Source organism: Pan paniscus, chromosome 8 (assembly GCF_029289425.2).
Source record: "Pan paniscus chromosome 8, NHGRI_mPanPan1-v2.0_pri, whole genome shotgun sequence".
In the NCBI taxonomy this organism is placed as follows: Eukaryota; Metazoa; Chordata; class Mammalia; order Primates; family Hominidae; genus Pan; species Pan paniscus.
Window position 1 is genome coordinate 87,364,950 of NC_073257.2, and position 70,055 is coordinate 87,435,004.

Here is a 70,055-nt window from a genome sequence, read left to right on the forward strand (position 1 = left end):
AGGTGACTCATTTATCAGACTGGGTGTTTTGGGGAGGTAGGGTGCTGTGGTGCAGTTGGGATGGAAATGCCGGTCTTTGTTGTTAGCCTCACAATAACATCAAACATACCAGACTATTTCCCAGAAGAGCCAGGATGACTGCAAACCGACCTGTCTGAGCTCGAATGAAGGAATGAATGAGGGCTTCTGGTGCCTGATGTCTTAGAAATAAATTCTGCTAACCTTTTGCAACATGAGTAAGCCCAGTCATGACCAGGCAAGACAGCTGGCTGGGCTTGCTCATGGGAGGGAAATCTTCCAGGCTGCAGCTTTCATCTGGGTTTTGAACTGTGGAAGCCTATCCTTTTCTGGTTTAGGAGGAGGGTAGAACCTTGAGAGCATTTGAGCAGACATGGCTTTCAGAGCCAGAGAAAGTCAAGGGGGAAAAGGCTTTGCTCAGAGACTATGGCTGATGGCTATTAAAGATCACTTCGTTTCATTTGTCATTTTATAGATTAAAAAAATGAGGTAGGCCGAGCGCGGTGGCTCACACCTGTAATCCCAGCACTTTGGGAGGCCGAGACTGGCAGATCACGAGGTCAGGAGATCGAGACCATCCTGGCTAACATGGTGAAACCCTGACTCTACTAAAAATACAAAAAATTAGCCAGGCGTGGTGGCAGGCACCTGTGGTCTCAGCTACTCGGGAGGCTGAGGCAGGAGAATGGCGTGAACCCGGAAGGTGGAGATTGCAGTGAGCCGAGATCGCGCCACTGCACTCCAGTCTGGGCGACAGAGCGAGACTCCGTCTCAAAAAAAAAAAAAAAAAAAAAAAAGAAAACCCAAAAAAACCACTGAGGTCTACCGGCGACATTATTGAGATAGATGACTGCTTTGGGAGTTCCAGTTGAACCCATTTCTATTTCATTAGACTGCTCATTTTTTCTTTTTCCTTTGGCTCTGTTAAAAGAAAAAATTACAAAGAATTTAGTTTAAACATCTTAACTGGCTTTTAGTTCCAATTCTACAATTGGGCAACGCTTCATTCTGTAAAATGGAATGAATGTTCCAATGAGAAGAGGAAGTTGGTATTACAGACAGAAAAGGACCGAGGAAAGCAGAAACAAAAAGTGGATTAGTTGGTAGAAAGTTACTTTTCTTGTAAAGGTTAAAGAACACGGGACTTCTTCATGCCAGCTAAAACTGACCTGTTTGGGGATTTTTGTTTTGAGACAGGGTCTTACTCCAGCGGACAGGCTGGAGTGCAGTAGTGGCACCATCTAAGCTTACTACAGCCTCAACCTCCCAGGCTCAAGCGATCCTCCCTCCTCAGCCTCCCAAGTAGCTGGGACTACAGGCGCCAGCCACCACGCCCGGCTATTTTTTTTTTTTTTTGGTAGAGGCAGGGTATTACTATGCCTAGGCTGGTCTGGAACTCCTGAGCTCAGGCGATCCGCCCACCTCGGCATCCAAAAGTGCTGGTATTACAGGTGTGAGCCACCGCGCCCAGCCTGTTTGGGGATCTGGCTAGCATCTGTTTCTCTCCTGATTTCTTGGAAGGTCAGATAAAGATCCTAGCTTTGGCGTGGTGGTGTGAAACTTCAGCATGAGTAACCCCATTTTGGTTTGGTCTGATGGGCCTAATGCAGGAGCTCAGTCTAAACTAACGGTCTCCTATATACATTTTATCTAATAGCTCTGTCACCCTTCCTGCACACCCGGGGAACTCGGGTGCGGCATTCTAACGCCTGCTCAGCATGATTCCACATTTTCTCCAGGCCCATAATCCAGACGAGGTTGGGCCCGGAGCAGGCTTGCCTCGCCAAGCTCCGGCTCCGTGCGTGTGTGAAGCAGTGCCATGCCTGAGTGGGGAGGAGCCGCGGAAGAGAAAGCGTTAGGCGGAGTGGAAATGGGTGCGGCACGCTAGGACCCGCTCACATTTGTTCAGGGAGAGGCAGTCCCAAAAAACCTCTCAGGCACACAACCCAGCACAGCAAGGCAGTCACACCAAGGTGGGAAAAGAGGGCAGAAGAGCGCGAGGGGCTGGAGGTGGCGCCCCTGTGTCCCACTCGTTCTCCCTGGGCTGGGAAAGAGAAGCGGTCCCTCAGAAGCGCAGGCTGCGCTAGCTTAGGATGTACTTGGGTAACGCTCAGCTGACTCCCCGCAGGCACCCTATGCAGGGCTTTGTTTCGGGGTGGAACCCGCACCAGCGCGTAAGGGGAGTAGGAGAGATCTACGTGACCCTGGTGCGCAGCCGCGCCCTATCGCCCCGGCCACGCGCCGACGCCCCGCCCCGTCCGTGACGCGTTCGCGCGGGGCCTCCGCCCCATCCCCCTCCCAGGCGGTCCCCAGCGCGCTGCCTCCGCCGTTCCCCGCCCCCTCGCCTCTGAGGCTGCCCGGATAGCTGCCTGATCCAAGGCCCAGCAGCTTCTGCCTTCCCGATCCCCACCGACGGACGGAGGCAGCCCACCTGCAGGACCGGGGCGCTGTCGGTCCACGTGGCCGCTCTGGAGCAGGTTGGAGTTGGCAGCGGGCTGCGCTGCAGGGACAGGCGCGGCGGACAGCCCCGGGGGCAGCGGCGGGGTCCTGTCTGGGAGAGGACAGGGTTGCGGCGGGCGGAACGGTGTCTCCTTCACTTCGCCCTCCAGCTGCTGCAGCTGCAGCCCGACCGCGAGCGTGCCAAGCGGCTTCAGCAGCTAGCGGAGCGGTGGCGGCGGCCCCCCTCAGGACACCACCAGGTACCGCCGCGCCCGCCTCACGCCGACCCAGGGGCCTAGGCCGCGGCGGCCAAGCGGGAGGCCCGCGCCGGACTCGGGGTCGGCCCTGGCTTCCTAAGATGGCCGCGCTGCCCCACGGCCCCTCGCCCCTCTCTGCCCGGGATCTCCCTTTGGCCCTTTGACCCCAGCTTACCGCACTTCTTGTCACTCCCGCAGATTCCCCTTTTCCCGCGGCCTCGCCATGGCGACCCACGGACAGACTTGCGCGCGTCGTAAGTAAAGCTGGGATCTCTGCGGGATGGGGCGGCGGGGAGTCGAAGCCTGTCGACCAGAAACCCAGTTTGTTTACCCCCATCTTTCCAAGAATTTGGAAATTCGGCTGCTTTTGGTGGTCGCCCCACCGTCTGACCACCTCCTCTGCGGAGGAGGGGCTGGGCTGCTGGATTTCAAATGGGGAACAAGGCCCGGGGAGTTGGTCTGTGGCCGCATAGACTTTTCAGCCTTTGTACATGTCTTTGACGTACAGAAGTAAAAAGTTGTTAATTGGGGATTCCGCGTTTGGAGAATCGGATCAGTCACTTTTCTAGAGGAAGTAGCAGTCCCTCTTGTGAGAGCGCAAGGTCATTACTTGTGCTCCTAAGGGCGTGGACGTGCTTTGTGGAATGAATGAGCTGGTGTAATGAGCTCAGATTGCCTGCCCTTAAGCAGCACAGCATTGGCCGAGGACTTGAGAGTCACATTAGTAAGTTTGAAGCGCTATTTGATATTTAGTTGATGTAGACATTTGAGTGAAACACACATGGCAGTATTTTTTCCAAGTTTCAATATTTAAATTCCCAGTATTAAATTCTCTTCCCACTCCAGGGTGTTGGTTTTCCCCTCAGCGAAGATATTAAAGGACGTATCAGGGTAAAGGGCCTAGTCTTAGGTTTCGGTTTTATCTAATTTAGTTAAATCAGCTCATCTCAGTGAATTTTGGCAGATACATAAATATCCATACACACAAATACTTGTTTGATTCTTTGTACTTGTCCAGTCCTAGGAAGTGAGGCTGTAGGTAATAGACTGTTTTTCCGTTTTGAAACGAATTCTCCAAGTTTGTATAATCATGGTTATCTGTTTTAGAAATAATTGGTTGGTGGTATCTCCTTTATGGGTCGTTATAGTTTTATTGTAGCTCCTGACCGCATAAAAAACATTCCAACAAATGGGATTGCTTGAATTTTAATATCAGCAGTGGGTCATGCTCTAGTTCTTGGATAGAAGGTGGGAGAATAGAGACATTAACACTGGAATGTTTTTTTTCTACCAGCAATGTGTATTCCTCCATCATATGCTGACCTTGGCAAAGCTGCCAGAGATATTTTCAACAAAGGATTTGGTAAGAACCTTATTTTTAAAACGTTTTAGATAAAGAGCGAAAATGTATGTTTGGGTTGCTTAGCGAAATCAGATTAATCATTGCAAATTGTAAATATCTTGCTGCTTTAAATTTAGAGTTACTTATTTTTTTGAGACAGGGTCTCCCTCTGTTGCCCAGGCTGGATGCAGTGGCATGATCATACCTCACTGCAGCCTGGACCTCCTGGGCTCAAGCGATCATCTTTCCTCAGCCTCCCACGTCCCAAGTAGCTGGGACTACAGGCACGCTCTGCCACACCTGGCTAATTTTTTTTATTTTTCGTAGAGGTAGGGTCTCACTGTGTTACCCAGTAAACACAGTGGCCTCTCAAAGCCTGGTTGGATTACATTACAGACATGAGCCACCGTGCCCAGCCTTGTATTAATTCTTCTATTAGAAACTTAAGATACTTAGATTAAACTTATGTGAAAATAGTTCTTTTACAGTCTACATCCCCCTCCCCCAATTTCCCAAAATTTTTAAAAACTGTAGTTAGAAGATTTGAGCCTTTAAGAAAAACGGCTTGTGCTTTAATTTTTTTTCAGTTATAGCTTACTTAGGCCCTGGTTGACTAGAGTTATGATATATTACTGTTTTGCTTTTGTGGTGACTCCTAATACTTTATCTAGAGTTATGAGCTTTTTCAGGTGAATTTGAGTTTTCTTGAAAATTTTGTACCATACCCTCCTCCCCTTTATTTAGACTGTTGGAAATACCCCATTGGCATAAATGTCCTAAATGTCTGTATTATGATAAGTTGGTTTTGTTTTTGTTTTTTTTTGAGACGGACTCTCGCTCTGTTGCCCAGGCTGGAGTACAGGGGCGTGATCTCGGCTCCCTGCAGCCTCTGCCTCCTGGGTTCCAGCAGTTCTCCTGCCTCAGCCTCTCTGGTAACTGGGATTACAGGCACATGCCACCATGCCCAGCTTTTTTTTTGTATTTTTAGTAGAGATGAGGTTTCACCATGTTGGCCAGGCTGGTTTTGAACTCCTGATCTCAAGTGATCTGCCTGCCTCGACTACCTGAAGTGCTAGGATTTCAGGCGTGGGCCACTGCACCTGGCCATATCATGATAAGTTATTAGCTATTCTGAAATTTCAGTTGAATGATTTTTTAATCTGATATTTAAGTTTAAGAATAGTTTGGGGGCTGGGCGTGGTGGCTCACACCTGTAATCCCAGCACTTTGGGAGGCTGAGGCGGGCAGATCACGAGGTCAGGAGATCGAGACCATCCTAGCTAACACGGTGAAACCCCATCTCTACTAAAAATACAAAAAATTAGCCAGGCGTGGTGGCACGCACCTGTAGTCCCAACTACTCGGGAGACTGAGGCAGGAGAATCGCTTGAACCCAGGAGGTGGAGGTTGCAGTGAGCCGAGATCGTGCCACTGCACTCCAGCCTGGGCAACAGAGTGAGACTCCGTCTCAAAATAAATAAATAAATAAATAATTTGAAAGCATTCTTTTGTGTACCAACTACCAAAAACTAGACAAAGCAGCATAGGGATAATTCTGCCCTTTATAAGCCAGTTTACAAAAGACGAATTTGTAACAATTTCATTTAAATATTGTATATTAACACATTTTTATCCACCTCTGAATATGTGGAATCTTTTTGTTTTTTATGTATAGTCAACAATTGCTGTGCATCTTTCATACAAAGGAATCATTTTGTTTCTTTTGCTGTCTATTTGTTGAAGGTTTTGGGTTGGTGAAACTGGATGTGAAAACAAAGTCTTGCAGTGGCGTGGTGAGTGTTACTGTTGAATAAGTTCTATTGAACCTTTATAATTTTTCAACTTGTAAAATGGTCATAACTGAAAGATGTCTACCTGTTTAGTCTTAAAGAAGAGGCAGAAGTTAACTTTGTTTTAAGAGATTTGCGTGTAACCTGATTTATTTTGGCCTTGAATGTGATTTCTGATTTTCATGTGGTCTTTCGTCATATTATGTATGCACAAGGAACTTAGGAAAGACCAGTCAGGTGGTACTCTTTACTCGTAAGATTACACATTTGAAGGCAGGGAACCCATTATTAGGCTTTTTTGTAACCCTTTGTCAACGATGCTCGTCAGAGTTATGGGCATAAAAATATCAGGAACTCATTAATTTGAGTGTACTAATCATTTATATAATGTCCATTTTCTAGCAGTTCTCCCTGGAGAAGATTTCCACATGTATTTTATGAGTTTAGGGAGTCCTGATCTGAATTTTTTTTTTTTTGAGACGGGGTCTCACTGTGTCACTTAGACTGGAGTGCAGTGGTGTGATTGTGGCTCACTGCAACCTCCGCCTCCTGAGTTCAGGTGATTCTCTTGCCTCAGTCTCTCTAGTAGCTGGAATTATAGGTGCCTGCCACCACGCCTGACTGATTTTTGTATTTTTAGTAGAGCTGGGGTTTCACCATGTTGGCCAGGCTGGTCTCCAACTCCTGACCTCAGGTGATCCACCCACCTCGGCCTCCCAGAGTGCTGGGATTACAGGTGTGAGTCACCATGCCCAGCCAAGAATATTTTTTAAAGAGGTTAATATTTTGGTATTTGGGTGTCTTGATAGTTCAATGAACTGTTACAAAGGGGATAAACTAATATTTAACTTTTTTCGAGACAGGGTCTCACTCTGTTGCCCAGGCTGGAGTGCAGTGAGTGCAGTAGCACAATCTCAGCTCACTGCAGCCTCGACCTCTTGGGCTCAAGCAATCTTCCCACCTCAGCCTCCCAAGCATCTGGGAGTACAGGCCCTATCCATCATGCCTGAGTATTTTTTGTAGTTTTTCTAGAGATGACGTTTTGCCATGTTGCCCAGGCTAGTCTTGAACTCCTGAGCTCAAGTGATCCACTTGCCTTGGCCTCCCAAAGTGCTGGGATTACAGATGTGAGCCACCATGCCCAGCTAGTAAAATTTAACTTTGTGCAATTTTTTTTACTTAAAAAATTTTTGTTTTGAGATTATTTTAGGGGTGGGTATAAGTGTGTGCACATTAGAATACTATAGGTTATTTTGATATATGTATGTATGTATATATAGAGAGAGAGAGACTTTTTTTTTTTTGAGACGGAGTCTTGCACTGTCACCCAGGCTGGAGTGCAGTGGCATGATCTCAGCTCACTGCAAGCTCCACCTCCCAGGTTCATGCCTTTCTCCTGCCTCAGCCTGCTGAGTAGCTGAAACTACAGACACGGGCCACCACGCCCAGCTAATTTTTTTGTATTTTTAGTAGAGATGGGGTTTCACCATGTTAGCCAGGATGGTCTCGATCTCCTGACCTCGTGATCTGCCCACCTCGGGCTCCCAAAGTGCTGGGATTACAGGCGTGAGCCACCGCACCCGGCCTATATAGACATTTTTGATGTAGTGCATGTAACTGATATTTATTTAATCGTATTGTAGTTTTTTTTTTTTTTTTTTTTCCCTCTGAGACGCAGTTTTGCTCTGTCGCCCAGGCTGGAGTGCAGTGGCATGATCTCAGCTCACTGCATCCTCCACCTCCCAGGTTCAAGTGATTCTCCGGCCTCAGCCTCCCAAGTAGCTGGGATTACAGGCGCTTGCCACCATGCCCCGCTAATTTTTGTATTTTTAGTAGAAACAGGGTTTTGCCATGTTGGCCAGTCTGGTCTTAAACTCCTGACCTCAAGTGATCCCAAAGTGTTGGGATTACAGGCGTGAGCCACAGCGCTAGCCTAGGCCTGTTGGATTTCTGGGGATTTACATTGATCATATCTGTCGCTTGGTTTTTTTCGTCTGAAAGGAAGCTTAGGTGTTTAGTTATGATTGGATGACTTATTTGGCCAAGTTAACAGGTTACAGAGCAGTGATTTTTAGTGTTTTTTAATGTTCCCATTGTTAGTCTATTGAGGCCCCTAGTGTATTTGTTGAAACACAAAAGGCCTTCTAAAAAAGATTCAGTCCTTGGGTTTAAAAAGCTTACTTTCTAGTTGGAGAGACAAAATAAACTGAGAGTACTGAGGTAATTAATATCAAATATTAGATCGTTGGATAATCAAATCTTTGTTGGAAAGGAATAGATTGTTGTGTATAGGGTTAGGGAAAGTTTTATGGAAGTAGGTTTAAGAGCATGAAGGATATGTAGGAGCTGGATTAGATATAGCATGTTTTTATTCACATTTAATACATGTAACTCAACAACCATGGTATTGATCCTATAGTATGTCTCTGGCCCCAGATAAGTCCCATTAATACCTGGCTCCGTTTTCTTACCTGAACAGCAAAGCTACTGAAGCCACCCCAGAATGTAGAAGCCAAAATTTCTGGTGGTAGAGTAAAGGGTATGAGCTGTAATCTGGCCCAACTCTGGTCCCACAGGGTGGTGTTGGCTTTGTTTCTTGAGGCTTCCTTGGCATGTGTATATAGGCTGGCTCTTGATCTATGGGCTGATGGATGGCCGTAGGTGGGGCCCCAAGAGTCATTAATGTCATTCAGGATTAAAAATAGCTACTCACACATTCCCCATTCAAACTGCTAGAAAAACCTGTTCCATATATATTGTTTTAGTAATGCTTTCCTTTTCTGTGGAGCATATGAAAACGTACAACCTTTCACAGTGTCAGTTCAATTTAATCATCCGGAGGTAGGCTTTGTAATTATAGTTGCAGAAACAGACCCAAAAAAGTTAAGTGAGGCTGGTCACAGTGGCTCATTCCTGTAATCCCAGCGCTTTGGGAGGCCAAGGCAGGAGGATCCCTTGAGCCCAGGAGTTCTGAGACTTACCTGGGCAACATAGTGAGACCCCGTCTCTACAAAAAAATTTAAAAATTAGCTGTGCTTGTTGGTGGGTACCTGAAGTCCCAGCTACTTGGGAGGCTGAGATAGGAGGATCGCTTGAGCCCAGGAGTTTGAGGCTGCAGTGAGCTATGACTGTGGCACTGTACTCCAACCTGGGCGACAGAGTGAGACCCTGTCTCCAAAAAAAACCGCAAAATGTTGTGTCCTGCTCAGTGTGATGCATTTAGTAAATGACACGAAGAACTGGACATCAGAACTCTTAATTTTTATATCTAGTGTTCTTTCCTAACATGATCCAGTGCTTTTTTTTTAAATTGGAAATGGAGTCTCACTCACTCCATCACTCAAGCTAGAGTGCAGTGGTGCCATCTTGGCTCACTGCAACCTCAGGTTCTCAGGTTCAAGTGATTTTCCTGCCTCAGACTCCTGAGTAGCTGGGATTACAGGGATGCACCACCATGCCCGGCTAATTTTTGTATGTTTAGTAGAGACGGGGTTTCACCATGTTGGCTAGGCTGGTCTCAAACTCCCTACCTCAAGTGATCGGTCCGCCTTGGCCTCCTGAAGTGCTGGGATTACAGGTGTGACCCACCACACCCAGCCAGTCCAGTGCTTTTTAGTATAGGTATTGAGGGCTATGCTTTGACTTGAAATTCCTGTTAATGAAAGGGTCTAATTTAGGAGAGTGATGTAAGACCTAAGCATTTGTCTCTAACAGCAGAGCAATAGTTATACAAATGTTCTATTTTCTGAGAGAAGGTTGACTGGCCTTTCCTCCTATTGATACAATTTTTGATATTTCTCACTCTACAGATATCACAATTTCTGGCTGTAGTCTCTTTATTATTTTCACATCAGCTGTCTTCCTTAGGCTTGGCGTGGTGATGCTTGTGATCCCAGCTACTCAGGAGGCTGAGGTACGTGGATCACTTGAGCCTGGGAGGTTGAGGTGCAGTCAGCTGTGATCACATCATTGTGTTCCAGCTTGGGTGACAGAGGCGAGATGCTGTCTCAAAAAAAAAAAAAAAATTCAGATAAGCCCTCCGTATTTTTTCTTTTTCAGTTCGTGTGCAACCAGGGATTGGCACATTATTATTTTTAGACAGGGTCTCACTGTGTCACCCATGCTGAGTGCAATGGTGGGATTATGGCTCACTGCAGCCTGGACCTCCCAGGCTCAAGCAGTCCTCCCACCTCAGCCTCCTGAGTAGCTGGGACTACAGGCACACACCACCACGCTGAGCTGGTTTCTTAATTATTGTAGAGACATGGTCTTGCTATGTTGCCCAGGCTGGTATCTAAGTGCTGGGATCACAGGCATGAGCCACCACACTCAGTCCCCCATTGATTTTTGAATCCCAAATAAAATCACCTTAGCAAAACCTTCCTTAAAAGATGTACAGTTAGCTGGGGTGGTGGCTCACGTTTGTAATCCCAACACTTTGGGAGGCTGAGGTGGGTGGATCACCTGAGGTCAGGAGTTGGAGACCAGCCTGACCAACATGGTGAAACTCCATCTGTACTAAAAATACAAAAATCAGCTGGGTGTGGTGGTGGGCACCTGTAATCCCAGCTACTTGGAAGGCTGAGGCAGGAGAATCACTTGAACCTGGAAGGTGGAGGTTGCAGTATGCCGAGATCACGCCACTGCACTCCAGCCTGGCGATAGAGTGGGACTCTGTCTCAAAAAAAAAAAAAAGGTGTACAGTTTGTTCACTTGAGAATTCACTACAGGTTAACTTGTGATTGATTGGAAGTGTCAGCTGTGTATGTAAAGTGGCAGTCAGTTGCTCAAAGGCTTATTTGTCACTCTTATATATGCTTAGAGAGTAGCACAGTGCAGAAGGATACGAGTGTTTAGGAAGCTAGAAAAAGGAGGATTCATGAATTTACCAAATGTTTCGGGGGTTTGTGTGTGTGTGCGTGTGTAAGGCAGTGATGAATTCTAGGCTTATGAGAATGTTCATGAAGTTATTGATTGTCTTGTTAGGAATTTTCAACGTCCGGTTCATCTAATACAGACACTGGTAAAGTTACTGGGACCTTGGAGACCAAATACAAGTGGTGTGAGTATGGTCTGACTTTCACAGAAAAGTGGAACACTGATAACACTCTGGGAACAGAAATCGCAATTGAAGACCAGGTAACATTTTGAAACTTTTAGTATTAATTTTATTAATTTATTTTTGTATTTCAAAAAAAGAAAACAAATTACTTTTCTTTCAAAATAGATTTGTCAAGGTTTGAAACTGACATTTGATACTACCTTCTCACCAAACACAGGGTAAGCACAGACATTTTTATCTGTATTACATTTAAAAGTATTTCTCTTTTGTATATTTAGAAAAGGTGTACATTTACTGTTTGATAGCTTATTAAGCTACCTTGTGGTGGTGAAATCTCTGTATCTGCTTTTATTTATTTATTTGAGTCTTCGCTGTGTCACCCAGGCTGGAGTGCAGTGGCATCATCTTGGCTCACTGCAGTCTCAGCTTCCTGGGTTCAAGCGATTCTTCTGCATCTGCCTCCCTGAGTAGCTGGGACTACAGGTGCGTGCCACCACGCCCAGCTAATTTTTGTATTTTTAGTAGAGGCGGGGTTTCACCATGTTGGCCAGGCTGTCCTGGAACTCCTGACCTCAGGTGATCTGCCCACCTTGGCCTCCCAAAGTGGTGCGATTACAGGCATGAGCCACCACGCCCAGCCTTTTTTTTTTTTTCCATATTTTATTTTATTGTATTTATTTTATTTTATTTTATTTTCATTTGGGACAGAGTCTTACTCTGTCACACAGGCTGGAGTGCAGTGGCGCGATCTCGGCTCACTGCAACCTCTGCCTCCTGGGTTTAAGTGATTCTCCTGCCTCAGCCTCCTGAGTAGCTGGGATCACAGGCATGTGCCACCACGCCCACCTAATTTTTGTATTTTTGGTAGAGACAGGGTTTCACCGTGTTGATCAGGCTGGTCTTGAACTCCTGACCTCGTGATCTGCCCACCTCAGCCTCCCGAAGTGCTGGGATTACAGGTGTGAGCCACCGCTCCCAGCCTGTTTGTTTATTCTCTGTCACCCAGGCTGGAGTGCAATGGTGCGATCTTGGCTCACTGCAACCTCTGCCTCCTGGGTTCAAGCGATTCTCCTGCCTCAGCCTCCTGAGTAGCTGGGATTACAGGCATATGCCACCGTGCCTGGCTAATTTTTTTTGTATTTCTAGTAGAGACGGGATTTCACCATGCTGGCCAGGCTGATCTTAAACTCCTGACCTCAGGTGATCGCCCGCCTCAGCCTCCCAAAGTGCTGAGATTACAGGCGGGAGCCACCATGCCTGGCCCATATCTGCTTTTAGAATACTATGGTTGCTATCATTGGCTTGCCTTCAAATATTTGCCTCTTCGTTGTTGCACTAACTTGGGCAATTAATGTGTTTCTAACAGGCTTTTGTGACTGATTGTTTGTTCTGCAAAGCAGTTTTCCTAGATGGCTGTCCAGTAGCTTCATGTGTCCTTGTCTTGTAGTTCATTGAGCTGACTTTTTTACTCCCTGTTATTGTATTGCTGATTTTTACTCCCTGGTCATACTGCAGTTTATTTAAGTCTGTTTTGTGCTCTCTTGTGCAGAAGTGTGTGTAAATTTTTCCCAATGACATCAGTTTGTTCTTTTTCCAGAAAGAAAAGTGGTAAAATCAAGTCTTCTTACAAGAGGGAGTGTATAAACCTTGGTTGTGATGTTGACTTTGATTTTGCTGGACCTGCAATCCATGGTTCAGCTGTCTTTGGTTATGAGGGCTGGCTTGCTGGCTACCAGATGACCTTTGACAGTGCCAAATCAAAGCTGACAAGGAATAACTTTGCAGTGGGCTACAGGACTGGGGACTTCCAGCTACACACTAATGTGTAAGTATTTCTTTCATAGGATACTGTGATGTAGGCCCTCAGAGGATGATTTTGATGTCTGTCATCTCTTATTGATCTGGGTGCACCCTAAAGGATTTCTCATAACATTTAAAAACAAAATCATCCTTGGTCATTTCTAGGGTGCCCCTTGAAAGCTTATAGTAGAAGACTGTTAGTCTGACCTTTGGTGCTGAGAGAGTAAATGTTCATTTTATATGGGGTTTAATGTGCTTTGTATTTTTACAAGAGGCATTATATATTGGCAGACTGCTACCAGTACGTTCATTTTACTTAATTATTTTGATGTGTGAGATGCTGACTTGATAGGATTGCCTAAAATGTATGGTGTTTTGTGGTTGGGCTTTTTTTTCTTTTTCTTTTTTCTTTCTTTTTTTGTTTTGGTTCAGACGGAGTCTTGCTCTTTCGCGATCTCGGCTCACTCCAACATCCGCCTCCCGGGTTCAAACAATTCTCCTGCCTCAACCTCCCAAGTAGTTGGGACTACAGGCGTGTGCCACCATGCCTGGCTAATTTTTGTATTTTTGGTAGAGACGGGGTTTCACCATGCTGGCAAGGCTGTCTGGAACTCCTGACCTCGTGATCTCCCAAAGTACTGGGATTACAGGCGTGAGCCACTGTGCCCGGCTATTGTTGTTTTTTTGTTTGTTTGTTTTTAATTATTTTTATAGAGATGGGGTCTTGCTGTGTTGCCCAGGCTTGTCTCAAACTCCTGGCCTCAAGCGATCCTCCCGCCTCAGCCTTCCAAAGTGTTGGGATTATAGGCGTGAGCCACAGCATCCAGCCTGGTGTTTTTACCTAGCCCAAACTAGATAGATACATGGAAAGTACTTAAAATGTTTTTCTTTCCATTGTAAAAATTCATTGGTAAATAACAGAAGCACAAAGAAGAAAACCTACATTTCTTACAATCATGCCAGCTAGGTATATTAATGTTGTGGTTCACCTTTTTATATGTGTGTGTATATATACTTATATATAAAATACGTAACCAAAAGGCTGTTTGAGAACCTCTTGCATGTTTAATACAGTGTGATAATTCCACTGAATGGATATTCTGTGGTTCATTTTACCAATCCCTGTATGGGTATGGGTTGGGGAAAAAAACCTGTTAAAACTGGCAAGTTTTCAGTGGAACACTAAAGACCCACTTGAGCTGTGGTTTTTTATTTAAATGTAATGCTACAAATCAGCCTGTGCCTTAGACATTATTACATTGTCTATTCTAGATCTACTAATTTAAAATATCTTATAGCAATGATGGGACAGAATTTGGAGGATCAATTTATCAGAAAGTTTGTGAAGATCTTGACACTTCAGTAAACCTTGCTTGGACATCAGGTACCAACTGCACTCGTTTTGGCATTGCAGCTAAATATCAGTTGGATCCCACTGCTTCCATTTCTGTGAGTACTTTTGTGGACTTAGAATGGGGGTTTTGGTTGTGGGAATGAGTCTTTGGGTATACTGAATTATGTTGAAAATTTGAACTGATTTCACACAGTCCCCAGTTTACAGATAGATTAGTTTTAGATTTTGAAATGCACTTTTTTGATGGATACAGTGTTAGACGTTTTATTTCCAGGCCAGGCTGGTGGAGTTTGTTTAACCTCAAAAGCTGCCGAGTTAATGTTGATGATAACCTTGAGCCATAGGCCTGTCTAAGCCCAGGTATAGCTGGTGTTTGGTCCCTGAGTGGTTCTTACCGTGTCAGAAATAATAGTGCGTTTTTAAGGCTCTCTGTTGTCGAGGCTGGACTGCAGTGGCACACTCACGACTCCCGGCAACCTTGACATCCTGGGTTCAACCTCAGCCTCCTACTATTCCCAACTAATTTTTTGATGTTTTTTTGTAGAGATGGGATCTCCATATGTTGCCCATCCTAGGCTCAAGCTATCATCCCGTCTCAGCCTCCCAAAGGAGGCTGTTGGGATTATAGGCATGAGCCACTGCACCTGGCTAGTATTTTAATCATCACTTTGTCTTTTTTTTTTTTTTGAGATGGAGTCTCTGTCGCCCGGGCTGGGGTGCAGTAGTGCGATCTTGGCTCACTGCAACCTCCGCCTCCTGAGTTCAAGCAACTCTTCTGCCTCAGCCTCCCGAGTAGCTGAGATTACAGGTGCCCGCCACCACACCTGGCTAATTTTTTTGTATTTTTTAGTAAAGATGGGATTTGTTGGCCAGACTGGTCTCAAACTCCTGACCCCAAGTGATCCACCCGCCTCAGCCTCCCAAAGTGCTGGGATTACAGGCATGAGACACCACAGCTGGCCACCTTCTCCATTTCTAATTGCACTACAGCAATAAAAACCTCAAGATTCATACAGTACACTATTCTGTTACTTACATTGATGTTCTTGGATGTCTGTGGCATTTTAACAGATTTAATGTCAGTGGAAGAAGCTTCTCTCAGCTACTAGGAGTTCATAGTTAAAATGGGAAGGCAGCTTGGGACCCCTGTGTCATTTAATGACTCCTGGGAATTAGTTTGGAAACGTACCTAGCCTTTCCCACTTAAGTAATGTTAGCTGCCACTCCAATTCAGCAGTACCCAGAAGCATTGCTTAATGCTCCTTGTGATATTAGGAAGTATATATTTGGTTCTCCTTCCCTCTCCTGGCATAGAACTCCTAAAAAATCCTTGGAATCCCCAAAGTATTAATTATCTTTTTGTATGCTAATGAGTTGACTGGTGGCTGGCCACCTTTAGGTAGCTTCGGGCTGGAGGCTAGTCAGTGGAGAGACCAAGGTGTGATTAGAGGGGGTGGGGAGAGGGGCTGTAGGTTAAATTGTTCACCAATGGCTAATGGTTTAATCAGTCATGCCTGTATAATGAAGCCTCATGAAAACCCACAAGGACAGAGGTCAGTGAGCTGGGTAGCTGAGGTTACTGGAAGGTGGCATGTCTGGAGAGGGCATTGAAGCTGTGTCCCTTCCTATGTTTTGCACTATACATCTCTTCATCTGTATCCTTTGTAATATCCTTTATTAAAACTGGTAAATGTAAATAAAGTGTTTCTTGAGTTCTGTGACCTGCTCTAGGAGATTAATTGAACCCAAGAAGGGGCTTGTGTGTAGGGGTGGGTTGCCCCTCCACACCTGTGGGTGTTTCTCGTAAGGTGGAACGAGAGACTTAGGAAAGAAAAAGACACAGAGACAAAGTATAGAGAAAGAAAAAAGGGGACCCGGGGAACCAGCGTTCAGCATACGGAGGATCCCGCCAGCCTCTGAGTTCCCTTAGTATTTATTGATCATTCGTGGGTGTTTCTCAAAGACGGGGATGTGTCAGGGTCACAAGACAATTGTGGGGAGAGGGTCAGCAGACAAACACGTGAACAAAGGTCTTTGCATCATAGACAATGTAAAGGATTAAGTGCTGTGCTTTTAGATGTGCATCCACATAACATCTCAATGCTTTACACAGCAGTGTTGCTGCCCGCATGTCCCACCTCCAGCCCTAAGGCGGTTTTTCCCTCTCTCAGTAGATGGAGCATACAATCGGGTTTTATACCGAGACATTCCATTGCCCGGGGACAGGCAGGAGACAGATGCCTTCCTCTTGCCTCAACTGCAAGAGGCATTCCTTCCTCTTTTACTAATCCTCCTCAGCACAGACCCTTTACGGGTGTCGGGCTGGGGGACGGTCAGGTCTTTCCCTTCCCACGAGGCCATATTTCAGACTATCACATGGGGAGAAACCTTGGACAATACCTGGCTTTCCTAGGCAGAGGTCCCTGCGGCCTTCCGCAGTGTTTGTGTCCCTGGGTACTTGAGATTAGGGAGTGGTGATGACTCTTAAGGAGCATGCTGCCTTCAAGCATCTGTTTAACAAAGCACATCTTGCACCGCCCTTAATCCATTCAACTCTGAGTTGACACAGCACATGTTTCAGAGAGCACGGGGTTGGGGGTAAGGTCACAGAATCTCAAGGCAGAAGAATTTTTCTTAGTACATAACAAAATGGAGTCTCCTATGTCTACTTCTTTCTACACAGACACAGTAACAATCTGATCTCCCTTGCTTTTCCCCACATTTGAACCCAAGAAGAGGCTTGTGGGAACCTCTATTTAGAGCTGCCAGGTCAGAAGCAGAGTTAAAACAACCTGGGGCTTGCAGTTGGCATCTGAAGTGGGAGGAGGGCAGTCTTGTGGGACTATAAGCCCTTAACCTGTGGCATCTGATGTCTCCAGGTAGAATTAGAGGACATTTAGCCAGTGTCTGCTGCAGAAATTGCTTGCTTGGTGTGTGAGGAAAGCCCTCACACATGTGGTCACAGAAGCATTCTGTGTTGTGAGAGAATAGTAGGAGAAACTGAGTTGGTTTTTTTCTGTATCCTCAGAATTGATGTCAGGATTGGGATTTGCTAGAGTGGCTCTAGCTAGAGTGGCTCATCGAAGCATGGTTTAGGAAGAAAAAGGATAAATGGATGGGAAATGAGGAACTTTTGACTCCTGGGTGGTCAGATGGTCACCCCTGCTATGGAGCCACAACTGTGCTGTGCTCAGGTACTTAAAAATTACCAGTGGAATTCAAAGATAGATCCAACTCCAAGGGAGTTGGTTCACTGGGTGCATAAGGAAACGCAAACAATAAGAAACAAACAAAATATACAATCCCTTGATTATTGTTATTTGTGATAGCTAAAATCAAAGTGAAAGACTGCTGGATTGTACCTTGATGCTAGACCAAGCTCAGGTTTCATTTGGTTTAAGCCTTGGCCACCAGCCTCAAAGCCACCTTGCAAGGGTAAAAAGTACCCCTAAGACCTGTATTTGCTGTATTTTGCCCAGTTTGGAGAAATTTAAAAAGTCAGAAGTCAGAGATTACATTGAGAAATGTGATCTGAAATTGCCTGGGGCAGTAATCAGGCTTATTCATCAAGATAAAGGCTGACAAATGGGGAAGGGTAGATTTCTGTTGGAAAGGCAAAGCAAATATCTCTAATTCTTACTGATCTGTAACGAAACTGATTTTTTTTGTACCATGCTCATACTGCCATATGGTAATATTGTTGGCAGATTAAACTCCCTTGTGTAAATAAGTCTTATAATACTGATTGATGATTATATGTATTGTGAAATTGAGTTGAAGCCTCCTCAGGATGTAATACCTATGGAAAGTGACTGGCCTGAGGAGGAACTGGATCTCACTATCAGCTGATTTCCATCCTGAATAGTTCTGCACAAGGTACAAATAACAGTAGATCAAGGGAAAAGAAAGCTGGTACAAGATGATAAAGATGTTTCTAATGGCTTCTGTCAACCTAAAGGAAGAAACTAAGGCACAAAATACAATTTTAAAGAATTTATTTGCACCATAATGAGGACAGCTGCCCAGCAGACTCAGATCCAAGTGGATTTGAGCTCCATTTGGCTCTTGTTACAAACAGGTTTTTAAAGGCCAAAAATTCGGGACAGGATGTGGGCTGATACAAAGTTGTTTGGCAGGAATTCTCTTTGGTTTACAGAAATAACATTGATTAGTGATTGGCTATACATTGTTCTTTGTATCACAGATTCCAGGAACATGAAGATAATGGGTGAGGGTCACATTGTGCAGTAACACTTTAGATATTTGCCAGCGAGCCTGGAAACTACAAGGAAGGAAAAAAAGAACAAAGTGTTTTTAAACAATTTCCCCTAGGCATGGGGGTGGGTCCTGTGACTAAAGTCTCATTCTCATGTCTCTCTGGGCCTGATAAACTTTGCATACCTCACATTCCTCATACTGCTGAGCTATTTTTTTTTCTCTTCATAGGACCAAGTAGGTTTTTTTTGTTTTGTTTTGTTTTGAGACGGAGTCATCCAGGCTGGAGTGCAGTGGCTCACTGCAACCTCCACCTCCTGGGTTCAAGCCATTCTTGTGCCTCAGTCTCCCGAGTAGCTGGGATTATAGGTGCCCACTACCACACTCGGCTAATTTTTGTATTTTTAGTAGAGATGAGGTTTCGCCGTGTTGGCCAGGCTGGTCTCAAACTCCTGACCTCTGGTAATCCGCCCGCCTCAGCCTCCCAAAGTGCTGAGATTACAGGTGTGAGCCACTGCGCCCATCCTAGTTGCTTCTTTAAACCTATCCCTATCCCACAGTAGCTTCTCCAGATGATAGGCATATTTGTGTTTGTACTCTTGTAGATATGTCTGTTATATAAATGCAACAAGTGTAAACATCCTTGACAGATATATGGACCTTTTTGCTGTAAGGGATCCCTGTTTGAAACCAGGGGGTGGCCTATGATACTATGGTGTATATATTTTGGTTTTTTTTTTTTTAATTTAATTTTATTTTTATTGATCATTCTTGGGTGTTTCTCACAGAGGGGGATTTGGCAGGGTCATAGGACACTAGTGGAGGGAAGGTCAGCAGACAAACAAGTGAACAAAGGTCTCTGGTTTTCCTAGGCAGAGTGTTTGTGTCCCTGGGTACTTGAGATTAGGGAGTGGTGATGACTCTTAACGAGCATGCTGCCTTCAAGCATCTGTTTAACAAAGCACATCTTGCACCGCCCTTAATCCATTTAACCCTGAGTGGACACAGCACATGTTTCAGAGAGCACAGGGTTGGGGGTAAGGTCATAGATCAACAGGATCCCAAGGCAGAAGAATTTTTCTTAGTACAGAACAAAATGAAAAGTCTCCCATGTCTACTTCTTTCTACGCAGACACGGCAACCATCCGATTTCTCAATCTTTTCCCCACCTTGCCCCCTTTTCTATTCCAGAAAACCGCCATCGTCATCATGGCCCATTCTCAATGAGCTGTTGGGTACACCTCCCAGACGGGGTGGTGGCCGGGCAGAGGGGCTCCTCACTTCCCAGTAGGGGCGGCCAGGCAGAGGCGCCCCTCAGCTCCCGGACCGGGTGGCTGGCCAGGCGGGGGGCTGACCCCCCCATCTCCCTCCCGGACGGGGCGGCTGGCCGGGCAGGGGGCTGACCCCCCCACCTCCCTCCCGGACGGGGCGGCTGGCCGGGCGTGGGGCTGACCCCCCCACCTCCCTCCCGTACGGGGCGGCTGGCCGGGCGGGGGGCTGAGCCCCCCACCTCCCTCCCGGATGGGGCGGCTGGCTGGGCAGAGGGGCTCCTCACTTCCCAGTAGGGGCGGCCGGGCAGAGGCGCCCCTCACCTCCTGGACGGGGTGGCTGGCCGGGCGGGGGGCTGAGCCCCCCACCTCCCTCCCGGACGGGGCGGCTGGCCGGTTGGGGGGGCTGACCCCCCCACCTCCCTCCCGGACGGGGCGGCTGGCCGGGAGGGGGCGCTGACCCCCCCCACCTCCCTCCCGGACTGAGCGGCTGGCCGGGCGGGGGGCTGAGCCCCCCACCTCCCTCCCGGACGGGGCAGCTGGCTGGGCAGAGGGGCTCCTCACTTCCCAGTAGGGGCGGCCGGGCAGAGGCGCCCTTCACCTCCCGGACGGGGTGGCTGGCTGGGCGGGGGGCTGAGCCCCCCACCTCCCTCCCGGACGGGGCGGCTGGCCGGTTGGGGGGGCTGACCCCCCCACCTCCCTCCCGGATGCAGCGCCTGGCCGGGCGGGGGGCTGACCTCCCCACCTCCCTCCTGGACGGGGCGGCTGGCTGGGCAGAGGGGCTCCTCACTTCCCAGTAGGGGCGGCCGGGCAGAGGCGCCCCTCAGCTCCCGGACCGGGTGGCTGGCCAGGCGGGGGGCTGACCCCCCCATCTCCCTCCCGGACGGGGCGGCTGGCCGGGCGGGGGGCTGACTCCCCCACCTCCCTCCCGGATGGGGCGGCTGGCTGGGAAGGGGCGCTGACCCCCCCCCACCTCCCTCCCAGACGGGGCGGCTGGCTGGGCAGAGGGGCTCCTCACTTCCCAGTAGGGGCGGCCGGGCAGAGGTGCCCCTCACCTCCCGGACGGGGTGGCTGGCCGGGCGGGGGGCTGAGCCCCCCACCTCCCTCCCAGACGGGGCGGCTGGCCGGGCGGGGGGGCTGACCCCCCCCACTTCCCTCCCGGACGGAGCAGCTGGCCGGGCGGGGGGCTGACCTCCCCACCTCCCTCCCGGACAGGACGGCTGGCCGGGTGGGGGGCTGACCCCCACCTCCCTCCCAGACGGGGTGGCTGCCGGGCGCAGACGCTCCTCACTTCTCAGACGGGGTGGCAGCCAGGCGGAGGGGCTCCTCACTTCTCAGACGGGGCAGTTGCCAGGCGGAGGGTCTCCTCACTTCTCAGACGGGGCGGCCGGGCAGCGACACTCCTCACATCCCAGACGGGGTCGCGGCCGGGCCGAGGCGCTCCTCACATCCCAGACGGGGCGGCGGGGCAGAGGCGCTCCCCACATCTCAGACGATGGGCTGCCGGGCAGAGACGCTCCTCACTTCCCAGGTGGGATGGCGGCCGGGCAGAGACGCTCCTCACTTTCCAGACTGGGCAGCCAGGCAGAGGGTCTCCTCACATCCCAGACGATGGGCAGCCAGGCAGAGACGCTCCTCACTTCCCAGACGGGGTGGCGGCCGGGCAGAGGCTGCAATCTCCGCACTTTGGGGGGCCAAGGCAGGCGGCTGGGAGGTGGAGGCCGTAGCGAGCCGAGATCACGCCACTGCACTCCAGCCTGGGCACCATTGAACACTGAGTGAATGAGACTCCGTCTGTAATCCCGGCACCTCGGGAGGCTGAGGCTGGTGGATCACTCGCGGCTAGGAGCTGGAGACCAGTCCGGCCAACACAGCGAAACCCCGTCCCCACCAAAAAAACACGAAAACCAGTCAGGCATGGCGGCGCGCGCCTGCAATCGCAGGCACTCGGCAGGCTGAGGCAGGAGAATCAGGCAGGGAGGCTGCAGCGAGCCGAGATGGCAGCAGTACAGTCCAGCTTTGGCCCGGCATGAGAGGGAGACGGGAGACGGGAGAGGGAGAGGGAGACGGGAGAGGGCAATCTATATTTTGGTTTTTGTCCAGTTCCTGGCTCACAGCTTCTATAACCCTTGTAATTTCCCAAGTGACTAGAGCCGTAAGAGTGTATTTTGTTGAGATATTTGGCCATTTGTCCTTGGTTCCTGAAACAGCTCCAGAGCATAAAAGTGAAAGACAGTCTTTTGTGGGTTTTTTTTTTTTTTTTTTTTTGATGAAATCTCACTGTCATCCAGGCTGGATGGAGTACAGTGGCACCATCTCTGCTCACTGCAACCTCAACCTCCGCCTCTCGGGTTCAAGCAGTTCTCGTGCCTCAGCCTACTTAGTAGCTGGGTTTGGAGGTGCCTGCCACCAAGCCCGACTAATTTTTGTATTTTTAGTAGAAATGAGGTTTCACCATGTTGGCCCGGTGGGTCTCCAACCCCTGACCTCAGGTGATCCACTTGCCTTGGCTCCCAAAGTGCTGGGGTAACAGGAACGAGCCACTGCGCCCTGGGCTATGTTGTTATTTTTAACAGGCCTCTTTCAACCACATCTGAACTTATGTTAATGAGGCGATTTTTGGATAGTCCCTAGATGACCACATGGTAGGGGGTGCTGGTTGCTAGGGAACAAACCTTCTGCCTTGGGGAGGGCATAGTAGCTAAAGGTTGAGCCAGTGGCCAGTGATTTAATTAATCGTGCCTTTGTAATGAAGTCTCCGTAAAAACCCAAAGGACTGAGTCCAGGGGGCCTTCAGGAAGGTAAACAATAATACATTCATGTCATGGGAGGGTGGGGCACCCCAGCTCCACAGGGATGGAAGCTCCTGTGCTTGGGACCCTTCAAGATCTCACCTATAAAGGAAAAGATATATAAGTATCTTTTCATCTGGCTATTCATTTATATCCTTTAAAATATCCTATATAACTGGTAAATGTAAGTGTTAGTCCCTGAGTTCTGTGTGCCACCCTAGGAAATTACTTGAACCCCAGGGGGTTGTGGGAACCCCAATTTATAACCAGTCTGTAAGAAGCAGAGGCAAAAGAACCTGGAGCTTTCAGTTAGCATTGAAAATGAGGGCGGGGCAGTTTTATGAAACTGAGCCCTGAACCTGTGTGATCCGATGCTGTCTCTCCAGGTAGATAGTATCAGAATTGAATTAGAGAACATCTAGCTGGAGTCTGCTGCAGAATCGTTTGCTTGATGTGTGGGAAATTCTCCCTAGGCCTTATGAGAGTATAGAGGGAGAAACTGAGTTTATTTTTTCTACTCCTTATCACAGTTTCATGGTTTAACTCTTACTGTTGAATAATAGGAATTTTTTTTTTTTTTTTTGGAGACTCTCACTTTGTTACCCTGGCTGGAGTGCAGTGGTGCGATCTCTGCTCTGCTCACTGCAACCTCTGCCACCCGGATTCAAGCGATTCTCCTGCCTTAGCACCCCAAGTAGCTGTGATTACAGGCGCCTGCCACCGTGCCTGGCTAATTTTTGTAGTTTTAGTAGAGACGGGGTTTCACCATCTTGGCCAGGCTGGTCTTGAACTCCTGACCTTGTGATCCTCCCAAAGTGCTGGGATTACAGGCATGAGCCACCCAGCCCGGCCAATAATGGGAATTTCTTTCTTTCTTTCTTTTTTTTTTTTTTTTTGAGGCAGAGTCTCGCTCAGTAGCCCAGGCTGGAGTGCAGTGGCAAGATCTCGGAGACTCACTGCAACCTCCGCCTCCCGGGTTCACGCCATTCTCCTGCCTTAGCCTCCCGAGTAGCTGGGACTATAGGTGCCCACCACCACGCCCGGCTAATTTTTTGTATTTTTAGTAGAGACGGGGTTTCACCGTGTTAGCCAGGATGGTCTCGATTTCCTGACCTTGTGGTCCGCCTGCCTCGGCCTCCCAAAGTGCTGGGATTACAGGCGTGAGCCACTGCGCCTGGCCAATAATAGGAATGTCTATCCAGCTGTCTGAGGCTCTTATTTGTAGGGTACAAGATGGTCATTAGTGAGGTATTTTTCTTTCTTTTTTTTTTTGAGCTTTGTTGCCTAGGCTGGAGTTCACTGGTGCAATCACAGCTCACTGTGCCCTCAGCCACCTGGGCTCAAGAGATCCTTCCACTCACCCCCCACTTCCCCGGTAGTTGGGTAGGTGTGCACCATCATACCAAGCTAGAAAAATTTTGTACAGACAGACAGGGGTCTCACCGTGTTGCCCAGGCTGTTGAATTCCTGGGCTCAAGTGATCCTCCCGCCTTGGCCTCCCAAAGTGCAGGGATTACTGGTGTCAGCCACTGCGCCAGGCCTGTTTTTTTCTTTAGATGGTCATTGGTAGCTCATGAATATTTGGCTGTAGTGCCAAGTGAATACAGGTGTTTTGGATGTGGTTTGTATCTGTATAGTTACATCATTTCTTTCTCTGGATTGGGCTCTTTGGATGTTACACATTATAAGAGTATAGACATCGAATCATTTGGAGATCTGTTTTGGTCACATAGGCTGTTTGTTACCTTTATATTGTAGCCCTCAGAATGCTGAAAGCAAAGCAAAGTTGCATGTCTAGGCAACCTAGGCCCTGGAAATGAAGGCAGGTGTTCCTGGCCTCTGGTGTGGCTTCATAATGTTAGGGGTGGTAGAGAATGGAGCTAGAAAGAATCTACTCTTTACTATGTCTTACTCTTCAGGGTTCATTCCAGCCCTTGAAGTCGGTAACTAAGTCCTAAAATGTTGGGATTGTGCAAGGAAGGCAGGGGCCTGGATTGGTACATGATGCCTCACTGGGACCTCCTCCCAAACTCAGTGGTTACATACAGCCAGAACTCAGCAGCACCGGCATTTATGAGAGGTGTAAGAATGTGAGGATAAAGGATTGTTTGATCTGATTCTTCAGAGGAATTACTTGTCGTTTGGAGATGTTTTTTTTTTTTAAACATTCATGGTTTTGATTCTTTAGGAAGAGTCCTGGAAGTAGTAATGTGTGTAACTAAGTCGTGAATTTAAACTTTATACCCTGTGCTTTAAGGCTGCTGTGTGTCACCTCTAGTGAGCCTGACTTGTACCACATTTTGGTCTGGTTTGTTGTGCTAGACTAGAATTAACAAAGATGATTTTTATGAGAGTGCTTAGGCTTTTGTGCTGTATGGACAGTTTGGGGTCTTTGGATACATTCCAGTGGCTATCAAGAGTATTGTGTCCTACTGAGAATTTGATTTTTGAGTTGAATGGATACGAATTAAATAGTACCTGGTTTGTTTGGCTTAATACATAATATTGAATTTTATTGTCTCACATGAATAAAACTGAACACTTCATGATTACATGATGGGGAAACATGTAGGGGCTTTGTCTCTATTGAAATATTTTTCTTACAGTTGTTTCTGTATTTTATTTTAGGCAAAAGTCAACAACTCTAGCTTAATTGGAGTAGGCTATACTCAGACTCTGAGGCCTGGTAAGTATTCTTGATAAAGTAGGATTGTTTTGATAGTATTAAAAAATTTAGTTTTCATTCTTCAGCTTACTTTTCAGACCTTTCAAGCACACAGAAGAGTTGAAAGAAGAGTACAATAAATACATGTTTACCTTTTACCACAATTTTTTATTTCTTTTTCTTTACTTTTTTTTTTTTGCTGGGCCATTTGGTCATGACACTTCTCTTCAGAATAAGGCCCGTCTCTTCTTTTCTGCATAACTATAATACTATCACACCTAAGAAAGTTAGTGATTCCTTATTATTTAATACCCACTTCCTGTCAGTTTCCTTCCTTGTATCTGAAATGTTTTGTAGTAATTTTTATTTTGTTGATCAAAGTTCACTCATTGCTTTGGTTCTGCCTATAGTCTTGTTGACTTTATATAATATTTTGAAGCGTGCTGTGTCTAGAACAGCGCTTCTCCAACTTCAGAGTGCACATGACTCATCTTGGAATCTGCTTAAAGTACTGGAGACTTCCCCCTTCAGATAGGGATTTTCCTCCCCAAAGTTTATTTTGGTGATTTTGAAACCTAAAGAAAAGTTGGAAGAATGGTACAATGAACATCATATGTCCTTACCTTGCATTGACCAATTATTAACAATTTATTAACAATTATTAACATTTACTACATTTATTTTATGTCTGAAACTTCACATACTTTTAAAAAAATTTATGTTTTGCAGACATACAGACATGGCAACCCCTAGCATGTGTATCCTAAGAGTAAGACATTTTTCTTTATAAGCACAATACCATTGTCACATCTAAGAAAACTAACATTAATGTAATACCAAATACATATTCAGATTTACCCCCGTTCCCAAATGTGTCTTTATTGTAGGTTTTCCTTTCTAGGATCTAATTATGATTATGTCTCTAGTCTCTTTTCATCGGGATAGTATACTCAACATTATAGTATATTCTAGAACACTTTGAAGTTGTTATTAAAACATTTCTCTGTGACTTGGTGCCTTAGCTAGAATGGTAACCCAGTTCTTCTGGTGTCTCAGATACTTCCAAGCGCCCTCTGGTGGCCAGCACTAGTAGGTCAGCTGACAGGCTGAGGAAGTGACAGGCAGGCTCTGGGGATGACTGTGAAAGAAGGCCCAGACTGAGTGAAGTGCCAGGTACATCACGGTTTTTTGTTTTTGTGTTTTTTTGTCTTAATAGGTGTGAAGCTTACACTCTCTGCTCTGGTAGACGGGAAGAGCATTAATGCTGGAGGCCACAAGGTTGGGCTCGCCCTGGAGTTGGAGGCTTAATCCAGCTGAAAGAAACCTTTGGGAATGGATATCAGAAGATTTGGCCTTAATATATTTCCATTGTGACCAGCAGCAGGCTTTTTTCCCCCAAGAAGATGATCAAAACAAAGGATGATCTCAACAAGAGCTGTATTTTAAGTATTTAGACAGTTCTTTGTTAGCTGGTTTCTAGTTGAATTGGTTATCTAGTTACCAATGCTGCAGTCCTGCAGTCACCTATACATTATTTAAATGTATTTAACTGTTAAATGCGCTACCCACCAATAATGAAATAGACCTTTATGAAAACTGTGCAATTGTGTGCATGTTTGTTTTTATGTTCCTTTAGAAAACATTGACTATTACCATTGAATGAGATGGATCAGTGGATATTACGATGAGGTTACAAATTTTGTTAAGTTCAGCCATTATTACTTTTGGTATCCCAGAATATGACAAATTATGAATAAAACAAGTATACATAATTAATGGCTCCAAGTATTTGCGGAGTTCCACGTTTGCCAGCTAGGATCAAATCCCCGTGGTAGCTAGCCAATACTTGATTTTTCCAGTGAGTATTTTGCTCTGTACCTAAATCTGTGCCACAGAATCTTCTGTGTCCCTGGATTCCACGAGCTTTTTAAGACTACAATAAGAGGATACATGCTTTTACACTTTTACATGCACAGTTTGTAAGTCTGTGCAGAATTGCCCTGCATCATTGAAAGGAAAAAGAGAAGGTGCTGAAAAGTTACACAAACATACCATACCCCTGTGAGCTACTGCTAGGAACATAAAGTAGGCCCTGGTTTGGTGAGATGGTGTTAAGCATACAGAAGAGGAGTAAGGTGTAGACAGTGAGGGTAACCTGAGGGACTGAGAGGTCATTACTCATTTCCTTCTAGGCAGACGCACTGAAAGGTGGATATAGGTAGGAGACCAGAGACAACCCCTTTAGGCTGTGTGGCATTGGCCTTCATCTGGGCATGAATGAGACATTAATAGGTGGTTCTGGTGGAAAAGTAGGAAAGAGCACGTTTTCTGATGGGAGAAGATAATTGGATATGATTAAAGGTTGGAGAAGATTTGTTCAACAAATCTGTAATAGACCTGAAGAATGGTAGAACCTGAGTGATAAGAAATGGGTAAGAAAATGGAAGGACTTATCACTCAAGAAATGATATATGCTACAAACTTCCAGGTTGAGAAGAAGCTGGTGAGAGACCAGAGCTCAAGCAAGCTCTCCACACAGGAGGGTTGGGGGCATGAAGACCCCTCTGGTCCCACTATTCCTAGGGGACTGGCTTGAATGGCCCATGTGAATCATGGTTCTCTGAAAGGCCCTCTCCAGACAGACATGACTTAAGTGACAGAGGGTTAGAATTTGAGCCAGCTTGAGTCAGGTAAGAGGAGAAACATATAAAAGATGTCCATGCAGGCTAGGCCTGAAAGCAACTCCAGCAGTGTGAAGTAGACCCGCAGGCAACTAACCACTGCTGGTGGTCCTTTAAAGAGAAAAACCCTAGTCATGGGGACTACTGCCCCTTAGCTAATGGGTGGCCCTTTATTGGGCAGTGGCTACCGTAATTTGGACTGAGGTGTGGCACAAGTGAGTTAACTGTTTTGTCAAGGATTTCCTTAGAGTAAATTGAACCTATTCACCCACATGCATCCTAATATGCTTTTATGAGTTAGAAAAGGGTAGGTTTCTAGCCGTGGTCTTGCATAGTGTCCAAAATGCAAAGTTTGTCCCAGGAGCTGTGAGTTCGTGTGGCTTTTTTTTTTTTTTTGAGACGGAATCTCACTTCGTTGCTCAGGCTGGAGTGCAGTGGTGCGGTCTCGGCTCACTGCAACCTCCGTCTCCCGGGTTCAAGCAATTCTGCCTCAGCCTCCCGAGTAGCTGGGATTACAGGCGTGTATCACCACACCTGTCTAATTTCTGTATTTTTAGTAGCGACCGGGTTTCACCATGTTGACCAGGCTGGTCTCGAACTCCTGACCTCAAATGATCCACCTGCCTCAGCCTCCCAAAGTGCTGGGATTACAGGCGTGAGCCACTGTGCCCAGCCTCATGTGGCTCTTTTAGCCCTGCTTCCGTCAGTCTCCAGGGACACTTCCCACCACTGAGGCTTACCAGGTAGTGGCAAAAGCTGCTTGAATTCCAGGCTAATGCCACTTATGCCTGAGGCAGTGTCAGTGGAAAGAATTTGACCATCTGTCAGTGGAGATAAGATCTGTGAGGTTGGGGAGATTTAAATAAGCAGAGCACCTGGGTCGAAGGTGCTCCATGAGGCCTGGTTCCTTCTCCACCTGCCCTCGTAGGCAGATGGTTCAGGAAAGCCTGAAGTTCTCTTCATCCTCTAGGGAGTGTAGTAACAACTGCTGTACCTATAGGCTTGTCTGCTTCACGCCTCCCTGGCCAGTGATCCCCCTCACTTAAGAATTTCAAGGAGACGGCAGGATACTCAAGTCAACCCCGAGGTCCTCAGGTCCAGGCCAACTGGCCTGGCTCTTAGAGGTGATGTTCCCCCACCAGGGCCTCCACTGGAGAGGTGAGGCTGGGGAGCTGACTGTGCTGTGAAGACATGAGCAAGCTGCCAGCAGAACTGGCATCACCTACAAAAGCACACAAGTGACACCCGTGGTCCCCTGCAATCCTCTTTCCTGTTGTCAGACACCAGACGTGGCTCTCTACCAGTCCCAGCTGCTCAGAACCAGAGCTTCGCCTGCCCTGAGGGAGAGATGTAGGAGGCAGACAAGCCCGAGGTGCTGGGGTCTCTGGCCATTACACGTGGCCAGGCCAGTTAAAACTTTATAACCTGCCTCCTGCCAGCTGGAGGTTCCTGCAGTTGGGCCACAGACCTGGCGCCAGGGAGGGGACGAATCTCAAGGCCCCTTTCACTGAAGGCAGGAGCTGTCTGTGCTGGGCCTTCCCTCCCTTCCCCATCCAGCGCCACACACGGAGGCTCAGGAGGTCGTGTGTCCCAGCCCCACTTTATTTTCGAATTTAAAACTCAGGGTCAATTCCTGGGGTTCCCAGGCAAGCCCCCCTCGAGCCCACTCACTAGGGGCCAGCCCTAGATCTTGAAGGCCAAGGTGAGGCCATCGCCCAGGGGCAGGAGGCTGATGTAGACCCTGACGTCCCGCCGGATGCGTTCGTTTAGGTTTCGCACACACTCGGCCGCCACGTCCCCTTTCGGAGGTTGCAGCACCTTCCCGCGCCATAGGACCTGCGGGAGGGCGGGGCCAACCGGGCCGTGGGAGGCGGGGCTTCGGAGGGAGGTGCTCGGGCGGAAGGCGGGGGACTCGGAGGGAGGTGCTCGGGCGGAAGGCGGGGGACTCGGAGGGAGGTGCCCGGACGGGAGGCGGGGTCTTGGAGGGAGGTGCCCAGACGGAAGGCGGGGTCTCGGAGGGAGGTGTCTGGGCGGGAGGCGGGGCCTCGGAGGGAGGTGCCCGGGCGGGAGGTGACCAGAGCCGGAGACAGAACCAAAGCGGAGGAAAGCCTGGGTACCGGGGCCGGAGCCCCGCAGGGGGTGTAGCCTACGTGACTGGACTGGGTGGGGCTTTGGGGTATAAGAGGAGTCAAGGGAAGAGATGGGGACCGGGCCCGACAGGGTGCTTTCTCCTCCCCCGCAGTGGATCCCTTACTCTGAGGACGGCGAGGATGCCTCCGGGTCGCAGCAGCTGCAGGCAGCGCTCGTAGTAGGCGGAGCAGTTCTCCTTGTCCGCATCCACCACGGCCACGTCGAAGGTGCCGGCCTCGCCCGCCGCCAGCAGCTCGTCTTGCGGGGGGAGGGAGGGCAGGTGCGGCTGAGTCCGCGGCCCCGGCGGCCCTGAGGCCCCTCCCAGGCCGGCCCGGGCTCTGTGACAACCGGCCCTGCCCTTAACCTGCCCGGCAGGCCCAGTCACAGCTCGGCCACACAGCAGCCTCGTTTGCAATGAATGGCCTCAAAGCCCTTCCCGCTTCGGTGCTCACCCAGGGTCTCCAAGGCGGGCTTCAGCCGGAGGTCGATCTTGTGCTCCGCCTCGGCCTGCGGAGGGAGCGGGTCAGCCGTTGCGCCCCCGCCTGGGGCTGCAGAGCTAGGCGCGGGCGCTCACCTGCCTCCACAGGGGCCGTCCCAGCTCCGGGGGCTGCGCGTCCACCTCGCAGGTCACCACGCGCCCGTCCGCGGGCAGCGCCAGGGCCAGGGCCAGGGCGGAGTAGCCCGTGAAGGTGCCTGGGACCAGAACACAGACGGGCTCAGCCCAGAGTGGGAGTCGGCCCGGAAACCTCGGCCCTCCGGGATCCCGGCCGCGTGCCCCTACCCAGGTCCAGCGCCTTCTTGGCCTGGATGAGCCGCGCCAGGTTGGCCAAGAGCTGGGCCTGCTCGCAGGTCATCATAGAATCCCCCTGCGGCTGCTCCAGGGTCAGCTGCGTGAAAGGAGAGGGTGGCACCAGCCATGCAGGTCACCCACCTTCGCCCTGGGGGTCCCAAGCCCCAGGGGCGCGGTTCTGGGCGTGGCCTGGGGGACTGGCCCTTCGGAACGCCCACCGCACCCGGCCCAGGGAAGCCGGAAGCCCAGGGAGGGCCACGGCCCAGCCCAAGGTCACACAGCCACGTGGGACCCGCAGGGGTCGAGAGGGACGCCCGTTTCCGTCCCGCGCCCTGCTGACCAGCCTCAGGCTTCGCAGCGCCGGGTGCTCCCGCATGGAGCGGCTCAGAAGATACTGCCACAGGGGGCTGTCCTCGGGGGGAAGCAGGCACTGCTCTCGCCGGCCTCGCCATGGGGGGCACCGCCTCCCTGACGGGGAGAGGGTGTTGGGTTAACCTGAGCCACGCCGCGCCCTCCTCTGCGCCCGCCCACCCGCCCGCCGGGACCAGGTCCTGCTCACCCAGGAAGAGGCCAGTGGCGAAGGCGGCGCCCAGCGCGGCTGAGCCCAGGGCCAGCGCGGCGGGCACGGAGAGCCGGGGCACCGGCTGGGTCATGGCGCGGGCAGGAGGCGGCGGGAGGCAGTGACAGGTCACGTGAGCTGGAGCTCCTGGGACAGGTCTTGGACTCGCGGGCCCGCCGGGCTCCACCTTGTCGGGGCACTGCCCGCGGAGCCGCGGTCTCGGGCATCATCTGGCGGCCACACAGCCTTACTGCAAGCCCCGCCCGAGAGAGCCGGGCGCGATCTGGTGGCCGCGCCGGGAACTGCGCCCCTGCGGGGAGCAGGCCAAGCGCCTAGATCTGAATTTTCCCGCCTGTGCCTGCAGTCCAGGTGCCTGCCTCCATTCCCCTCCTGCCAATGCTTTTTTCTCCTCGCCACCATTTATTCTGAGGCCCCTTGGGGGCATATGTGAATTGTGTATGGAGGGCGCCAGTGTAAGTTACAAGATAGTCACAAGTACAAGAGATAGAGATTAAAGGGGGAAGGCCTCCTGGACAAGATGCCCCAAAGCATCAGGCTGAAGGAGTGAGGGAACTGGTTTGAGGGCATGCAGCCTCGAGTTGGGGTTCAGGAGCCCTGGGGTGGGCCTGTGGAACTGAGACCATATTCTTAGCTGTTAAAATCCTGCTTTTGGGGGCCAGATGGATACGAGTGTCTAATCTTGGTCCTGCCAGTGTCTCTGAGCCTCAGTTTCCTTCCTGTAAAATGAGGCCTACAATCTTACCATAAAAGGAACCAGATCCCACAGCTTCGCACACAGTAACACAATACATAAGTGGCAGCCGCTGTTATGTTGGTAGGTTGGAATGAAGACATCTTGGAGAGAAAGCCGGTGAAGCTCCCTTGCAAGGTTGTTCTGTTGAAACACTGTCCAGAGAACACTGACTGAACCCCTACCATGCGCCAAACTCCGGAGGAGGTGAAAGACGCTGTCCTTTTTTTTTTTTTGAGACTGAGTCTCGCTCTGTCACCCAGGCTGGAGTGCAGTGGCACAATCTGGTCTCACTGCAACCTCCACCTCCTGATTCAAGCGATTCTCCTGCCTCAGACTCTGGAGTAGCTGGGACTACAGGCATGCACCCCTACACCCAACTAATTTTTGTATTTTTTGTAGAGACGGGTTTTGCTATTTTGGCCAGGCTGGTGTCAGACTCCTGGCCTCAAGTGATCTGTTTGCCTCGTCCTTCCAAAGTGCTGGGATTACAGGCCTGAGCCATCATGCCTGGCGTTGGTGTTCTTTTTTTTTTTTTTTTTTTTTTTTGGCAAGGTCTCTGGCAAGGCTGAAGTGCAGTGGCAAGATTACTGCTTACTGCAGCATCGAGCTCCCAGGCTCAGCAATCCTCTTGCCTCAGCCTCCCAAGTAGCTGGGACCACAGGTGGTCACCACTGTGCCCAGCTAATTTAAAAAAAAAAAAATTTTTTTTTAAAGAGAAGGGGTCTTACTATGTTGTCCAGGCTGGTCTTGAACTCCTGGCTTTAAGTGATCCTCCTGCCTCAGCCTCCCAAAGTGCTGGGATTACAGGTGTGAGCCCCCGTGCCTGGCCTCTGGTTGGTATTCTTAGTGAAGCTGGTTTCAGAGATGCAGGTCACACACAGCTGGCGGGTGGCCTAAGCCTCACGACTTCTGCCTCTGTGAAATGGGGTTATGAATAGTCCCAACCTCCTAGGGGACCAAATGAGAAAATCCAGGCTGAGAACTTACACAGGGGACCAAATGAGAAAATCCTGGCACTTAGTGAGCTGTCATGTTACCTTTAAAAGGAGTCAAAGTCTGAAGGGCAGCCGGTTATCCTCCTGCTGCACTGCAGATGTCCCCTGGGGTGGAGGCTGTAAGAGCCTTTTTTTTTTTTTTTTTTTTTTTTTTGAGATGGAGTCTTGCTCCGTCGTCCAGGCTGGAGCCCAGTGGCGCGATCTCAGCTCACTGCAACCTCCACCTCCCAGGTTCAAGCGATTCTCCTGCCTCAGCCTCCTGAGTAGCTGGGACTACAAGCGCCCGCCACCATGCCTGGCTAATTTTTGTACTTTTAGTAGAGACGGGGTTTCACCATATTGGCCAGGCTGGTCTCGAACTCCTGACCATGTGATCCGCCCGCCTCGGCCTCCCAAAGTGCTGGGATTACAGGCGTGAGCCACCGCACCCGGCCAAGAGTCCATTTTAACAACGCTGACTAGGCATTGAGCTCCACTGGGGGGCTTCCCAGGCGGGGGCTCAACCTGAGCGAGGCCCAGAGGCCAGCTTGTTGAGGGGTTAATGAGAGAGTGGCTTGGCTGAGGATGAAGGCCAGAAACTTGCAGTTTCTTGATCTGAGCTGCAGGAACCTTGGGCCTAGCGGAAGCGAGGAAGGAGGAGGCGGAGCTCTGGGGTGAGGCTACGGGCCGGCCTCTAATCAGAGACAGGGTGGGGCTGGTTCTTTGACCAACCAGCCGGCAGCCTCCGGAGCACATGGCTGTGTGGGGGCAGAGCCTGCTGCCTCCGTGCATGCGTGCCCTTTCGGCCCTCCTGGGACTTGCCACCGGGCCAGCAGCACTGCTCGAGGACAAGCTCCTTGCCCTTTACTCTTTGACCCTCTACGTCCCGCTTGGCCTCTAACTTGACCGTGAGTCTCATTCTGCGGGTAAGGACTGAGGCTGCTGGTCTCTCCTTTCCACGGCTGAGCATACAGCAGGCGCTAAATAAATGCTCTTGACTAGAGTTCTGGCGCTGCCTGGCGCTCCTTGCTGCCAGGAGTAAAAATAGTAACAGCAGGGCCCCTTTATTGAGGACCTGCCGGGCACCAGGCACAATGCATCCAGGATCCGGGGGCGGCTGTGATCTTGTTCCCATTTTCCAGAGCAGGAAAGCTCAGAGACCACCACCCAGACCCCGCAGCCAACAGAGGAAACGCGCGTACTGCTCCCTTGAACCCTGGGACCCAGGGGGAACAGGCCTTCTTGGCTCCTCTGCTGGGACGAGGGCCCAGCTCGAGCTGGCCTGAGGGCCCTGCGCTCAGGTGGTGCCGCTGACCGCTCTCTCCCTTCAGCCGGGGGGTCCAGGTTGCAGCAGGCCCCCAGCTCACACTGAAACTCCCTCCTACAGCCTGGCTTTAGGCCGGAGCGGTGGAGGTTGAGGGGGAGCGGGTGGGGAGGGGAGGCATGTCACCATCTATCCCCGTCAGATTAAAAAACTAATTTGAAAAGATTAATGTATTCCATTCTTGTTACGCTGGCTCTGATACCTCTGGGCCGGCGGCCGCTCTGCTTCCTGATTATTGAATTTTTATGGCCTGGTAATTAATTGCAGATTCCCTGTTTTGTTCTATTTCTTTTTCTCTGACATTTTAATTTCAACAAAAAGCAGTGGTCTCCATGCAGGTTCTCTCTGGAGATCCTAATGGTCTATAAAACAGAATGACTTATAGACGTGGCACCCACTTCAGTTGGCGAGCGATTGTTTGAAACCTTGCTGATGACGCAGAATTTAATTTTTCCACCCCCTCCCCTTTTTGCTACTCATTTCTTGTCTCTTGCATGGCGGCACCAGTATCTCAGCTCACCAGGAAGGGAGCAAAGTGTCGCCTCCGAATCTGTTCTAGGGCTTTTTCCTAGAAGCCTGGGGGCTGAAGACAGAGTGGGTTTTGATTCTTCTCCAGGCAGTGGGCCTGGTAGAGGGTGGGGGGAGCTGAGCCTCCCCAAAGGGCCTTGTGGATGTGGGCAGCACCCCCAGGGGAGGGAACGGGCAGGGGAGGTCATTTCCACCTGTCTCAGGTGCGTTTTGGCCAAATGCCATTGCCCCATTAAGCACCAAGGAACCTGAAGCCTCATCAGGGCAGAGAAAATGGGCATCAGCACCTGCACTTAGGCCCCCACCAGGCAGAGAGGGAGCAGGCTGAGTAGACTGATACAGACAGACACAGATAGCCTGACAGTCTTAGCTGAACTGGGTCACTGGGAACAGCTCTCCACACAAACAGGTCTGGAAGAGACCCCTGAGTTTCCATCCTACTGGTCCCACTCCTATTTCTCATAGCCCTGCTAGCATCACACAGGCTGGGCGCTGTCGCCCGAGATCCCCCGGGACTGAGCAGGGCAGGAGGCAGAAGGTAAGGTCATAGAATCAATCCTAAGGGATTGGAGTTCAGATGTTTTTTGGGGCCAGGCAGGTGAAGTAAGCAGGGCAAGGTGATAGGGGGTGGTGGGTACTGGAGCACTCCAGAGCTCACCCTCTACCAGGGGACATGGTGGCCACTTGGCTTTAGCCTTGGATGCCAAGTGGGAAGATGGGCCCAGTATGGCCAGAGCTTCCGATTCCCCAACAGAGGTTGGCAATATGGCTTTCAGTGTGAAACTTCACAATTTTAAACATCGGGGTGTGTGTGTGTATGTGTTTAAACACTGTTGGCCAAACTGAACACATCTTTGAGCTTCATGTCTGCTCTGGCTCATGAGGCACCAGTTTCCTCTGACTCTGAGCATGAATGAGAGAAGTTAGGGCTTGAAGTGGAGTCCCCTAGAGTGAGAAGGGCCTCAGTGGCCAGCAGACCACCGCCGATGTCTGGGTGAGGTCTACTGGGCTCCCCAAGGAGGACAGTACCTTTTACCTAAGACGTCGGGAGGCAGGGCTGTAACTCCAGGGGCTTTAGGACGGTTCAGGCCAAGTGCACTGACACAGGTAGACATAGGCAGATGGCGACTTGGGGGCTCCTGGGGCTCCTCACATGAGCTGGGAGCATGAGGGGGCCACAACCTGGTCCCACCTCCTCTGTGCTGAGATCCTGGGGAGCTGACCCTGGCAGCGCCCCTAGTGACTCACTTTCCTCATCTGGAGAGGCTGAATGGGAAAGCTACAGCATGGGCTTTAGAACAGATGGACTTGGGTTCAAACATCTGCCCCACCACTCACTTTGCAGCTGAGTAAGCTCAGAGTTTCTGAGAAACTCCAGAAAACTAGGAAATGGGCACGAACCTTCTGTCTTCGTTTTCCATTGCTGTACAGCAAACTGCCACAAAGTTAGTAGTTTAAAACAACACCCACTTGTTATCTCGCAGAGCGTAGGTCAGAAGTCTGACAAGGCCTGGTTGGATTCTCTGCTCAGGGTCTCACCAGGTTCAAGACAAAGTTCTCCCCTGGGGCTGTGGGGCCTCTGCCAAGCTCACCAGTTGTTGGCAGAATTCAGTTCCTTCTCCTGAAACCTTTCCATCTTCAAGGCCAGCGGAGGCACCTGGCATCTTTCTGGTGCTCCCAATTGCTGTCTTCCTCTTTTGCTTTTTTTTTTTTTTTTTTTTTTGAGATGGAGTCGTGCTCTGTCGCCCAGGCTGGAGTGCAGTGGCGTGATCTTGGCTCACTGCAAGCTCTGCCTCCCGGGTTCACACCTTATCCTGCCTCAGCCTCCTGAGTAGCTGGGACTACAGGCGCCTGCCACCACGCCCAGCTAATTGTTTTGTATTTTTAGTAGAGACGGGGTTTCACCGTGTTAGCCAGGATGGTCTCGATCTCCTGACCTCGTGATCTGCCTGCCTCGGCCTCCCAAAGCGATGGGATTACAGGCGTGAGCCACTGCGCCCAGCCTTTTTTTTTTTTTTTTTTTTGAGACCGTGTCTCTGTCACCCAGGCTGGAGTGCAGTGGCACAATCTCAGCTCACTGCGACCTCTGCCTCCCAGGTTCCAGTGATTCTCCTGCTTCAGCCTCCTGAGTAGCTGGGATTACAGGCATGCGCCGCCATGCCCAGCTAACTTTTTATTATTAGTAGGGATGGGGCTTCACCATATTGGCCAGGCTGGTCTCGAACTCCTGACTTCAGGTGATCCACCCACCTTGGCCTCCAAAAGTGATAGCATTACAGGTGTGAGCCACGGCACCTGGCCCCTCTTTTGCTTTTAAGGGCTCCTGTGATTACATTGGGCCCACTCAGATAATCCAGGATAATCTCCCTATTTTAAGAGAGCTGCCTAGTAAACTTGGTTATGTCTTTGAAGTCCCATACCTGTAACCCCAGCACTTTGGGAGGCCAAGGTGGGAGGATCACTTGAGGCCAGGAGTTAGTGTCTAGCCTGGGCAGCACAGTGAGACCCCTTCTCTACAAAAAAATTAAAAAAAAATAGCCAGGTTTAGTGGTGCATACTTGTAGTCCCAACTACTCAAGAGGGTGAGGTGGGAGGATTGCTTGAGCCTGGGAAGTGAAGTGGGAGGATTGTTTGAGCCTGGGAGGTCGAGGCTGCAGTGAGCTGTGGCTGCACCACTACACTCAAGCCTGGGTGACAGAGCGAGACCCTGTCTCAAAAAACAAAAAACAGGCCAGGTGCAGTGGCTCATGCCTGTAATCCCAGCACATTGGGAGGCTAAAGCACATGGATCACTTGTGCTCAGAAGTTCGAGACCAGCCTGGGCAACATGGCGAAACCCGTCTCTACTAAAAATACAAAAATTAGTCAATCGTGGTGGTGCACGCCTGTAATCCCAGTCACTCGGGATGCTGAGGCATCAGAATTGCTTGGACCCAGGAGGCAGAGGTTGCAGTGAGCCGAAATGGTGCCACTGCACTCCTCCCTGGGCGACAGAGTGAGACAATGTCTCAAACAAAACAAAATAACCAAACAACACAAACAAGGGAGTGACATTGGTGGCAGAGATTATGGGGTCAAAATACTGCCTTCCCCAGCCTCCAACTGCTTGGGATGATTGGAAGGGTGAAAATGCCCCACCTCCATCCCGTCCCCCATCCTTGAGAAGCGCTGGTATTAGACATTTAAATACATGGTCCTTGCTCCTGCATAATGCACTGGGTGGTGGGACTGTTCCTCTCAGCAACCCTCTAAGGGAGCTAGCATGGTCTCCATCTTCCAGATGTGCACACCAAGATCCCAGCCATCAAGGAACATAGGTGGCAGAGCCAATATGTGAAACTGTCTCTGTCTCAGCTTCACATAAAGGCTTGTCATTTCACCAAGGGCCCAAGTCCAGGGCTCCTGAATCCTTTGGAAATTTAGTCCTCCTGGGAGGCATCCACCATGTACCAGCAATGTACATGTGATGCAGCTTCTCTGGCTCAATTCTGTCCTCCTGGCACGTAGGTGTTAATAGCAGTCCCCAGTGGATGGCTTACATGTGTGTGTTTTCTGGTTGTGCTGTTTTTTTCCTCTTTCTTACCTGGAGGTGGCCAGGGCTGCATATCACGGCCACTCTTGGGTATCGTTGCTTCTGCTGGACACCTCAGCTGATTCTCAGGCACCTTCCAGTAGTGGAGACTTCATGGGGCTCTTTGAAAATTAACAAAGAAAGTCTTACAGCTCTGTTTTTGTTTGTTTGTTTGTTTGTTTTTTTCCCAGATGGAGTCTCCCTCTGTTGCCCAGGGTGGAGTGCAAAGGTACCATCTCTGCTCACTGCAACCTCTGCCTTCTGGGTTCAGGCAATTCTCTTGCCTCAGCCTTCCGAGTAGCTGGGATTACAGGTGCCTGCTACCACGCCAGGCTAATTTTTGTATTTTTAGTAGAGATGGGGTTTCACCGTGTTGGCCAGGCTGGCCTTGAACTCCTGACCTCAGGTGATCCTCCTGCCTTGGCCTCCCAAAGTGCTGGAATTACAGGCATGAGCCACCATGCTCGGCCCCCTTGCAGCACTTATCTCTCCACATTGAGACACGGGACTACATTGTGAGTCCCTCCTTCCCCCAAAAGAAGATAAACACACTTTGCAGACTCCCCTGCAGGCACATGACCTAGCTTCCACCGATCAGATGCACAAGACTTGGAAGCAAGTAAACGTGGGCAAGGTGAACTAGCTGGGCGTGGAGGAGAGTGATCTCCCGGCAAGCAGGTACGATGCGGTGCAGGTGCCTGTTTCCACTGGGGTGGCTGTGGTGGAGCCTCTACCAAGAGGCGGGCTGTGGCGGTAGCTGTGTTGTAGTTAGGACAGTCCTGTGGTGAGATTGGGTGGGGCTCCCCGGCTGTATTGTTCCTGGTAGTGGATCATCCAAGCCTGCTTCTCTGGTCTTCCCAGAGTCTGCTGTTTGTAACAAAGTGAACTTGCTGTTTGTAACAAAGAGAATTCTGTTGTTTGCAACAAAGTAGAATCTGTCCTTTACCGCTGAGTGGCTTCTGTGGCTTATAATTAAAAGCCCTGCCCGGTCCACTCCCTTTGATAGAACTCACTGGAGTCCTGGACCTCCAGCCCACACTGTTACTGTTCAGCTCGGAGCCATTCCTCCTCCTGCCTTGCCAACATGGGCCTGATATTGTTTAAGCAGCAACATGTGCAACTCTGTGGGGGAACTATGATCAGTCTCAGGCTGCCATAACCATCCTAGTCCTTTTCCCAGGATACTACTTTCTTACCCACATAGTTGGTAGGGGTGACTGTGTGGTTCGTTCCTGGCCACGGATAAAGCGGGGCTTCTCAGGACATTTTTCTTTCTGATAATAAGAAATCCTCTTTTCCTGCTTAGTCTCTTCTTACCTTGAATGGAGTTGTATAAAGATGAAATGCTTGCAGCCATAGCAGCCATTTTGTGGCCATGAGGCAACAAAGTTAAGGATTAACAACAAACAAACAAAAAACACCAGTGAGGATGGCAAGAGGAAATACGGTTTATTGGTTCTCAAAGACATTGTCAAGCCCTTGAACCAACATCAGCAGCATCTACCTCCACACTCTGTTCTAGGAGAAAATGGAGCCCTTTGTGTTTAAGGAATGATTAACTGTATACATATCCTTTTAGTTAAGGCTCAGAGCTGTCCTAACTTATTCCAGTCCCCAGGCAGTGTGGCTCATGCCCACAGGGATGGTTTAGAGTTGGTGCTGGATAACCCTGTGTGCTTTTTCTTCAGGCTAGAGTGGCAGATTCCACAATGAACTTTGGAATCGTGCCCTGCATGGGTGAGGCCTCCATTTCCTCAGGAGTGAGTTTGCCCAGTCCCCTTGCAGACAGATTTATGGCAAGCCAGTCCCTCCCCTCCCTGAGAAATCCAATTGCCAGCCCTGGGCAGCCCACCCTCACCCTATGGCAGGCCCGTGGGGTCTCATGGCCCCTCTGGATCTCCCTGTGGGTGAGGTGAGATCCCCACATTCTGCAGGTGAGGCCCTGGCGGAGAAGTGACTTATCCAAAGTCCCACGGGCAGGGTGTAGGGGCTGGTTCCAGTTTTGTAGGATCCAAGCTTGGGGGTCCCACTCCAGTAGGAGTCTCTCTATTTGCCCCAGGGCCAGGGGCACAGGGGCTTCTGGGACAGTGGATGACCAGGTGGAGTGGGCGCTTCCGTGCAGCAAGCTGAAGCGGGCTTGAGGAGGCCTGTGTTCTCCTGGGCCTGAGAAACAGGTTTCTGTTGCAACAGTGCTGTAACAGCCCTGGACCTCAGTGGCTTCCAAAATAACCATTTACTTTCTCTCTCCTGGTTCAGGAGTCAGCTGGCATGGTTTTGCTTCAAGTTGTGGGTCCAGATCATTTGGGAAGCAGCAGAGACCTGGGGATGCTCTTGCCTGGTGGGCAGCACAAGCACGAGAGGTGCACCACACAGGTGCGTTGAAAGCCCCTGCCCGTGCCAAGTCTGCTGAAGTTCCATTGGCCAAAGCCACTCACTTGGCCAAGCCTGTAGTATCAGGGTAAGTGAGTGTGTTCTACCCGCTCTGTGGGGTGGCCCTGCAAGGCCACCTGTGTAATCCTATTACAGGTGGATGAGTGAAAGGTCAGGATGAACAATCCAATCTAACAGGTCCCACATGCTCCACAGTGACCCCAAAGCCACAGTAACACTCTAACCCCACCTACACCATTGGGCAGGATCTCCTCAGGGCAGGGGGGCGGGGGTGCTGCCTCACGCAGGAGCTGCCTTCAGGTCTGGCTGGCCCCAGGGCCTCTGCAGATCCATTCTTGCTCAATTCCTAAGAGTTCAGGGTTTCCCATCTTGCCTCCCATCAGCTCTGGGAAGCCAAAGACTCCGTCTGTTTCTCAGAGGAAGAACTTGAAGTTCAGGGAGCCAGGGTGTGGCTGGAGATTGCAGGGCAGACCCCCTGCCTCTGCCCAACCCCCACTGCCATCCTGAGCCCAGCAGGGAGGTGCTGAGTGGTCAGGCTCGCCTCCCTAAACACCTGCCTCCCAGGAGGGACACACTCCCAGCCACTTGCCCCTTTCCTCCATGCTACCCCCACGCTCAGCCTATGCCCTCCCTGCAGAAATGCAGGGAAATGCAGCCGTGGACTGCAGGGTGCAGCCTGCCCTGCTCGGGGGACCTCTCAGCTCTTGTTTGCATTTGGCAGCCCCTGAGCTGGCCTGGGGACAGATTTTTATTTGCCTTGCTCAGGGTTTTATTTGTTTCAATGGAGCCAACACTAAACAGTCAGATTTCACAAAGAATTCAGATTTAATTTCTATTCCTTTTGAAACAGTGAAAGATTTGCCTACATGGGGCCCACTTAGCTGCGGAGCAGGTCTGCTGGGGCTGCCTGGTGCCCCACCCACCACCCCCCCCCCGCCTCAGATGGGTTAAGGACCCCTGCCCCAGTCCCCACCACTCCCTGCTGCCTCACACCCAAACAACTTCACTCATTTTCTATATTGGTCTTTATGCTGCTGGCATATGAGCTGTGACCTCTGATTTAATCCAGTCCCCAGAGGCCCAGAGAGGGGAGACTCCTGTCTGGGGTCTATGGCCAGTCAGGAGACCTTATTTCTCTTTCTCTCTTCCCAAGAACTTCATCTGGATCCCTCCTGTGGACTCCAACCCAGAGGCCCAGTCTCTGCTTCCTGCCCCCAGTGGTTCAGGCTAGGGGCTTTCTCTCCAGGCAAAGCTGTTTGTGTCCTGGCTTAATAAAGCTCCCTGGCATTGCTGCCCCAGGGGTACACTCACCCGAGGAAAAAGTCCAGACTGACAAGAGGCTCTGGGAGACACGGGGGGCAGGGGGGCTCATATCTCTGAGCTATACAGCGAAGCCCTGCAGATGTTTAATATTGGATCGTTGGCTGGGCACGGTGGCTCACACCTGTAATCCAAGTACATTGGGAGGCCGAGGCGGGTGAATCACCTGAGGTCAGGAGTTCAAGACCATCCTGGCCAACATGGTGAAACACCGTCTCTACTAAAAATACAAAAATTAGCTAGGTGTGGTGGTGGTGCACACCTGCAGTCCCAGCTACCCAGGAGGCTGAGGCAGGAGAATCACTTGAACCCAGAAGGCACAGGTTGCAGTGAGTCGAGATCAAGCTACTGCAACCCAGCCTGGGTGACAGAGTGAGACTCTGTAGCAAGAAAAAAATAAAAATAAAAATAAAATAAATGAAATAAAATGGTATCATAACAGCCGACACATATATTACACTTCCTGTGTACCAGCCACTTCTTTTGAAGCCTTGTTCCCCATGGGACGAGGCTTCATATTAACCCACTTACTCCTCAAGTCAGCCCTGTAAGGGGGGAGGTACCACTTTTATCTTTGTCTTACAGAGGAGAAAGCTGAAGCATAGAGAGGCTAAGCCACTTGCCCCAAGTTGCACAGCTTATAAGTGGTAGAGTAGGGATTTGAACCCAGGTCCTCTGGTTTCAGGGCCCACAGTTCCTAACCACTGAACTATCCTGGAGGACATGCCATCCTCATCATGTGACTTCTCCTCATTGAGTAAGATAGCTGTTTGAGCTCTGGCCTTACACCTCACTCCAGTTTTCAGGGAAAGGCAAGGGACAGCACAGGACTCACCCCTTCCTTTAAGGATCCTTGCTGAATGTTTCACAGGGAGCTCCTGCTTGCCTCCCTTTGACTGGCATTTAGTCACACAGCAACACCTCAGCCAAGAAAAGGTCTTTATTCCAGTGATTATGAGCTCAATGAAAAAATCAGCTCTACTGTTACAGGGGAGAATGGAGACAGAACCTTTAGCATCATTGCTGCATTTCACGGATGAAGAAACTAAGGCTCAGAGGGGTGCATGACCTGCTGGAGGTCACGCAGCCAGGAAGAAGTGGAGCCTAGATCTTCTGTCCCTGGGCTTTTAGGAGCCAGTGGGGCCCCAAAGGCACACCCTGCTGATTTCCTGGGGGTGAGAAGGACTGGGCTTTGGTGCACAACCCCCTCCCCTGCCCCAGGAACACCTGGGGCCCAGGCCCTGCCAGCCAAAGCCTCCTGTGCCTTCCAGCCCTGGCAGCCTCTCTGGGCCCAGATCTGTCACACTGGCACCCATCCTGCCCCGGGCCTGGACTGACTCCATCCAGTCTGCTCACACCAGCATTGACTGTGCTTGGGCAGGTTACTGAAGCAGCCTCAAGAGCACTGAATAATTCAGGCCCACGTAATGGGATAATGAATTTACTGACAGCCTGGTGTGGTCTCTGTACTTACATTTTGAGAAATACTGACTCCGTAGGCCCACTGGCAGGCAGGGGAGGTACACACCCCGAGAAACTGTTGCGTCTGCCTATTCGTGGGGTTCAGGCCTGACAGAGTGGGGACCCAACTTCGGTCTCAGTGGTTCTTCCCCTGCTTGGGGAAGTGGGGAGTCTGGGGCAGGGGGAGGCCTGAGTGGAACTTTGGGGAGAGGTGGAAGCAGAATCCCAGGAGTTCAGAAAGGCAGAGCTTGAAGGGAGCCTGGCTGCCCTTGGTCCTGCACGCCCATTTCATGAACAGGGAAACTGAGGTGGCAGGCGGGACCGCCTATGCCCCTGGACACTGTTCTGTGCTGGCAATACCAGGGATGACTCGTGGCTCTGGGGAAGAGACCTGTGTATTTTCCTTCTAGTCTGCAGTTACCTGTCCCCCAGTGGCTGGGGGGAAGGGGATGTCACTGCTAATGCCCCACAGCTGCCCCTTCACTGGAGATGTGTCCTTAGCCAAACGAGAGCCACCGCCACGTGGAAGGCCACGCTCTGCCTGCCAAAACCTGGGCACACTGTGGCTGATGGTGGACTTCCATGGTGGTACAAGAGCGGGAGTAACTGTGTGACGCTCTCTATGCTCCAGAATCCCCAGGGAATAAGGCTACTGTGGGACTCCAGCTGAGACCACATTCCAGCTTCGCCTTCACCCCCTTCCCTACCCTACTTCTCTCACTCCCCTTCTCCTCCAAACCTCCACAGCAGATCATTTGAATGGAGTTCGGTCTCAGAGTCTGCTTCTGGGAGTCCACCTAAGACCCCATATTTCCTGGCCCAAGCCTCCCTTCTGAGCACTGCCCCAGAGCACCAACAGGGCTCAGAGCCAGGACTCCTTGGCCCTGGCCCTGGCTCCACTACATGACTGTGAGGAAATCACTGGTCTGCCCTGGGCCTCAGTTTCCCCATCTGTGTGATTGGTTGGCAGGAGGATCTTTCAGGGTCCCTTCCAGCTCTGAAGGTCTGTGACGTGACCTGAGGTGCCAGGAAGCCTTCTCCCTCCCCCGCCTAGCCCCACAGGCACATGGAATTCTGCCACTGGGGCATCACTTTTTCCTCGAAGGAGTTTTCACAATGCAAAAGCATCTGAGATGAGAATGAGCATCCAATCAGGTGATCACACCACATGGCAGAATTTCTCAGTGTGGGGTTCTTGGATCACCTGCAATGAGTTCTTCACCTGAAGGGGTGTTTATTATTATTATTAATTTCCCTCTTCTGTCTCTCTTTTTCTTTTTGAGACACAGCTGTCTCCCAGGCTGGAGTGCAGTGATGCAATCTTGGCTCACTGCAACCTCCACCTCCCAGGTTCAAGCAATCCTCCCACCTCAGCCTCCTGAGTAGCTGGAACTACAGGCCTGCAACACCATGCCCAGCTGATTTTTGTATTTTTAGTAGAGACGGGGTTTCACCATGTTGGCCAGGCTGGTCTCGAACTCCTGACCTCAAGCGATCTGCCCACCTTGGCCTCCCAAAGTGCTGGGATTACAGGCGTGACCCACTGCGCCCAGCCTTCCTCTCCTTTTCTTGGATGTGATGCCTTGGGCTGGCTGCAGCAGCTAGCTTTCAACCATGAGGAAAGAGCATGGCATGCAAACAACAAGCTAAGGATAGTGAAGCAGAAATATAAAAAGAAGCTGGGTTTTTGCTGGCATTTCTGAATCATTGCACCAAGCTTGAAGACCCTTACTTCCTATATGAAATAATTAAATATCTATATTGCTCAAGCAAGTCTTGGTTGACTCTTCTGCTATTTGCAGCCCAAAGCATTCCAAATGGAATCAACTGTCCTTATCACACTGAATTGTAATAGCAACCCTCTAGGGAGGGGATTATTATTGGCTCAGAGAAATGAAGTGACATACTTAATGTCAAGCTGGTAAGTGGCAGTGCCTCTTTGGGCAGGAGCTTTTAGGTTGGGATGATTTGATTATTGGTAAGAATTTAATTTCTGTCTCCTTCATTGCATCTGTCCTATCGTAGTCTGACCATGAGGCATAACCTCCTCCCTTGCCATTCTGGTCTTTGGCCTTCTCTCTTTCTCTATCCATCCCACCCTGGGTCTCAGACTAAAGACCCAGGAAAAGCCGTTGTGGAGTAGAGGGGAGGCAGCAAGTCACCACGGTGCATTCCTCGATGGACTTTCCCTAATGAGTGTGGCCAGATTCTGGTACCAATGACTGTGGAGAAACCCAAACCCAACTCAGAGATAATTCTGACCTCTAAACAGCCCCTCTTTTGGGGAGGTGTTATAGCAAAAGAAAGAAAGAGCTCAGGGACACAAAAACAGACAGACAGAGGAAAGGAGGGAAAAACAGCAGGAGAAAGAGTAGAGAAGGAGGAGGGTGAGAAGATGGGAGAAGAGAGGATCTCAGGTTAGAATTTGACAGGCCTGACATTGAATCTCAGTCCAGACACTGACGAGTAGGTGACCTAGTAGGGTAGGGAGATTCAAACAGGTCCTTCAGAAGGCAGAGAATTTGAGAGCCACAGTGGGGTGAACAGGGGGAGAGTAACTGCTCCAGACCCTGCAACTGATTCCCCAAACCCTGTGTGGTTGTTGTGTGTGTAGGGAGCCCTCTCTGAGGGCTGCCCCAGATTCATGGGGAAGGCAGGGGCAGGAATGGCCTTAGACTAGGGAAAAAAAGGAGGGCCTGTGTCCTTTTTCTAGCCCAGGTGTCAGATACACTCATGAAGGCACAGAAAGCACCTGAGCTTCACCTCCACCGCCTTTGGGCAGTGGCCAGAGAGGAGCCTAGGGATGACCTTTGGCCTGGGCAGTGGGCAGAGAGGAGCCTGGGGTTGGCCTTTGGCTTGGGTAGCAGGTAGAGAGGATCCCAGTGATGACTTTTGGCTTGGGCAATAACGGGAGGGGCTGGATCATATGCCTTCAGGGCCTGGCATAGAGCCAGTGCCCTCAGCTGAAGTACTGAGCCTGGGGCTGGTGGGTGAGGAAAGGAAGGAGCAGTTTTCCAGCATTAGTCAGGAGACGCAGGGCTGGGGGTAGAAGGGGAGTGGCTCCTCCCTCTGGAACTTGCTCGGCTCACCTGTCTAATGCCTCATGCCTATGACTTCAGGCTGGCAGACATTGCTGTTTCCACAGAGCTTTCCCCAATCCCTCAGGCCAGATGTCTCCTTACGGAGCTGTTGTGGGGGTTTAAAGCATGTCAGGGAATTCGGCCCAGCATAGTGGCTCACATCTGTAATCCCAGCACTTTGGGAGGCCAAGGGGGGGGTGGGCGTGGATCACGAGGTCAGGAGTTTGAGACCAACCTGGCTAACATGGTGAAACCCTGTCTCTACTAAAAATACAAAAATTAGCTGGGTGTGGCGGCATGTGCCTGTAATCCCAGATACTCGGGAGGCTGAGGCAGGAGAATTCCTTAAACCAGGGAGGCAGAGATTGCAGTGAACAGAGATCATGCCACTGCATTATAGCCTAGGTGACAGAGCAAGACTTCGTCTCAGGAAAACAAACAAACAACACAAACAAACAAAAAACAGAATTTTTAGACACTTATCTCATGAGGAGATGGAGTCTACATCCCTTACCTTGAACTAATCTGATCAGACAAGAAAGGCCTCTACGACAGCCTTTTTGAACAGAATGTAGTGGAAGTGATGCCGTGTGACTTCCGGGACTGGGTTAGAAAAGGTCACATTGCATCTCCCAGATTCTCTTGAGCCCTTGATCTGAGAGCCATCAGGTGTCCTGTAAGAAGTCCATCTCCCCTGAGGAGGCCTCCATGTGTAGAGACCACACAAAGTAAGAGGCAGCCAGGGGCCCCAATTCATTCAGCCCCTGCTGTTTGAGTCTTTCTAGCCCAGGTGTCAGACACACTCATGAAGAAGCCCTTGAGATGACACAGTCCCAGCCCCAGCCACTCTGGAGCTGTCTGCCATGTGTGAGGTCCAGAGTGAGAACTGCCTAGTTGTGTCCAGGTAACCTCCAAATTCATGAGCAGAATAAAATGATAGGGTATTAGTTTTCAAGGCCTTCCTAGGTAAAACACAAATTGGGTAAAACAACATAAATTTATTTTATCACAGTTCCAGAGGCCAGATCTGAAGTCAAGGTGTTGGTGGGGTTGGTTCCTTCTGAGGGTTCTGAGGGTAATTTGTAATTCTTTTTTTGGGTTTTGTTTTTGTTTTTGGAGATAGAGTCTCACTCTGTTGCCCAGGCTGGAGTGCAGTGGTGTGATCTTGGCTCACTGCAACCTCTGCCTCCTGGGTTCAAGCAGTTCTCCTATCTCAGCCTCCTGAGTAGCTGAGACTACAGGTGCACACCACCCTGCTTGGCTAATTTTTGTATTTTTAGTAGAGATGGGGTTTCACCATGTTGGCCAGGCTGGTCTTGAACTCTTGACTTCAGGTGGTCTGCCCTCCTTGGCCTCCCAAAGTGCTGAGATTACAAGCATGAGGCACTGCACCCAGCCTCTGAGGGTAATTCTGTTCCAGGCCCTTCTCTCACCTTCTGGTGGTAGGTAATGCTTGGCATCCCTTGGCTTGTAGCTGTATCACTCCAACCTTTGCCTCCATCTTCACTTGTGTTCTCTGTGTGTCTTTGTGTACAAATTTCCCTCCTCTTATAAGTATACAAGTCATATTGGATTAGGGGCTCACCCTATCCCAGTATGCCGAATCTTAACTCATTACATCTACAATGATTGTATTTCCACATAAGTTCACATTCTGAAGTACTGGGAGTTAGGACTTCAGCATATCTTTTGGGGGGACACAATTCAATCCAGAACAGACAGTTATCATTTGAAGCCACTGTTTTGGAGTGCTTTGTTATGCAGCAGTAGTTACCCAGAACACTGGAAGTAAGGGATGGCTGGGGCAGCAACTAAAATACCAGTGTAAATGTAGTGAGATGAAAAAAATTTACCAGAACATCCTCTGGGAGGCTACTGTACGTGGCTGGAATAATTTATTTTCTGAGTAGTTTGGGGTTGAGGTGGGGCACCAGATCTTCCCCCTAAAAAGTGTATGTTTCAATAGCAACATGTAGTTGAATAATAACAGACAGCTTCCCTAATGCCTTCTAAAGTAGGAAAAGAACCTGGGTTTTGCTTTGTGGGATAGTCCTTTCTCTTAAATAAATGTTGAATTTTTATAGAAAGAGAACCAATTTGAATATTAGAGTGTTTCTGGCCTCTACATATCTCAGAATGGTGGTGTTTACTAATGCTTACTCCATCAGAACACTGATTAACTGTGAGGTGCAGTTGCCTGGTTAAGTGTTGGGCTTCCCCATAGACTGTAAATGACCCTGTGGGGAGGGACAGGCTCAGTCTTGCTCCCCACTAAATTCTCAGAAGTTCTTGGCACAAAGTAGGTGGTTCATAGTTATTTGCTGAAAGCATGAACATTGGAAAAGGAACAAATTGGATTTAAATCTATATGATGACTAAAGACACACAAATCTATTAGCTGCAAAACATCTAACAATGCTAGAAAAATTACTTTTGAAATCCCTTCAGTTAATGGAAGAGCCTTTAAGAAGGTAAGGAATTACCAGAGGCCAGAAATGAACTGGAAACATCAGTCCAGGAAGTAAGTGATTGTGAAACTGCTGCACACCCTGAGGACATCTACCTCACTGGGCCGCCTGAAACCTCCGCAGCTTCTGTGGCACAAGAAAGAAGCAAGAGGTCTTAAAAATTACCAGGAAGATTTAAAAAAGAACCAAATAGAGCTTCTAGAAATTTAAATATATCAGGTATGAAATTAAAAACTCAATGACACAGTTAAATAATTGAATAGACACAGCTGGAGGTGGAATTTGTAAACCGGAAGATAGATCTGAAAAAATTACACATAATACAGCATAGAAAAATGGAAAGTATGAAACAGGTTAAGAGGCATAAAGGATGGAATAAAAAATATTTAATATACATCTAAGCAGAGTTTTGAAAATTATAAGTAAAAAGGGAGAGAGGCAATATTCAAAGAGACAGTACCTGAGAGTTTTCCATGATTATTAAAAAACATGAATCCTCAGATTCAGGAATTCCAATGATCTCAAACAGGATAAACAGAAAGAAATCCATACATACTTCATAGATACATCATATCTATAGATACATCATAGTCAAAGTGAAGAATACCAAAGACAAGAAGATCTTAAAAGAACCAAAAAAATAAGTATCTTTTTGTTCACAACTTCTTGTTTTTTTTTTTTTTTTAGAAAGGGTCTCACTCTATTGTCCAAACTGGAGTGCAGTAGTATGATCTCAGCTCACTGCAACCTCTGTATCCTGGGCTCCATTGATCCTCCAGCCTCAACCCCCCAAGTAGCTGGGACTATAGGCACATACCACTGTGCTTGGCTAATTTTTGTATTTTTTCTAGAGGTGGTGTTTTGCCATGTTGCCCCTGGACTCAAGCGACCTGCCGATCTCGGCCTCCTAAAGTGCTGGGATTACAGATGTGAGTCACTGTGCCCGGCCACACAACTTCTATAATTAGAAGAACTTAGACTAATGGCTGATTAGTAATAACAGCATCAATATTAGCAATGAAAGACAGAAAGAATATTAATTTCAATAGGCTTTTAAAAAGTCACAAAACTAAGGACTATACACCCCAGTGAAGAACTACACACCCCAGTGAAACTATCTTTTTGGAGTAAGTGTGGATCCTAGGTGTATACTCAAGAGAATTAAAAACATATATCCACATAAAAACTTGGACTTAACATGTTCATAGCAGCATATTCATAATAGCCAAAAAATGGGCCTGGTGTGGTGACTCACGCCTATAATCTCAGCACTTAGGGAGTGTGTTAGTCTGTTTTTATGCTGTGGATAAAGACATATTTGAGACTGGGTTATTTATTTATTTATTTATTTATTATTTTTTTGAGTCTTGCTCTGTTGCCCAGGCTGGAGCGCAGTGGTGCCTTCTCACTCACTGCAACCTCTGGCTCCTGGGTTCAAGCAATTCTCCTGCCTCAGCCTCCCAAGTAGCTGGGATTATAGGCATCCGCCACCATACCTGGTTAATTTTTTTTGTATTTTCAGTAGAGACAGGGTTTCGCCATGTTGGCCAGGCTGGTCTCAAACTCCTGACCTCAGGTGATCCACCCGCCTTGGCCTCCCAAAGTACTGGGATTACAGGCATGAGCCACTGTGCCTGGCAAGACTTGCTAATCTATAAAGGAAAGAAGTTTAATCGACTGACAGTTCCACATGGCTGGGAGGCCTCACAATCATGGTGGAAGGCAAAAGGCATATCTTATATGGTGGCAGACAAAGAGGGAAATGACAGCCAAGTGCAAGGGGTTTCCCTTATAAAACCATCAGAATGGCTGGATGTGGTGGCTCATGCCTGTAATCCCGACACTTTGGAAAGCCGAGGTGGGTGGATCACCTGAGGTCAGGAGTTCGAGACCGGCCTGGCCAATATGGTGAAATCCCATCTCTACTAAAAATACAAAAATTAGCCAGGCGTGGTGGTGTGTGCCTGTAGTCTCAGCTACTTGGAAGGCTGAGACAGGAGAATTGCTTGTACCTGGGAGGCAGAGGTTGTAATGAGCTGAGATCACATCACTGCACTCCAGCCTGGGTGACAGAGCGAGACCCTGTCTCAAAACAAAACAAAACAAAACAAAAACCTATCAGATCACATGAGACTTATTCACTATCATGAAAGTAGTATGGGGAAAACCGCCGTCATGATTTAATTGTCTCCCACCAGGTCCCTCCCACAACATGTGGGAATTAAGGGAGCTACAATTCAAGATAAGATTTGGGTGGGGACACAGCCAAAGCATATCAGGGAGGATGAGGCAGGAGTAGCGCTTGAGCCCAGGAGTTTGAGACCAACCTGGGAGCATAGAGGGACTCCATCTCTACATTTTTTTTTTTTAATTAGCCAGGTGTGGTGGCATGTGCCTGTGGTCCCAGCCACTTGAGAAGCTGAGGTGGAGGGGATCGCTTGAACTAGGGACATCAAGGCTGCAGTGAGCTGTGATCACACCACTGCACTCCAGCCTAGGTGACACAGCAAGACCCTGTCTCAAAAAACAAAACAAAACAAAAACAACTGAAATGTACATGAACTAATGAATGAATAAATAAAATGTGGTATAGTGGCTGGGTGAGGTGGCTCACACCTATAATCCCAGCACTTTGGGAGGCTGAGGCAGGTGGATTGCTTGAGCTCAGGGGTTTGAGACCAGCCTAGGCAACATGTCGAAACCCTGTCTCTACAAAAAAAACAAAAATTAGCTAGGCGTGGTGGTATGCACCTGTGGTCCCAGCTACTCAGGAGGCTGAGGCGGGAACATTGCTGGAGCCCAGGAAGTCGAGGCTGCAGTGAGCTATGATTGCACCACTGCACTCCAGCTTGGGTGACAGAATGAAAACCTGTAAAAAAAAAAAAAAAAAAAAAGTGGTATAGCCATACAATAGAGTATTACTTGTCATGAAAAGGAATAAAATTCTAATTCATGCTACAACATAGATGAACCTTGAAACCATGCTAATTGAAAGATGCAAAGGCCACATGTTGTATGATTTCATTTATGAAATGTCCAGAATAGGCAAATCCATAGGGACAGAGAGTAAATTAGTAGCTGCCAGGACCCAGGGGTATTGGAGGGGAATAGGGATTGACTGCTAATGGGCATGAAGTTTCTTTTTTGAGTGATGAAAAGTTCTGGTGTTTGCAAAACCTTATAAACATACTAAAACCACTGAATTATATGCTTTCAAAGGGTGAATTTTATGGTATGTGAATTATATCTCAATAACAAATGCAAAAAACAAGACTAAGTTTGGAAATAAAGACATTTTCATTTACGCTAAAACTGAGAGAATTTATATACAACAGACCCCATGCTCCCCCAAAAGAATTTCTGAAGAATGAACATGAAGAGAAGAAAAATGATCTCAGGGAGAAAGTCTGAAGTATTAAAAAAAATGATGAATTGAGAAAGCAATAAAAATATGGGTGAAACTAAACACCCTTACTGTCCAAAAGAATGTCTGTTCCATGGGGTTAAACAAGAGATGAAGCTAAAGGGCTGGGCCTGATGTGAATGGAAGTAAAGTCTTCAAAGTGCCCTGCATTGTCCAGGAGAAGGGTACGATATTGGTTAATATTAGACTATGTTAAGTTCAGTAATAATTCTAAAATTTGAAGAGTTGGCTGGGCACGGTGGCTCAGGCCTGTAATCCCAGCACTTTGGGAGGCCAAGGAGGGCAGATCACCTGAGGTCAGGAGTTCAAAACCAGCCTTGCCAACATAGCAAACCCAGTCTCTACTAAAAAAATTACAAAAATTAGCTGAGTGTGGTGGCACATGCCTGTAATCCCAGCTACTTGGGAGGCTGAGGCAAAATTGCTTGAACCTGGGAGGCAGAGGTTGCAGTGAGCGGAGATCACACCATTGCACTCCAGCCTGGGTGACAACAACACTCCGTCTCAAAAAAATGAAATAAAATGCCAAGAGTCATCAATAAAAAAATAAGAAATAGAATGCCTGTCTTCCAAACTAGCAAATGGGGGAAAAAATGGGATAAGTGTGAAACCTGAATCAATTCAAAATAATGCAACAAAGAAGAAGAAAAGAAATCTGTAGAAAGCAGGACAAAAACCAAAACCTTCCAGGCACGGTGGCTCACGCCTGTAATCCTAGCACTTTGGGAGGCTGAGGCGGGCAGATCACCTGAGGTCAGGATTTTGAGACCAGCCTGGCCAACATGGCAAAACCCCATCTCTACTAAAAATACAAAAATTAGCCAGGCATGTTGGTGCACACCTGTAATCCCAGCTACTTGGGAGGCTGAGGCAGGAGAATTGCTTGAACCTGGGAGATGGATGTTGCAGTGAGACGAGATTGCACCACTGCACTCCAGCCTTGGCAACAAGAGTGAAACTCCATCTCAAAAACAAACAAACAAACAAAACCCCAAACCCCAAACCCAAACCAATGCCCAAAATACCACAAAATAAGATCATAGAAATAAAGTCAGGCTGGGTGCAGTGGCTCATGCCTGAAATCCCAGCACTTTGGGAGACCAAGATGGGTGGATCACCTGTCAGGAGTTTGAGACTAGCCTGACTGACACAGTGAAACCCCATCTCTTCTAAAAATACAAAATTAGCTGGGCGTGGTGGCGCATGCCTGTAATCCCAGCTACTTGAGAGGCTAAGGCAGGAGAATTGCTTGAACCTGGGAGGTGGAGGTAGCAGTAAGCAAAGATTGTGCCATTGCACTCCAGCCTGGGCAGTAAGAGTGAAACTCCATCTAAAAAAAAAAAAAAAAAAAAAAAAAAAAAAAAAAAAAAAGAAAGAAATAAGGCCAAATACATTTATAATCTCTAGAAATATAGACTGAACTCTCCAATTAAAAGGCATAGACTATCAGACTGGGTTAAAAAAGAGACTAGCTAAATGCTGCTTACGTGAGATGCATCTAAAACATGAGGACAGATTAAAAAATTCTAAGTAAAACAGTCAAAAACAAAAAACAACAAAAAAACAAAATCCTGAAAACTACTGACCAAAAGAAAACCAGCATAGACATATCGGTATAGACTAAATAGACTTTAGGGCAAAAAGGTGTTACTAGAGATACAGAGGGTTGGCCTGATGTGGTGCTCCTGCCTATAATCCAAGCACTTTGGGAGGCTGAGGCAGGAGGATCGCTTGAGGCCAGGAGTTCAAGACTAGCCTCGACAACATGGCAAAACCTTGTCCCTACAAAAAAAAAAAAAAAAAAAAAAAAAAAAAGAAATCCAGGCAAGGTGGCATGTGCCTGTGGTCCCAGCAACTTGGAAAGCTGAGGTTGGAGGACCACTTGAGCCCAATAGTTGGAGGCTGCAGTGAGCCAAGACTGGGCCACTGCACTCCAGCCTGGGTGACAAAGCAAGACCCTGTCTCTAAAAAAAATAATAAATTAATTAAAAAAAGAAATATAGAGGGTGAATAACAAAATTTAAATTCATCAGGAGAAAATTATAATTCTAACTTCATGGATACCCAATAATATAGCTTCAAAATATATGAGGTCTTTTATCAGATATATGATTTACAATATTTTCTCCCTTTCGGTGGGTTGCATTTTCACTTTATTGTTGGTGTCCTACGGGCATAAAAGTTTAAAGTTTTAAGTTCAATTTGTCATTTTGTTTCTTTTGCTGCTCATGATTTTGGGGTCATTCTGAGAATCCTTGCCAAATCCAGGGTTATAAAGATTAAATAATTAGCCAGGCAGGGTGGCACATGCCTGTGGTCCCAGCTACATGGGAGGCTGGGGTGGGAGGATCATTTGAGCCCGGGAGGTCAAGGGGGTGCAGTGAGTCTAGACTGAGCCACTGCACTCTAGCCTGGGTGACAGAGCAAGACCCTGTCTCAGAAAACAAAACAAAACTAAACAAAAAACTCTATGTTTTCTTCTAAGAGTTTTACAGTTTAGCTCTTACATTTAGGTCTTTGATCCATTTTGAGTTAATTTGTGTAGTCCATTGACTTATATGCCTATTTTTGTGTCAGTACCAAACTATCTTGATTACTCTTGCTTTGTAGCAAGTTTTGAAATCAAAAGTGTGAGTCCTCCTACTTTGTTCTTTTTCAAGATTGTTTCGGTTATTTTGAGTCCCTTGCAGTTCCATATGAACTTTAGAATCAGTCAATTTCTATAAAGAGGTCAGCTGGGGCTCTGATAGGGACTGCATTGAATCTGGACTCTATAGTCTTACATCACTGTGTAGGGTGACCACAGCTCCAATCAGCCAGTCCTTCAGAGGACAAAGGGCCTTCTGCCTAAGTTGGTCTGCCATGCCCCCATATGTATGTCCTCAAGTGGCCCCATTAATGTGAGTGCTATTCGGACTGAACATGTGTATTCAGAGTCTAGATAGCTGAAATAGAAACCCAGGCTTTTGAGACCCTTCTAAGATTGTCACCATGACTGTAGTAATGGATGATCTTAGGTTGGGTCCTCCAGGAAGCAGACCCTGAGATGAAGATTTGAGGGAAAATAGTTTTGTGGGATGTAGGCCCAGGAGACGCTGGTAGGGCAGTGGGGAAGTGAGCTGGGTGGGGGGTGGGGGGTGGGGGGTGGGAGAAAATCAGGAGAGTGTGCCTAAATGAGCAGGGCATCACTGTGGGCATCTGAGGCTCAGTCCCTCTGGGAGAGGGTATAGAACAAGGCTTCTCAACCTTGGCCCTACTGACATTTTGGGCCAAATGTCTTGGAGACAGAGTCTTGCTCTGTCGCCCAGGCCGGAGTGCAGTGATCTCAGCTCACTGCAACTTTTACCTCCTGGGTTCAAGCAACTCTTGTGCCTCGGCATCCCAAGTAGCTGGGATTACAGGTGTGTGCCACCATGCCTGGCTAATTTTTGTATTTTTAGTAGAGATGAGGTTTCATCATGTTGGCCAGGCTGGTCTCGAATTCCTGGCCTCAAGCAATTCGCCTGACTTGCCCTCCCAAAGTGTTAGGATTACAGGCATGAGTGACTGTATCCAGCCTGGGCTGGATGGTTCTGTGTTACAGGTGGCTGTCATGTGCACAGTAGGAAGTTTAGCAGCATCCTGACCTCTACCCTCTGGATGCCAATAGCAACGACTCAACCAAAATGTCTCAGATATTGCCAAATGTCCCTGGGAGCCCAAAGTCATCTCAGATTGAGAACCACTGATGTAGGACATGTCTCAGAATTGTCCCATCCATGAGGTGAGGGAGCTGGGGTATTTATACTCCAACTCCCATTCGTCATTGTTTTAGGGCTGCTTTGTGGGCATCAAGTCCCTAGCACCTCTAGCTTGTCCTGAGGGTTGACTGAACATGATCCCAGGCCAGAGGGAGCTCCCAGGCAGTATTGTAGGCACCCATAGTATGAAGCCACCAGTGTGTATGGAAATATTGAGGACTGAGGGGGTGTGGGCACTCATAGTGCAGCTACATGGATCCTGCTATGTGTAGCATTGGAGACCATGATTCCTCCTAAGATTTGCAGCTCAGCCTGGAAGCCCGTGTTCCTGGGGCTTTGCAAAAGGAGCATTGCATGTGCCAGGGCATACAGTGTTGAAACCAACCTAACGCTGGGCAAGCCGTTGGCTCCTTGGCTGATTCTTGGTTCTGTGCTCTGTCACAGGCCTGGCCCAATTGCTGCAGAATGAGGAAAGATGGCCTTGGAGAATTTCAGATCGAAAATCTCTAAATGATCTTGTTTGCTGGGTAGAAGGCATTAGGGGAAGGAAGTGCCCGTAGAATTCTCTTCCTCTTCCTCCCTCCATCTCAGCTCCATAAAACAAGTCTCAGCTTTCTGTACCCACCTCTGAGCTCTAAGGGTGTTCTCCATTTTCAGTATGCTGTGTGACTCTGGGCAAGGCATACCTCCTCTCTGGGCCTCAGTCTGTCTTCTGTAAAACATGGGGGTGGGGTGGACCAGATGACCTTGAAATGTCCTGCCAGCTCAAGTGGCTGCTGAGAGCCCACGGAGGCAGCGGGGAGCCTCCAGGCAGCCAGAGCCCGGGGGCCAGCGGAAAATGTGACTTCGTTACAGCTCGGCCCCCAGTGGCGCTGCTGGCCTCTGATCTTTGAACATTTCCATAGTGCACCCGACACGTCGGGCCCGGTCATAGCCCGGCGCAGCCCCTCGCTCACTCAGGAACATCTGCTACAGCATTTACCACGTTAATAGATTAGCTTTGAAAATCGGGCAGGTGTTTTCCAACCAAGCCAGAAAACATCAAAATCACATTGCTCTCCAAGCCTTTCCGCACAGGCAATCGAGTTAGAATGACTCATACGGTCTAACAGATAATAAAACACACATAACATTTGCTTTAAGGTACAGGTGGGGGTATTTTGTCCCGCACATAGGAGAAACAAAAACTCACTCTATTTGGGAATAGGGTAATTGAATACAGATGGGAGGAGGTAAATGAAAGAATTTAGCAAATATCTCAGTGGAATAGCTAATGGGAATGAGACAGAATAGGAAATTAAAAATTATTCGAAGCAGATGGACCATTCTTTGAGTTTTTAAAAATTTATTAGGGCCGCGAAAAAATGTGTCTTTATTTTCTGCGGCCATGAAATTAATGACTTGGTGAGTTTTGCTTGTGCAATTTTATGACTGCCATGTCATCTGTCATAATTTGGGGACTGTTTGATATGGATTTATGAGTGTCCCCACCCCCCCGCCCCTCCCTGATTTATTGGTGTGGGTCATGTGTGAATTAGGCTGTCCCCTTTTGAGGGAGCAGCTCGGATGGTGGCGTAACCTCGCAGGCCCTGGGCAGGGGCTCCGGGGAATTCCTGGCCAAAAGGTGAGTGGAAAAGCTGTGAGGAAGCAGCAGGCTGACCGGGCTGAACTTCCTCTACTCGGGTGACCCCAGCCTGCCCTGGCCAGGGAGGAGGTGTCAAGACCGGGAAAACCAGCCCAGGCTGCTTGTGCTTGGCTGGGGCTAGGGTGGGGCCGTTGCTGTAGCCTCAACCCAGTGTAAGGGCCACCTGGCTCCTTGTCCCTCCAGTCCTTACAGCCGTGCTCACCTGCCCCCAGACCTGAAGCTCAGGGAAGGAGAAAAATATTCACAGTTATTTGGGGTCTGGTTGTGCCTGGCCAGGTGCTGGGGTTTAAGTACATTTTCTAGATGGTGGTTAACATAGGGCTTTGCAACCCGCAGACATGAATCCAGTTTTGCTCTGATTCTTCTGAGCTGTGTGTCTCTGGGCTGATCACTGCCCTCTCTGAACCTTGATTTCCTCATCTTTAAAAACAAAATAGGGCCAGTGCGGTGGCTCATGCCTGTAATCCCAGCACTTTGGGAGGCTGAAGCAGGTGGATTGCCTGAGCTCAGGAGTTCAAGACCAGCCTGGCCAGCATGGTGAAACCCAGTCTCTACTAAAAAGTACAAAAAATTAGCTGGGTGTGGTAGCACGAATCTGTAATCCCAGCTACTTGGGAGGCTGAGGCAGGAGAATCACTTGAACCTGGGAGGCAGAGGTTGTAGTGAGGCAAGATAGTGCCACTGTGCACCAGCCTGGGCAACAGAGCCAGACTCCATCTAAAAAAAAAAAAAAAAACCAACCAATCAAACAAAAAAACAAAATAGAAGCATCGAACATTAGGGAGTTTTTGAGGATCAAATGAGATATTGTAACAACCCCTGCCCCCAAATACACATAGCAAAGAGCTAGTAAGTGGTAACTATTATTATTCTTAATAATCATCCCATCAACATCTTACGGTAGATATTGTTATTTCCCCCTGACAGGTGGGGAAACTGTAGCTCAGAGAGTTTGAGTGATTTGCCAGAAGTTACACAGTTAAGGGGATGAACCTGGGCTTTCTTCCATAATGCTGGAGCCCATCTTGTTCTGAACTGGGATATGCCAGGCCTCAGTGGCACAGTTCAGGGCTACAGACTCATGACCTTGTCCTGTAGTTCCTCTGGCTGGGGCCTAATCTCATTCCATACCCAGCCTAGAGGTCTACTGCAAACTCTGTCCTGGTGACTAGTCAGGCAGCAGAGACAGAGAGCCTCTTATCAATCCCATTGCTGGGGCCAGCTGGGCACCTTGCCCAGGTGAGGGTGGAGGAGTCTGTCCAGTCTCAGGAACAGGCCCATCCCAATCCCCTTACCTATTCTGACCCAGCTCATTGGACATTGGAGAGCAGGGCTTGCAATGGCAGGGCTGGAGGCCCCACTCAGGCCAGGGAGTTCTCTGACGGCGAAGCCCCGCTTTTAACTAAATGTCATGCCCAGTGGTGTTTGACCTCAGAACAGGCTGTGGGTAGCATTGGGTCTCATCTACGTTCTTCTTTTCAGCTCCACCTGTTCCCAGAAGCCCAGTCCAAGCCCGCTCTGTGCCTCTCTCAGCATCTCCAAATTAGAAACAAAAAAAACTATTTGCTGGACGAGTGCGGTAGCTTATGCCTGTAATTCCAGCATTTTGAGAGCCGAGGAGGGGCAGATCACTTGAGGTCAGGAGTTCAAGACCAGCCTGGCCAACATGGTGAACCCTGTCTTTACAAAAAATACAAAAATTAGCAGGGCTTGGTGGCAGGTGTCTGTAATCCCAGCTACTTAGGAGGCTGAGGCAGGAGAATCGCTTGAACTCGGGAGGCGGAGGTTGCAGTGAGCCGAGATTGCACCACTGCACTCCAGCCTGGGCGACAGAATAAGACTGTCTCAAACATACAAACAAACAAAAAACTCCTATTTGCTGAGCCCCTGTGGTGGTCCAGGCACTGTGCAAGGTGACTTGTTCATGCAGGCAGTCATTTATTCTTTCATTCGTTAAATATCTGCTGAACACCTATTACGTGCCTGGCACTGTCCTAGCACTAGGGCTATGGCAGGAAACAACACAGACGAGGTCCCTGCCCTCACTGAACTGACATTCCAGTGGAGAGGATGGGCAGGCAACAGCGCATCACTCTGTAACGTGTCAGGTAGCATTAGGAACTTTGAAGAACGTTAAAGCAGAGTAAGGGAGAGGAAAGGCTGGGCCTGAAGGAGCAGGGATCTATTGTAGATAGCCTGATCAGGGAGGCCTCTCCAAGAAGGTAACATATGAGCTGTGGCTAGCCATCCAGGGAGTTTCCAGGCACAGGGAATGGCAAGTGCCTAGGCCCTGAGGTGGGAGGATGGCTGGTGAGTTTGAGAACAACAATGCCAGGGTGGCTGGAGCAGAATAAACAAGGAGAATAATTTTATTTTATTTATTTATTTAGAGATGGAGTTTCACTCTTGTTGCCCAGGCTGGAGTGTAGTGGCGCGATCTCGGCTCACTGCAACCTCTGCCTCCCAGGTTCAAGCAATTCTCCTGCCTCGGCCTCCTGAGTATCTGGGATTACAGGCATGCACCACCACGCCCGGCTAATTTTGTACTTTTAGTAGAGATGGGGTTTCACCATGTTGGTCAGGCTGGTCTCGAACTCATGACCTCAGGTGATCCGCCCGCCTCGGCCTCCCAAAGTGCTGGGATTACAGGCGTGAGCCACTGCACCTGGCTCATTTATTTATTTTTTTGAGACAGTTTCACTCTCGTCACCCAGGCTGGAGTGCTGTGGTGCGATCTTGGCTCACTGCAACCTCTGCCTCCCAGGTTTAAGCGATCCTCCTGCCTCAGCATCCCAAGTAGCTGGGATTACAGGCACCTGCCACCACGCCCGGCTAATTTTTGAATTAGGAGAATCATTTTAAATTACATTATCTCATTTAATCCTTACCACAGCTTCTCAAGGAGGGTGTTATCAACCCCAATTTTACTGATTGGGACAAGACTCAGGGAGGTCAGGTTACTTGGCCAAAGTCACGCGACAGAGCCAGGTTCCACACTACCACATGACATCTCTGGATGTTACAGCTGAGGGACACCAGCAGAGCAGGACCAGGGGTTCAGAGGCATTGGGGGGGTGGGGCGGGGGGCAGATGTCTGGAAGGTACAGCTGTGAGCACAAGTAGGGCCTGCTCCTGTGGCCAGGAGCCTTATGGCAGCCCCAGCTATAAGGATTCTTTAAGGCCCCAGTGCTGGGCTCTGACAGGGCAAGATGGATGGGAGCTGTGGGCTTAGTACCCGGCTGAGTTTCCTGAATGGTTTTCTCCAGATGGTCTCTAGGAAGATGAGGTTTAAGAAGATTGATTCCCTGAGAAGGGAGGACGGGAAGGAGAGGGGTCTCCTAGCTGGCCTGCCGCAGTGAAAACATCTCTTTTCTTTGAATAAAGAAAACTCCTGCTTTCAAAGGTGTGGCTCCTGGGCCTGTGTGATGTGCAGGCCTCGGGAGAGGGGCCGAGGACAGGAAAAGGGTGCCGGGGGCACGGGACTTTCCTCTTGAGGCAAGTGGCTCCACCCCCCTGGGCAGGGACACCTGCAACCCCTACGGTGTTGTGGGCTTGCTTGGGTCCAGTCTCCTTGGCCAGCTAGGATTTCTCCATCTCCTGCTTCCTCCCTCTTTCACCTTTGAATGACTTCAGGTTCTTGGAGATCCCCTGCACTCATAGCTTCATGCCTCCAGGCCTTTGCTCATGCTGGGCCTGCGCCTGGAAGGCCATCATTCATTATTCTGCGGTAGGGTGACCAGTGAGGGGACATTACTGTACGTATGTAAGGTGGATGGTACATGGAATGTGTATCATTGCAAGAAAACTGGTCGAGAAGGTCTACCTGGGAGAGAAGGTAGAGGGGTCTCCTGGGAGAGAAAGGATCAAGACTCCAACTCCTTTTGTGTAAGTTTGGAAGGTATTAAGAACTGTCGGAGTGTGTGTCTGATAAAGACTGTGGCAATATTCTAAAATTGATGGTGGGCTGGGCGTGGTGGCTCACGCCTCCCAGCACTTTGGGAGGCAGAGACCGGTGGATCACCTGAGGTCAGGAGTTCAAGACCAGCCTGGCCAACATGGCAAAACCCTGTCTCTACTAATAATACAAAAATTAGCTGCGCGTGGTGGCGCGTGCCTGTAATCCCAGCTGCTCAGGAGACTGAGGCAGGAGAATTGCTGGAACCCAGGAGGTGGAGGTTTCAGTGAGATGAGATTGAACCACTGCACTCCAGCCTTGGCGACAGAGCAAGACTCCGTATCAAAAAAAAAAAAAAAAAAATTGACGGCGGTAAGGATTGCACATATCTGTGACTACTCCAAGAACCATTGAATTGTATACTTTAAATGGGTGAATCATATGATATGTGGATTATATCTCACTGAGCAGTCAGTTAGTAAAACGACAACAAAAAGACCCGGTGACAGGGAAAGCTATTGAGGTCCTTGAAATAAAATCACCACAGGAAAGGGATAGGAGCAGTGGCCTGACTGGAGCATGGGGAGGTGGTGCTGGGGGTGGTGGGGGAAAGCAGGCATGGAAATCTGCCTTGATTCAGTTGTCTTGAGTTGCGCTCTGAAATTTTGTATGTGGTGAATTATATATATATATAATTTTTAATTTTTTGAGAGGATCTGGCTCTGTTGCCCAGGCTGGAGTACAGTGGTGTAATCTGGGCTCGCTGCAACCTCCACCTCCCAGGGTCAAATGATCCTCCCACCTCAGCCTCCTGAGTAGCTGGACTACAGGTGCGTGCCATCATGCCAGGCTAGGTTTTGTACTTTTTTGTAGAGATGGGATTTTGCATGTTGCCCAGGCTGGTGTTGAACTCCTGAGCTCAAGTGATCTGCATGCCTCAGCCTCCCAAACTGCTGGGATTATAGGTGTGATCCACTACACCCAGCCAGTGGTGAATTATATTTTTTTGAATTATTTTAGAAAATTTGACTGGGTGTGGAGGCTCATGCCTGTAATCCCAGAACTTTGGGAAGCCAAGGTGGGCAGATCACCTGAGGTCAGGAGTTTGAGACCAGCCTGGCCAACATGGTGAAACCCTGTCTCTACTAAAAATACAATAATTAGCTGAGCATGGTAGCGGGTGCCTGTAATCCCAGCTACTAGGGAGGCTGAGGCAGGAGAATTGCTTGAACCTGAGAGGCAGAGATTGCAGTGAGCCAAGATCGTGCCACTTCACTCCAATCTGGGTGACAGAGTGTGACTCTGTCTCAAAAGAAAAAAATTTTTTTTTAGAAAATTTCAAATAGATACAGATGTCAAAGGATTCTTTAAAAAAAAAAGTCAAAAAGTAGCTTTCAAATTTCAAGACAGAAAGAGAATAGTGTAATAAATCCCTGTGTATTTATTGCCCAGCTTCAACAAGGATCAACTCTTGGCCAATATTTTTTAATCCACATCCCCGCTCATTTCTCCCTTCCCAGATTATATTGAGTAAATCCTGCACATTATGTCGTTTTGTCTGAAAATATTGTTATGCCTAAAAGAACTAATAGCACTTAAGATAATCAAATATTCAGGCATTGTCCAACTTTCCAAATGTTTCATAAACAATTCTTTAACAAAAATCTAGTATGTATGAATGAGGATCTAAATAAGGCCTTCACATTGTTAGTTAATATATCTCTTTTTCAAACTATAAGTTTCTCCTCTGTTTTTTCTTCTTCTTGAGGTTGATTTGTTAAAGAAATGGATTGTTAGGAAGAGTTTCTCACAGTTTGAATTTTCTTTTCTTTTCTTTTTTTTTTTTTTGAGATGGAGTCTCACTCTGTCACCCAGGCTGGAGTGCAGTGGCGCGATCTCAGCTCACTGCAAGCTCCACCTGGATTCACGCCATTCTCCTGCCTCAGCCACCCGAGTAGCTGGGACTACAGGCGCCTGCCACCACGCCCGGCTAATTTTTTGTATTTTTAGTAGAGATGGGGTTTCACCATGTTAGCCAGGATGGTCTCGATCTCCTGACCTTGTGATCTGCCCGCCTTGGCCTCCCAAAGTGCTAGGATTACAGGCGTGAGTCACCACACCCAGTCAAATTTTTTTGGAAGTATTTGTTAGGTTATTGGTTTGGCTGCATTGATAGAGGGTTTATTTCTCTCTTTTCAAGAGAGTAAAAATATAAGATGATAGGCAGTTGGAGCAGGGAAGGCTGCTCCTCAAATTTGTCCAGGAACCCAGCCTCCTTCTTTCTTGCTGTTGTACATTCTCTAGGACAGTGCTGTCCAATAGAACCTTCTGTGATGATGGAAATATTCTCTATCTGGCTGTCCAGTACAGCAGCCAATAGCCACATGTCCAGGGAGCACTTAAAACGTGGCCAATGTGACTGAGAAATTGAGGTTTACATTTTATTTACATTTTACTATTGATTTATTTATTCAAACAAAAGGGTTTCACATATTTATTTCTGAACCAGCCTACTAGTGCAGCACATATAAACAAAGAGAAAACACATTTTCTCAATCAAACATGTCTGACTGTCTAGATAGTGGTGACCTTGTCAGCTTGATAGTGTAAGATAGTGACCTTGATCCAGCATTAATATGTGTGCCATCTCATGTGCAATTCCTTGCAGGCCTTGCTTGGTTCTTCTCCAATGTCTCGTCTTGGAGTTGTGCCTGATTTTCTTACCAGTTTTCATCTGAATCCACTGGGGAATGGGACGATTTTGCTTTTGTTTCTTGGCCAGGAATCACCTGACCCTGAAAAGTCTTGTGAGAAGACATGGCGAGAAACAGTCAACTTCACACACCATGATGGCGGAGAAAGGAAGAGCTTAAATTTTATTTAACTTTTATTAATTTAAGTAGCCACACGTGGCTAGTATCTCCAGTATCTGGCAGCACAGCACTAGACCCCCTTCATCTGCGAGGCTAGAAGGGCTTCTCCCCCATCCACCTTGGAGATTTCTGGCCGGGGCCCCCAGGCAGTTTCCTTTCAAGACCGTCATCACTTCCTCTCACACCCCATTGGTCAGGACTTACTTAGATGGCCACCCCCTCCCCCAGCTGCAAGGGAGGCTGGGAAATGAAGTCTTTAGTTGGATAGCAGTAAGTCCTGCTGAGTTCAGCAATTGCTGTTCCTAAAAGGAAGAAATGGGTAGAATGGATATTGGTGGACATTTAGAGACAAGGAAACTGGACAACTCTAGACTGTTGCCAGGAGTCAGGAGGTGAGGAAAGCTGATACTCAGGCTGTGAGGCCTCAGACATAAAGCTCAAAACTCTCGTTGTGGTGCAGATACTGAGTCCTGCTCACCATGAATCCCCAGCACATAGCATTCTGGGACACAACTGAAGGGTTAACATTGACTCCCTGAATCTTCAAACAGGACCTCCGAGCTCCACAGCTAACTGTACATTCATCTGCCTATCTAACTTTTTTTTCTTTTTCTTTTGAATTTTTCCCCTAAGGCCCTTCAGGAATGAAAATCTTTTTTTTTTTTTTTTTTTTTAGAGACAGGGTCTCTTACTCTGTTGCCCAGGCTTGAGTGCAGTGGTGTGATCATAGCTCACTGCAGCCTCAAACTCCTGAGCTCAAGCCTCCCGAGTAGCTGGGACCACAGGGGCATGCCAACAGGTCTGGTTACTTAAAAATTTTTTTTGTAGAGATGGGGTGTCACTATGTTGCCCAGGCTGGTCTCGAATTCCTGGGCTCAAGTCATCCTCCCACTTTGGCCTCCCAAGGCGCTGGGATTACAGCTGTGAGCCACCATGCCTGGCCTGTGCATTCCTTATTTTATCCTCGATAAAACGTCTAGGAGAGAGGAGTGATCACTATTCCCAGATTTAGAGAAATTCACTAATTTCCCCTGGTGTTATCTTCCTGTGGTTGCTGTAACAAATTGCCACAAATTGGGAGGCTTAAAACAACAGAAATTTATTCTCTTACAGTTCTGGAGGCTAGAAGTCTGAAATGAAGGTGTCAGCCCGGTTCTACTCCTTCCAGCGGCTTTAGGGGAGAATCCTTTCCTATGCTCTTCCAGTTTCTGGTAGCCCTGGCATTCCTGGGCTTGTGGCTGCATCACTCCAATCTCTGCCTCTGTCTTCACATCAACTTCTTCTCTGTGTGTCCACGTCTTCTCTTCTTGTCTGTCTCCAATTGTTCTCTGCCTCCTCTCATAAGGACACTTGTCATTGTATTTATGACCCACATAGATAAACCAGGATAAACTCTTCTTAAGTCATTTGATTATTCGCATCTTTCACCATGGAAGGTAGTATTCACAGGTTCTGGGATTAGGATACAGACATATCTTTTGTGGGGGTCACCACTGATCCAACTACAGCTCAATTCACATAACTGGTCAGCGGGTCCTTGGGTTGCACAACTCCAGGGACACAGTGTTTAATGCAGTGGCCTTGCTGGTGACAGCAAAGCTGGGACTTGAATCCAGGCCAGTCTGAGTCCAAAGCCCACTGTGTTTCCATCTAGAATTTAAATTCTTTTTTTTTTTTTTTTGAGATGGAGTCTTGCTCTGTCGCCCAGGCTGGAGTGCAGTGGCGTGATCTTGGCTCACTGCAGGCTCCGCCCCCCGGGTTCACGCCAGTCTCCTGCCTCAGCCTCCCAAGTAGCTGGGACTACAGGCACCCTCCACCTCACCCGGCTAATTTTTTGTATTTTTAGTAGAGACGAGGTTTCACCATATTAGCCAGGATGGTCTCAATCTCCTGACCTCGTGATCCGCCCGCCTCGGCCTCTCAAAGTGCTGGGATTACAGGCGTGAGCCACCACGCCCGGCCCCCCATCTAGAATTTAAATTCTAAAGGTTTGTGAATCAGAGCAGTTCACCATGGTTGTCTGTTTATCAGTATTGAAGGTTGGATACCCGACGAACCACCCAGTACCAGGCTGACGGCTTTTCCTTTTAATCTCTCTTTCCCCCTTTACTGGCTCCTCCCTTGCCCTGGTGGGGTGCGCTTTGCCTCTGAAAGGATAAGACTTCCTCACATCTGTAAAGTGCTTTACCCTTTATAAAGCAATTTCACATAATATATAATATGAGAACTTTTTTTTTTTTAAGCATTGGTGCCATTTACTGTTCTTGATTTGAAAAGCAGAGGAGTTGAGTTCCTTTGTTATTTTTCAAGGAAAAACAGACCCCAGATTAAGTTGATTTTTGCATATAACCCCTGCTTGCTTTCTTTTGGAGGTCACTGGCCTTTGATAGAAAAAAATCTCCACACTCTTGCAGCCTGAGGAAATGGAAAGACAACAAAAGACTTGAGCAGCCCAAAGCAAGAAGAAATCAGACCAACGCTTGGGGCCTCCTCCTCAGGGCAGAGGGCTGCGGGGAAGGAGGCTGCCCAAAGAACTGGCTTTCCTGTATGGTGAGGGTGGTCCTGGGCTCCTTGGAGGGCACCAGGCTGCTTGTGGCAGCTGTTTCCAGAATCCCAGCACATGTACCCTCGAGGTGCTCATGCAGTCTCTGCAAAGCTGCCCACATGTCCGTACTCATAACCCACATGTGTGCACACACGCATACACATCCCATCTCTCTCACGCATATGCACATGGATACATGACAAATGTTAATGCTAACACTTATTAAGCACTTTCTGTGCACCAGCACCATTGATCAAGTGCCTTCTTGAATCATTTCAATCCTTACAACAACTGTGAGACCAGTAATATTATTTTCTCCATTTAGCAAATGTAGAAACTGAGGCAGAGAAAGGCAAAGTAACTTGTTGGAGTTAGATTTCAACCCAGTCCAGCTGGGCCCAGAGTCCACACTGCTTCATCCAGACCCCCACCTACCATAGTATGACACGCACTTGTGCACACACGTACACACAGACCCATGCCTGCACATGTGGGCAAACACACCTGCATTCCATCACACACATGGCCAGACCTATGTGTGTGCAAATGCACTCTGACACAACACTCACCCACCAACCCCACACGTACTGTGCTGCTTCCTCTCCTGCCTGTCTTCTCAGGAATCGGTTTTCTTCTTTTTATTTTTAAGACATGAGTTCTCTCTATGTTGCCCAAGCTGGTCTTGAACTTCTGAGCTCAAGTGATCCTCCTGCCTCAGCCTCCCAAAGTGCTAGGATTACAGGCATAAGCCACCATGTCTGGCCATAGGAACTGGTTTTTTCTGAAGCCAATGACTGAGGCCAGGCTGGACTGGGCATCAGAGTGAGGATGGGGGTAGGGTGGCCGCTGACAGGGTGATGGAAAGCAGGAAAATCACAAATAAGCAAACAGCCCCGCCTGGACACAGCTTCGGCTGGGCGTTTCCTGAATGTCCAGGGACATGTTTATTTTTCGATGACTGTCCAGAGCTGACCTCAAGTCTCTCCCTTCCCGAGTGGCCATCATGATGGAGCTGTGGCGCTGTGGGTCTGGCTTAGTTGGGAGTGATGTTTACAAATGTCTCTCTTCTCCAACGGAAGCTGGGAGGCCCTCGAGGGTAGGCCCCATCTACTTTTCAACTTCATACCCCCAACTCAGGGTGTTCCTCGGATGCCAGCTCTCTGACCCCAGGAGGTTAGAGTGGGCTGGAGAGTGTTCACTCCAGCCTCCTGGCCTTTGCTCAAGCTGTCCTTTGCCTGGGATACCCAATTCCTGTTCTCAAGGTAAATCCTATTCTCCTTCCTGAATCTCAACCAAATGACACCTCCTCCAGGAAGCTGTCTAGGTTCTTTCAGGGTGTAAGAAATCTCTTTTTTCCCTGGCATTTAATTTTTTTTTGACAGAGTCTTGCTTTTTCGCCTGGGCTGGAGTGCAATGGTGTGATCTACACTCATTGCAACCCTGGAACCTCTGCCTCCTGGGTTCAAATGATTCTCCTGCCTCAACCTCCCAAGTAGCTGGGATTACAGGCATGCACCACTGCCTGGCTAATTTTTGTATTTTTAGTAGGGTGGGGTTTCACCATGTTGGCCAGGCTGGTCTCGAACTCCTGATCTCAAGTGATTTGCCCACCTCAGCCTCTCAAAGTGCTGGGATTACAGGTGTGAGTCACCACGCCCAGCCAAAAAAAATTTTTTTTTGGTGTAAAATACTTCTTAACTTTTCTCTAACTCATTTGCAGCATAAATGTCTGCCGTGGAGGGCTAATTTTTTTTTTTTTTTTTTTTTTTTTGAGATGGAGTTTTGTTCTTGTTGCCCAGGCTGGAGTGCAATGGCACAATCTCGGCTCACCACAACCTCCGCCTCCCAGGTTCAAGCGATTCTCCTGCCTCAGCCTCCCAAGTAGCTGGGATTGCAGGCACGCACCACCACGCCTGGCTAATTTTGTATTTTTAGTAGTGACAGGGTTTCTCCATGTTGGTCAGGCTGGTTGTGAACTCCCAACCTTAGGTGATCCGCCTGCCTCGGCTTCCCGAAGTATTGGGATTACAGGCATGAGCCACTGTGCCTGGTCAGTGGAGGGCTAATTTTAATTGTGGTAAAATACAGATAATATAAAATTTACCATCTTAACATTTTAAGTGTCTAGTCTAATACACTTAAATATATCCACACTCTTGTACAACCATTGCCACCATTTATCCACATAACTCTTTTCCTCTTGCAAAACTGATTAAACCCATTAAACGATAACTCACTGTCCTCCTTCCCCCCAGCCCCGGCAACCACCATTCTACTTTCTGTCTCTCTGAATTTGACTACTCTAGGTCCCTCAGAAAAGTGGAATCATGCAGTATTTGTCTTTTTGTGTCTGGCTTATTTCACTTAGCATAATGCCTTCCAGGTTCATCTGTGCTGTGGCATGTGTCAGAACTTCTTTCCTTTTTAAGGCTAAATAATATTCATATATATATATATATATATATATATATACCACATTTTTCTTATCCATTTATCTGTGAGTGGACACCTGGGGTGCTGCCACTTTTTGGTATGTGAATAATGCTGCTCTGGACATGGGTGTACAAATATCTCTTTGGCACTTTGTTCTTTTCACACATATTTATTCATTCATCTGTTGACGGAAATTTGGGTTGTTCCCAGTTTTTGTCTATTACAAATAAAGCTGCTATAAACATTCATCTACAAATCTTTATGAGAACATAAGTTTTCATTTCTGTTAGGCAAATATCTACCAGTGGACTGGATCATTATATATATATATCTATATCTATCTATCTATCTATATATATATATATTTTTTTCGAGATGGAGTCTTGCTCTGTCACCCAGGCTGGAGTGCAGTAGTGTGATCTCGGCTTACTGCAGCCTCTGCCTCCCAGGTTCAAGAGATTCTCCTG

At 48.7% G+C, this 70,055-nt stretch overlaps 2 protein-coding genes across 4 annotated transcripts; one reads left to right on the forward strand and one right to left on the reverse strand.

Annotated features, from left to right (window-relative positions):
* The first annotated feature begins 1,379 nt into the window (after positions 1-1,379).
* VDAC2 (voltage dependent anion channel 2) lies at positions 1,380-26,601 on the forward strand. 2 transcript variants are annotated; one of them, XM_034930894.3, is made up of 10 exons: positions 1,380-2,717; positions 2,913-2,968; positions 4,009-4,077; positions 5,800-5,849; positions 10,833-10,985; positions 11,074-11,126; positions 12,506-12,733; positions 14,007-14,157; positions 24,966-25,023; positions 26,219-26,601. In XM_034930894.3, exons 2-10 carry the CDS (start codon positions 2,938-2,940, stop codon positions 26,308-26,310), a joined length of 885 nt encoding a protein of 294 aa, XP_034786785.1. In that variant the 5' UTR covers positions 1,380-2,717; positions 2,913-2,937; the 3' UTR covers positions 26,311-26,601. The 2 variants fall into 2 exon arrangements, with proteins under 2 accessions (XP_034786785.1, XP_063463847.1); XM_063607777.1 differs by lacking the exons at positions 1,380-2,717; positions 2,913-2,968 and adding an exon at positions 9,656-9,759.
* Positions 26,602-29,264: 2,663 nt separating this feature from the next.
* Positions 29,265-31,416, reverse strand: COMTD1 (catechol-O-methyltransferase domain containing 1). Of its 2 annotated transcripts, XM_003813013.5 has the most exons (7): positions 31,163-31,414; positions 30,944-31,071; positions 30,595-30,700; positions 30,388-30,506; positions 30,266-30,320; positions 29,938-30,071; positions 29,265-29,519 (listed from the first exon to the last, which is right to left on the reverse strand). In XM_003813013.5, the coding sequence occupies exons 1-7, from the start codon at positions 31,254-31,256 to the stop codon at positions 29,367-29,369; spliced, it is 789 nt and encodes a 262-aa protein (XP_003813061.1). In that variant the 5' UTR covers positions 31,257-31,414; the 3' UTR covers positions 29,265-29,366. The 2 variants fall into 2 exon arrangements, with proteins under 2 accessions (XP_003813061.1, XP_063463846.1); XM_063607776.1 differs by lacking the exon at positions 30,944-31,071 and having other exon boundaries at positions 29,265-30,071; positions 31,163-31,416.
* Positions 31,417-70,055: the final 38,639 nt, after the last annotated feature.

Excerpts from the sequence above, each read along its gene's own strand:
- VDAC2 (XM_034930894.3), top strand. The coding sequence starts at position 2,938 with ATGGCGACCCACGGACAGACTTGCGCGCGTC. Across the intron at positions 2,969-4,008 it reads CGGACAGACTTGCGCGCGTC|CAATGTGTATTCCTCCATCA; the intron begins GTAAGTAAAGCT and ends TTTTTCTACCAG. Across the intron at positions 14,158-24,965 it reads ATCCCACTGCTTCCATTTCT|GCAAAAGTCAACAACTCTAG; the intron begins GTGAGTACTTTT and ends ATTTTATTTTAG.
- COMTD1 (XM_063607776.1), bottom strand. The coding sequence starts at position 31,256 with ATGACCCAGCCGGTGCCCCGGCTCTCCGTGCCCGCCGCGCTGGCCCTG. Across the intron at positions 30,701-31,162 it reads CGCCACTGGCCTCTTCCTGG|CTGACCCTGGAGCAGCCGCA; the intron begins GTGAGCAGGACC and ends CCTTTCACGCAG. Across the intron at positions 30,321-30,387 it reads GACGGCCCCTGTGGAGGCAG|GCCGAGGCGGAGCACAAGAT; the intron begins GTGAGCGCCCGC and ends CTCCCTCCGCAG.